This window comes from Branchiostoma belcheri, unplaced genomic scaffold (assembly GCF_001625305.1).
Source record: "Branchiostoma belcheri isolate BF01 breed outbred unplaced genomic scaffold, Haploidv18h27 scaffold3, whole genome shotgun sequence".
Classification (NCBI taxonomy): domain Eukaryota; kingdom Metazoa; phylum Chordata; class Leptocardii; order Amphioxiformes; family Branchiostomatidae; genus Branchiostoma; species Branchiostoma belcheri.
The window spans coordinates 8,692,527-8,746,997 of record NW_017803909.1 but is presented as its reverse complement, the minus strand read 5'-3'; the positions used below and the strand labels follow the sequence as shown (position 1 = coordinate 8,746,997).

General features: G+C 42.2%; 2 protein-coding genes across 4 annotated transcripts; both read left to right on the top strand.

Annotated features, from left to right (window-relative positions):
• Positions 1-4,985: 4,985 nt before the first annotated feature.
• LOC109473653 lies at positions 4,986-10,442 on the top strand. Its single transcript, XM_019773593.1, has 4 exons — positions 4,986-5,464; positions 6,107-6,625; positions 7,565-7,740; positions 8,374-10,442. The coding sequence occupies exons 1-4, from the start codon at positions 5,024-5,026 to the stop codon at positions 10,421-10,423; spliced, it is 3,186 nt and encodes a 1,061-aa protein (XP_019629152.1). The 5' UTR covers positions 4,986-5,023; the 3' UTR covers positions 10,424-10,442.
• A 5,832-nt stretch (positions 10,443-16,274) lies between these two features.
• LOC109473652 (ras-responsive element-binding protein 1-like) lies at positions 16,275-48,606 on the top strand. Of its 3 annotated transcripts, none has more exons than XM_019773591.1 (7): positions 16,275-16,400; positions 39,861-40,462; positions 41,062-41,121; positions 41,904-42,080; positions 42,673-42,995; positions 43,201-47,695; positions 48,153-48,606. In XM_019773591.1, the coding sequence occupies exons 1-6, from the start codon at positions 16,361-16,363 to the stop codon at positions 47,690-47,692; spliced, it is 5,694 nt and encodes a 1,897-aa protein (XP_019629150.1). In that variant the 5' UTR covers positions 16,275-16,360; the 3' UTR covers positions 47,693-47,695; positions 48,153-48,606. The 3 variants fall into 3 exon arrangements, with proteins under 3 accessions (XP_019629150.1, XP_019629148.1, XP_019629151.1); XM_019773589.1 differs by having other exon boundaries at positions 43,201-47,703; positions 48,157-48,606; XM_019773592.1 differs by lacking the exon at positions 16,275-16,400 and adding an exon at positions 31,899-32,070 and having other exon boundaries at positions 43,201-47,703; positions 48,157-48,606.
• Positions 48,607-54,471: the final 5,865 nt, after the last annotated feature.

Sequence of the window (54,471 nt, the reverse complement as noted above, 5' to 3'; positions counted from 1 at the left end):
TGCACTGCCTGGCAGTTACCACTATGAAATTACAGCAATTTGCCATTAATTATGCAAATTAGGTCTTCAATGACATATTCTATATACTAGTATTCTGATGTACCTCACATTCCCAATTACATATGTCAAAGTGTTCCATAGGCCTATTTTGGAATACAGCAGATTTATAGAAATTCCTCGTTGATTATGCAAATTAGCTCCTGATTAGCATAATTAGGCATAGTGGGGTTTCATTGGCTGGATACATGCATAATTACATGGCCGCTGCAAAAGCATGTATTGCATTTCTAGTGTTACTAATTGGTTTATTAAATTAAGAAAGTATATTCTCTTGCTTAGACATTATATTGTGCGAGTGGTTTATTTACAAGAAGGTATGTTGCACTTTTTTTGCTTTTTCATGAGTCTTAAAATTCACAAAGAATTGGTGCCAGTTTCCAGTAGTAAGTAAAAGGTGCTACATTGTATAATCTCTCTATGCAGGAAGCTATGGGGGAATCGTGACATTTGGCAGGGCTGGAATAGGAGAGGGAAAATTCTTGGCAAACTACGGAGTGGCCATTACTACCGACAGCAAGATAGTCGTGGCGGATTTCATAAACAAGCAGATCCAGGTCTTCGACATGAAGGGGAAATTCCTCCGACTCTTTTCAGCGGTAGTACCGGGTGGGAATGGACCCATGCAGCCTAGCGATGTTACCGTCGATGGGGATGGGGATTTGTGGGTATTGGGGGGGACGGGCGGATGTCGTTGGGGTGCTATGGGAACAAGATGTAATGTAACTGTGGTACGGTATGACATACGGGGAGAAAGAGCATGTGCACGAACCACTTTAGACCCTCGCACAACCGGGGGGTTACGCAATGGGATTGCTAGAGACGCCCGAAATGACAACATCATCGTGGCTTTGTATAATGAAATTTTGATCTTCTTACCCAATGGCACTTTATTTCATAGTTTCAAAAAGGTTCCGGAATGGGACAACTCACATGTCACAATCAACAACGATGGAAATATCTTTGTTACGGACGTATTTGACCACAGTGTCCGTGTGTATGATTACTCTGGAAAAATGTTATTCAAATTTGGTGAGGGCCAACTGAAATCCCCTCAAGGTATTTGCATGGACGATTTGGGTAACATCATCGTGGCGAACTTCGAACATCAGCGGGTAGACATGTTCACAAGCGCGGGGAAATTCGTCCGTACTGTGGTTAATGTTCCACGTCCAACTGGTGTTGCTTTAGGGCCAGGTGGACAGTTGGTTGTGACTGACGGTGGGTATAAGATAACTATATTTCCACGCCATATTGCTTTTCCTTAAGGGGATTTATTGTCAGGCCAAAACAAGATAATTTATGTGATATCCATGCGCTCAGTGAGTTTGGTCTATTTAAACTGAAACGTCGCAGTAACAGGAAAACAAATCTCTTGTCTTCTGTATTGTGTGACATTGAATTAAGGGTTAATGACCCGCCCCGAGGTGAATATGGTGTGATAAAGCCTTGTCAGTTGCTATAACCACAGAATAAAGCCACCAAGTGAGCGCAGCGAACGAGGTGGCTTTATGAGGTGGTTATAGCAACTGACAAGGCTTTATCACACCATATTCACCGAGAAAGGGCGGGCCATTAACGCTATTATCATATAGCTTACACGATAATCTATCCAAACTGATGCAGTAAGTGACACAATGCACATGCTGAATAGAACATAGAACATAGTTCCATCTGGAGTCACCTGAGGTCACTGGGTCTATCTGGGTCACAGGCAGGGAACAGGTGCTCTTATGGGAGTCACCCGAGGTCATTGGAACACAACTTAAGTTATTTTTGGATTTTTTAGAACTAGAGCCCTGTTCTATTGGGTCACCTGAGGTCATATGCGGGTGATTATTTGGATTGTTTAATGTATGGATTGTTTGGGATGAATAAATACCCGATTTTGACTCTATTTGTGACATTACGGCGTCATAAGGAATGTGGAATGGAGCCTTCTGATTGGTCAACGTCACGTACCTAGCTATATGATAATATCACTTAAAGAATTCTAATTGAGAAATATATGTCATCATACATATTAAGGTATTGCAATCACACATTTGTATTTTACAAGGCCTTCACATTCCAACACCACATTTACAAACTTTGCAAAGGTATCGCCGACATCTTTTATTATGTTTACCGAAGGAAAACAAGTTGTTTTTGTTCTGTTTCCTCTTCTTCCTGTTCTCCAAAACCGAAAAGGTCAATGACCGTCTGTCACCATGGTAACTGGTGTTGGGTTACATCATGTTGCAATTTTATAGCAGGAGGGATTTAGCTATAGACTCCTGTCTGAACATATATGAATGTGTTTGAGCAAGAATTAACAGAGCAGACCATATGCGAAGGTAAACATTATGTATTTGCTTTGCAAATGTATTCCTTTCTATTTACATTTTGTTTTGTCACATATTTTGAATATTGAATAGAAACACAATGTACATGTATCTGTATGACGGCCAATGGACGTAACTCACCAGCTTCTGTATCTGTATAGCTGATATAACATGTATGACTGCCTTTATAATTGGGCGTGACACACTTCTGTAACTTGTTATAGTGATAGCTTCTGTATCTATATAGCTGATATAACATTAACTGCCATTATAATTAGGCGTAACACATCTTCGGATTCTGCATCTTTATTGTAGCCAGTACAACCGCCCTTTTGTATAACAAGGTAGCCTCTGTATCTGCATGTACCCGGTATAACCGCCCCTAGGCGTAACACACCAGCTTCTAGCATCTTTGTATAGCAGGTATAACAGCCTTTCGGCTTAGCACACCGGCTTCTGTATCTGTGAGAAACGGTCTCACAGCCATTCGGCGAAACACAACTTATTTCTGTGTATCTGAATAATTAGCCGGTATAACTGTCCTTTGTCGTAACACACCAGCTTCTGTATTTGTCTGGTAGATTTTACCATCAGTAATCTGTAAGATGATATTTCATTCCGTTTTATACTTCTAAGTCAATTTTCTTTCCGTCCACGGCAAACAATTCAGAAATATCTTTGACAGATACCAAATACTTAAATAACTGCTAATTTTCCCTAGTCTCAAAACTACTTATTTCATAGCTCTTGATCATTTATATTTGTATACTCTATCTGCTTTTCTTACATTATAATGTACTTTGCTTTGGTGGCGTAACAAAACGATGACTATGCGTGTGTCATTACCGTATATAGGTTTGTAAGCCCACATCAATTTGATTTGTTGGTTCTCAGATTTTTCAGAAGAAATATGAAGCGACAGGGCGAAAAAAATAATAAAAACAGATTTAGGCATGCTATTATAGCCCCAAATACTACGACATGAGCCATGAAGTCAACACAAAAGGCTGGGTTAATATTTAAACAACAGATTTTGAACTTTTAATCATGCCACTGCATTGATAGATGGAAAAACTGTAACAAGTAGGAAGAAAAGGACTTTCCTCAACTATTGGGAGCAAAATATAAGCATATTTTTGAGATGATTCAGAACCAGAATCTTTTTTTTTTTTGGCAAATCAGAAAAAAAACATGAAGAGGCGAATCCGAGAACCAACAAATTAAATTGGTGTGGCCTAACTACTGTATGTCAAAAGCAGTGGAAGACGAAATACATTTCATCAGGATAGAATTTAATTAAAGAAGCCACCAAGTTAAACTCACCATAATTTCCAAACGGTTACTGACGAAAACTATAACACCCACTGTGCAGAAAAAGTTGGCCACTTCGTCTTCGACTGCTTCCATAAAAGAAGACAAACCCTAGAAAGCTTATATTGTATACTTTGATTTGTTCTGCTGCTTGCCACCATTAATATTGCTACTAGTAACTTACACGACTGTTTGTATTGTATCTCTATACATTGTTTTGTGTTGCAGTCAGTCCTCAAGAATATAACTTGCAAAGAAATCTTATCAATGAATGTTGTATTAAAGAAAGAATGGTATACCGCAAGCACATGCTGTTTTTGGATCAAACATATGCATACACAACATTTGACGTTAACCAAAAGTAGTTCAGTAAATAAAATTGTGTACATGTACATATAATACCTACAGCCACATCCACATATGTAACTTTCAGTACTATCATTACAACGTTATACGACGAATTCAAAAATTCCAGCCGCCTCTGAAGCCTGGTAGAGACTAGAAGATATTTCGGTTTAGAGTTAAAACTTTTGGTCCAACACAAAAAAGTATTGTTTGTTATACCATGTTCTGTGTGTTCAGTCATATTTTATTGCAACTTCCTGATAATGAGGGCAATTTTTTCACCGATTTTTTTTTCTTCGCACACTCGCATCAGTTTTTGGGGTGCCCACCAGACGCCATCCATATACATGTACTTGCAATGTACGGGACCAGACCAACATATATTAAGGCCACAGCAAGTAATTTTATGGATGGCATCAGAGCGCATTAATTTTCGCCAAAAAAAAAGAAAGAAATTGTTTTGCCCTCTCACGGTGGTCAACATGCGGAAAATGGGCAATTATGCTGTAAATTCCTATCGGTTCGGAGACCATCACGGATCCAGCAAACAATAGTTCGCGTTTGATTGCAAATGTTGACACTGACAAGTTCCATCGCATCCCATCCAACCCAGTACTAGCTGCCTATGATGGTACGGCTAGCCTTTTTGCTAGAATGTCTAGATAATTGTGGTCTTTACACATCTACAAGGACAGGTATACTGTTGAATACAAGATCCTAGAATAAAAGATCTGTTGTGATATTAAATTATGTTTTGTCACAAGCTTCAATTTTTTAGCCTTAACGTTACGACGTCAAAATTTGAAAATGAAAGACTCTTGCCCCCCCCCCCCGTTTTTTCGCCCTATCGCATTAGATTTTAAGTCTACGGGGGATGTCATCCATACAATTTACTTGCTTTGGCCTAAAGTAGTCAAACCAGTAAATCCTGGGAGTCATGTTGACCCGATGACGTCAGAGGTCACCCAGTCAGGCCGCCATTTGCCATGAAAGAGAGAAACACCCGGACAAAGATGGTGCGCTGTGTCGCTTGCAACACGGGGAGGGCGACCTTCCACAGCTTTCCCAAAGACCTAGGGATGCGCCAGAAGTGGCTGGCAAATATCAGGGACCACCTGGTCAGTGACATCACGCCCGAAAAACTGGAATTGTGGCTGCTACACTTCCCAGTCGTCACAAACCCCGGTATCTGGAGGGTCTGTTCCCGGCATTTTGAACAGAGGTGTTTCTCGGAGAGGACCATGACGAAAATGATGAACACGGCCTCGAAGAATATTCCCAATCTCCGACTCTGTTACGACGCGGTTCCGACACTGTTTACGGAAGAGGAGATATCAAGGAAGGGGCATATGAGTCACCTTGGTCCGGCGAAAGCTCCCGAACTTCGGAAGTTGAAACCGAAGGAGCCAGCACTAGAGCACAGTGGGGTATGATGCTTATCAAATCTCTCACTAGCTGTTACCATGGTAACAGATGTGTGGTCTAGGCCATTGACTTCATTTGTTTGAATAAGAAACTGAACAAAAACAGTACTAGTATCTATACAATGGTAAACAGTGAGCAGTGTAACAACTGTGACCTATGACCTGATAGCATTCTAGCTATTTATTGGTGGTACCAAAAAATAAAGGTACTCCTCAATTCCTCATGTAGCTTGTTTTGATATTTCAAATGCTTCAAGTTATGTAAATGTGGTATGAAATGGCAGTAAAAATTGATATCAGACAGATTTCCACATACAGAATATTTTTGGGGTTTGTTGCCAGAGTATAACGTTATAGTGCAATTTTACGGAATAATTTGCACAATATACTACAGCACTGTATTCTGTAAAATTGCACTGTATACTAATACGATTGCACTGTATTCCGTAAAATTGGAACTGTATACCCTGGCACCCCTGAAATTGCATGGACCATAGAGGTAGAATTGAAACCCCTCCAACCTCCTTCCATAGATACTAGTATGGTCCCCAGGATGGTCGCTTTGGGCATGTTCGACTGTGTATTTTAAGTCATGGCTGCAAAGTATTTCATAACATAGCATTTCTATGTTATGTCTCCTCCCAGGTTCGTACGGATATCATTCAAGGTGTGCCAGTGAACACACTAGTGAACACTGCAGTGAACATGCCAGTGAACACACTAGTGAACACTGCAGTGAACATGCCAGTGAACACGCTAGTGAACACTGCAGTCAACATGCCAGTGAACACACTAGTGAACAGTGCGGTAAACATGCCAGTGAACGCAGCAGTGAATGTGCCTGTGACTGCAGCAGTGAACACACCAGTGAACACTGCAGTGAACATGCCAGTGAACGCATCAGTGAACATGCCAGTGAACACGCTAGTGAACACTGCAGTGAATGCGCCAGTGAACACACTAGTGAACACGCCAGTGAACACAGTCGGACTAGTGAACACAAGTGTGAACACGCTAGTGAGCTCGCCAGTGAACAGTCTGAACAAACTGGGGAACATACCAGTGAACACGTTAGTGAACACACCAGTCAACACGCCAGTCAACACGCCAGTCAATACCTTTATATTGACTCATTCTCTCATAGGACAAGTCCAGCCTGTCCAGGTACGTGTTACAAATGTTAGGCCACACCAAGTAAATTTTATGGATGACGTCCTTTGGAGACCCTAAATCTAATGCGAGAGGGAAAAAAAAAACAAGGCGGGCCCTGAAAAACAAGATGCATAGATTAGAAATATACTAAGAGACGACAAATGTTAGGACACAAATTGAATGAGGTGACACAGTGTAACAATCAGGAAGTCTTTTATTCATCATCAAAACAACAATAAATCAGGTGGAACAGCAGTTATCGTCCTGTCCTGTTTCTTTCATCACATTTTTACAGGCCTGCAGAAACAAAGCATGTGTCATGACTCTTTGGTCATAGTTACAGGAAGCGGAATTTCTTGTTTTCTAGGAACAGGCCAAAATCAATGCGCGCGCGGACGTCATCCATAAAATTTACTTGGTGTGGCCTTACGCCGAAGGGCAGTTATACCGGCTATATAGTTGCAGATACGTGTATATGTTATATAATTTAAGTTCTAGTGATGGTACCATGTCTACCATATTGGGTCCCCGGAAATATTTCCAGTGTGCTTTTATGTTGATAGTTTTCAAAGTAACCTAACATGTGCTGTCCTGCACTACATGTACATTATGGTATATGTACTACCAATTCAATTGTTTAAGTCAAAGATGAAAACTCTCAATTTGGTGTGCTGTAAAATCTAAGCCAGGCAAATGTTGTGATCATTCAACTGGGATCCCATTGTCGCTATAAAAAGTATAAATTCATTATTGTTGTGAGGACTAATATTTTCAAGGTACATGTAGATGGTGAATGCAGCTAAATGTATTTGCAGTTGAAACGATTCTGTAGTACCATAGTAATATTAATACCTCTCGTCTTATGAATTTGCATTGGAGAGGACACAGCAAAGAATACGAAAGTAAAATTACTGCAAACATTTCAAGCTTCCTTGTATTTCCTCCCAGCAGGTTCCAGTAGTTAAGGTGAGTTCAGTGTCAAACTCAAAGGAGGTTGGCAGAAGCAGTCCAGACGTGCCAGCCGAGAACCTCAGGGACAACCTGCAGAGTCAGCTCAGCCGATGGAAGGGGGCCTGTAAGGCACTGAGGCTCACAGACGACCAGATGGCCAAGTTCCTACTGGACAGGTATGACAACATCAGTGAATAATTTCATCAGGTTGGTGAATGATTGAATAGTAACTGTAAAGCTACTCTATTCACACCCACTTGTTTATCAGGCCAGTCATCGAAATGTTGGCTGGTGTTAAGCAAGTGGTTATGAATAAAGAGCTTTACTATTCAAGATATGACAACATGTCATAACCCCTTACTTGATACGTGTGGCATCAATGGATTAGTGGTTAGGCCTTGGAAAAAAGTGTTGTTTTTTTGTTTTTTTTAGATTTCCGTGATATCTATATAGGGGTCTTATACAATACTTATATACGATATAGTTTAACAAAGTAAAACTTTCATGAGGACACTTTTATTTTCAATGCCAATGTTAGAAAACCAATTGTACAACATTTTATCACTCAGGTCATGGAACTAGAAAAGGTCAATCAGCTAAAAAAAATCATTTATGTCCCTTGCAGGGGTCCACCCCCCAAAAAAGTCTAGGGTCAGCAGGTTTTTCTAGGGTCAGTTAGGAAACAGGAAACACAACATTTTCTTTCCTAGGCCTTAACCAATAGAGAATTGGTAGCCAAACAGCTACCTCAGTGTGCTGAAGGATAATACGAGAAAGGGATGAAGTCAGTTGCATTTTCTTTGTTGCAGGTATTACAAAGGGGACAAGTCAGTTTCAGCCTGCACCGGCAGTCAGAGTACCCACAAAACACTGCTGCTAGACCGGGGGTTACTGACTCTGTGGAACGACTCCATGGCAGACAAGGGCTTCAGCAGTGATAAAGATTTCCTCTGGTTCCTGCTGCTTGGGCCTCAGAAGTCAGGCACAGACAGTGAAGGGTTAACTGTCAGAGAGCATGGGGCCTCAGACGAATGTGTGCATGACAAAGTAAGTTACGTAGGGCCTGGTGATACAGCTTCGGTAACCTACAAAGAATCGAATGGTGCTGTGAATTGTCCACTCACTTTACCACCAACTTCCTGTAAGACCAACCCCACACAGAAGACAAGTGTCGCTGAAACCGCAAAGACCGCACCGGTACCTGTGACTTCCCAAAACTTTTCGCATGCTGACAGGGAAGCTGGAAAAGACGATGGAGAGCAGAAACACAGACGCAAGAAGAGAAGGAAGACAGTGCAGGAAGAACCACCAAAAGATCATCCAGTATCCAATGATACTGCACATTCTCCCAAAAAATGTCGACCCAGCCCCACACAGAAGAAGAATATATCTGATGAAACTGCAATGACCACACAGGTACCCGTGACTTCACAAAATGATGAATTGCAGAGTAGAAAGCAAGTACAGGAACCAAAAAAATGTGATCCAGTATTTCCTGACGGGTTGGACAAGGACCGCAGCCATTGCGACAATGGCATACACAGTGATACAACTCCAACACAACAGGTAGAACTGACAGAGAGTGGAGCATCAGCACCTTGCACAGCTACTCAAAAGTCCTTGCATGTACAGAGAGAGAGAAAACCTAGCAGCAAACCATACGCACCAAACAGGGCAAAGAAAAGAAAGTATTTTATACCAGAAGCATGGAGGGAACCTTCCAAGGACATGCAGGGCATGGGTGATTGTGAAAACAGCACCACATGTTCTCAGCCAACAAGCGACAGAAACTCGACGAAAAGGGCAAAGAGAAGAAAGTATCGTATACCAGAAGCATGGAGGGAACATGCCAAGGACATGAATGGCTTAAGTACTTGTGTAAACAGCACCACATGTTCTCAGTCAACTTCTGGTGAAGTTGGCGTAGATTTGAAAGATGACGATGAACTAGAGATAGACCTTAATGACTGTAATAGCTGCATTACATCCTCTCAGCTATGTTCAGGTGCAGTTCCTATTCCTGTCAAACAAGAAGATGGCCACAACAGCAGCTTGACCTCTCAGCTAAGTTGGGGTGGCACAGTCAGGACTAAGGTGGAGAAGGAAGATGAACAGGGGATGAACCTTTGTAGATTTGACAACACAAACTTACCTAACAGGGCAAAGAGAAGAAAGTATCTTGTACCAGGACCAAGGGAGGGGCCTTCCAAAGACATGAGTAATTGTGAAAGCAGCACCACATGTTCTAAGTATCTTGTACCAGGACCAATGGCAAAACCCATCAAGGACTTGGGTGATCGTGAAATCACCACCACAGCTCCTCAGCCAAGTTGTGGCGAAGTTGGCAATGATTTTATGGACGAGGATGAACTGGAGATAGACCTTAATGACTGTGACCCTACCACTGCATCTTCTCAGATAAGTTCTGGTACAGTCTGTATGCATGTTAAACAGGAGGATGAAGTGGAGAAGACCCTTGTTAGAAGTGACAACCACAGCATGTCCTCACAACAGAGATGGTGCAGTGCAGTCAACATCAAGGTTGAGAAGGAAGATGGACTAGAGATGAGCCTATGTCGTTTTAACAACGCAAACGTATCTTGTCCTCAGTATAGCACAAACATTAACAAAGGCAATAACGTTGATTTTGACAATTGTGACTACACTGGAACACCTCATGATACAGTCAGCATCAAGGTTGAGAGGGAAGATGGACTGGAGATGGGCTTTGGTTGTTGTAGTACTAGTAATACACACTCTGAGGCTGAGCCAAGTTTTGATACAGATGACATTCAGGAAGAGGAGTTAGAGATGCACTTGGAAAGGGCGATTCTGGCAACAGCAGAACACCTGGGCTGAAGAAGGCCAAGAGAAGAACTTTATTGTAACATTGTTTCAATTGCGCATGGGCAGTGTGATACATTGTGGGTAATATGTCAGAGGTTTAGTGAGATCGTGTGGCGTAGCAGTAGCGTCTTCAACTCGGAACCAAGAGGTCCCAGGTTTGAACCCCACTTTGTCACTGATCTTGTGCCCTTGGGAAAGGCACTTTACACAACTTTCCTCACTTCACTCAGGTTGAGTTTCTAGCCTCAAAATGAGTTTCTAGCTTCGATTAGGGACGTCCCTCGGATAGGAAATTAAATGGAGGTCCCGTGTTTGGAAGAGCTACACCCCACGGACGTTTAAGATCCCACCACACTTATCAAAAAGAGTAGGGTACCTTCCTGGTGTTTCAAACCTTACTGTCTGGTCTCAGGTTTGGCATCTTTGAAGAGGTGATGGTCACCTGTTATGTCAATCCTTCCACAAATGTGGTAAATCTTCATAAAAAAGAGGTGAATGCCCTATAGACGTAGACAAAACAAATAAAACACACAGTCCATGATGCTGTTTACAAGTTGGGGACATTTACCTTTGACATAGTACTCACAGTGCATTCTGCAGCGCATGTGCAGTTAGAACCATGAACCCATTAGTACCAATACTCCTCAGTTGTGCTGTACGAACATTGACACATGAGGAAATTTCTCACTTATGCAAGTTCTCGGAGTCGCCTCTTCATTCTTTTCTGATTAAGAAAAAAAATAAAAGATTCTGGATCAACTCAAATATGCTCACATTTTGCCCCCAACAGTTGAGGAAAGTCCTTTTCTTCCTAGTTGTTACAGTTTTTCCATCTATCAATGCAGTAGTTTGATTAAAAGTTCATTGTTTAAATATTAATCTAGCCTTTTTTGTTGACTTCATGGCTCCAATCGTAGCATTTGGGGCTATAATAGGATGCCTAGACCTTTTAAAAATTTTGCTGGGAAAATCCGAGAACCAACAAATTAAATTGGTGTGGTCTGATATAGATTCAAAATTATTTGAGGGACATGCAGCCACACTCCCATTGGCCGAACCACTATTTGATCTGATTGAACTGATGGACTGCAATACTAAATACATTGGTGCAATGTTCTGCTGTTAAAACATTCCAATATGTGTTATTTATTTTGTATGTTGCTAGGGCTATGTGCATAATACCTGTAAATGAATTATCTAGGAGCAAATCAAATCTGAACATATGGTGCAACTGTACTATAACAAATAATACACCAGTGGACATCATTTGTACACTTAAGATAACTTTAACACTAGCAGATCAAGAAAAGTTATAAGTACTCTTGTTTTAGATAAGATATGTAAACTGTCATACATAGATAACTTACCACTAAAAACGGTTGGCATTTTTTGGCAACATGTATAACTTGCAAACCTTTCTAGGCCTATGCTTGTACCTAAAGCCCTGTTCCTGTACCTAAAAGTAGGTACACAGCTGTTTACACCGTATTATTAAAGATTAACTTTATTTTTGGTTAGTTGTCTTGTGATTCTAGTTTTACTTCGTCCAAGCGTTAACTGATTTTGACAAGTGTGCGTGCGTGTGCATAACAAGTTATACATTATATGTAGCGATTTTGGCGCGAAAGAAGAGATCCGGAAAGTCTTGAACACCTACGGCAGTAATCAGAAAACAGCTCGTACTTAGCATAAAAGGCAACAAAACACACAGATGCAACCGCAGGTCAGGTTCCCAAGACTACCACCAAGCGCACCGCGATGACCTTTTAGATGCGGCCTCATGCGGAATGTTTCTGAAGGACAACTTTTTCGTATGGTGTATAGTATAGTTTCGTATATATAAAAATACTTGCCCGAAAGTAAATCTTTTAATTCTGTCTGCAATTTACCTCAAAATTTGGCACGGCCGTACAATCGATGAAGTTTCACCTCATCTCACTTTATTATTATCATTATAATTTATTGTAGAGAGATAGAGCCTAGTGACATGATAGAGGACGGCTCTAAAATTAATCAGTTCCATTCCCTGAACCATGGAATATTTCACCAATCCTTCAGGATACTAGTCGTCTTTGTAAAAACCCTTTGCCGCACCCCTTTCGCTTTTCAATCAAAATCAAAACTTTTTTCTATTAAAACATATAGTGACAAGACGTGGTGGCGACACACTGCACTCAAGTAACACTTATATAGTGTATGTACTACGTATGTCGATATTATCAATATTCTCGACCTCCGTTTACGATAAAATGCGACCGACGCATTCATAAGGCCTTCACAAAGTGTATGATGCAAATGTCATTACATCTACAGGGTCAATTTGCTGACGTAAGCATTTTTCCTAAGACCGCGAGTACAATGTATTTCCTCAGTGCATGTACTATGTCGATATCATCAAGTTTCAGGTTCCAAGTTTATTTATTTTACCAGAGAATATCTCAGATCCGTGGATCTGTTTTTCAGATATCCCTGAGAACGCACTGAGCATTTAAAAATACATTCATAAAAGCTGCAACACAATGATCACAAAACTTTATTTCACAACGATTCGTGTAGCGGTGCCCTATCGGGTACATGGCATATACATGTACTTTACATTCTGAACTTTTAACTTTTACGTATTAAAATACGTACATAATATAGAGAGCAGGAACTACATTTCAGAGTACTGATGGATAGTCAATGTTTTGTACATCTTTGTAACATTATTGGTATATCATTGTGTTGTATGTACGTATTTTTATGAATGTGTTTTTTTAAATGCCCAGTGCGTGCCCAGGGATATCTGAAAACAGATCCACGGATCTGAGATATACCCTGGTAAAATAGATAAACTTGAAACTTGATGATATCGACATAGTGCATACATATACTGAGGAAATACTCGCGCGGGAAAATGTTTACGTCAGCAAATTGACCCTGTAGATGTAATGACATCTGCATCATACACTTTGTGAAGGCCTTATGAATGCGTTATGAATGCGTCAGACGCATTTTATCGTAAAAAGAGGTCGAGAATATTACGTTAGTCTAGCGTAATGCGTCATTATCTCTCCGAACTGACGCAAAGGCTCCTCACCGGGTTTCCTAACGGCCCCAGACAGACAACCTTGACAGACTGAGACAGCTACATGTAGCCTTGATGTGATTGTGGATTGGGCGATGAACACGCAGCCGTCGTGACTGCTTTGTCATACTAGTATCTGCATGGCGTTAAAATAGCATGAATACCATCCGGATTTTGCCTCCGTAACGGTCGAAAAAAATGTGTGAAAAAATCACATTTTTTGAGCGTTGCGGAGCAAATCCGGATGGTACCAAGCTTCGGGAGGCGGCTGGAAAGTCTTAGAAATCGGCCAAATAGAGAGATAACATGCCAGGGGAGTTGTTTTTCTGCTGGAGATCTAGAGAACAGTTAGCCGCTCCCTGAGAAAAACTCCCTTGGCATGTTATCTCTCGCGAGCTCGATTTGGCCGATTTATACTCTTTCCAGCCGCCTCCCGAAGCCTGGTAGAGGCTATATATAAATACTAGTATCTGTATGGTGTTAGAATAGCATGGGTACCACCATCGAGCCTAGCTGTACCATCCGGATTTTGCCTCCACAACGGTCGAAAAAATGGGTGAAAAAATCACATTTTTGGAGCGTTGCGGACTAAAATTCGTATGGTACCCAGGCTAGCCGTAAAAGAATATTTGAGATTGCTTCCGTGCAAGGCAAACCGTACCAGGTATGGAAATATAAAAGGGATCGATACATGGTCCAACTTTGGCATGTTATCAAACATACAACCGACATCGCCGGCTGACCTCTCTAAATATCGGATGTGACCCCCATGTTTAGAATAAAGTCCGCCTGAAATACAGTCATTTGGCACCTGTCGTAAGGCCACAGCAAGTCATTTTTATGGATGACATCAACGCGCGCATTGATTTTTGCCTGATTTTAGAAGAAGAAAAAACAAGATTTTTTTGCCGTTTGTCAGTGGACAACATGCCGAATATGGCTAAATATGTCTGTTATCATGACGGAACTTGGATGACAGATGAATGTGAAGAGAGGAGACAAGACAAGTCTCTGATTTAATATTTTGTCTTTTACTTTGTTGCAGTGTTGCGTTTCATTCCTTTACATGTGATGTTGCCCCTGAATAAAAGAGAGCTCTATAGCATAAAAAAACAGAATAATAATGTAGTCATCGTGTTTAAGTAATAAGTTAGGGTAATTTCGTTGAATGGTATAGACTCTAATTCCGTCTTCCAAAATTCGCAGAAATAAACTGATATACCCCAAATCTTCGAATGCTATGGATGATGATCAAATAACATTACAGTCATTGCGTACTCATTGTGTGATTGTCATGTAACGCTTACATGTACACATTGTAGCATAGTGCTAATGCCCCTTTAGATTGCGTTGATGGGTGCCCTGTAGTGTATGCAAATGTCTTGACTACGTGTCATCTCCAAGCAGATGTTGTGAGGAACATGACTTCTCTGAGTAACACACAACCCTCTGTATCTGTCAGAAGGGTAGTTAAATTTCCTCAGTGATGCCAAACTACGGGGGGAGTCAATGGGAAAAACCGTTCCCCCTACATCTGCTTGAAAATTGTTCTGTTTGCTCCTCAAATGAAATGGAATGAAAATCGTTCATATTTTATGACGATATCAGAAAACAATTATTTACCACCGTTTCCAAAATGCTCCCTTACTTTTTCCCACTATCCCCTACCACGAGAAAACAATTTTAATACTTAAGTCAAAGAACCCACATATTATAGAAAAAGTGGGTAAATTCGTCTTCCATTGCCTCAAAAAGAAAACTAGTACAATGTATGTTGTAGAATGTTGTATAATGTTTGACGTAGTCTCTCATACCATCCTTTTTTTTTTTCTTTTTTCATACAGGTTGTTTGTACCTGCAATTAGCCCTCGGGCATGTATTTGCAATAAACTTTCCATTATCCGATGTTGCGTGTATCAGTTTTGCGTCGTCAGTCAGTTCCACAGCACTCACGTTTGACTGTAATCCAACCGCAACCCTCCCCGTGGGGTCATGTGGGGACACCTGACGTGAAACAAGTAGTGCAATCCTCTTAAATTTGCATAAGCTCGAGCTCGTTCACATCTCCGGTGCAGGTTTTTATACACCACAAGGCGAGCGAGTGACGTACTTTGATACCGGCCTTTCGATATCACGACGTCATATGTTCGATCCCACTCTGTAGTTCCTAGTGACACTGGTTGTAAACTGGCCTGATCCGTAATTCAGTAGCCTCCACCAGGCCTTTTTACGGGAATACGTATCGTAGAATTCGGCAAAAAAAAAAAAGAGAGCAAAATTGGCCAAGGGAGTCCGGCAACGGGGAGGTAGTTTCTTTCCTCCCTGCGCGAGGCCAGTCAAACCCCAAGGCGGCCAAACTCCCCTGGCAAATATTCTCCTATATAAAACCAGCATAGTTTATAGTCTGGTAGAGAAAGAAGATAACGTTACATCTATAACAAATATATTCACTACTCAGCTTCTAACATCTGAAACAATAGTATAAGAACCTTTTCTCTAGTATATCTGACCCGGTTATGGCGTCCTTTGATGTTTGAGTAACTCGATACACGTACGTTTTATGCCGAGGCATCACAAGGTGTGAACCCCCACCCACTGAAATATGTCGCTCGTCAACTTTACCCCTCTTCCCTTCCAACTCTTGAAAACGCCTCGCCAAATTGAACTGTTTTCAGCCCTGTAACTTGCCGGTTTGAGACGGTGTGTAGGGTTGTGTGGTGTAGAGATGAGGGTATTGTTGTGATGGTGAGGTGTGAAGGGTCGTCAGACAACATGGATGGGCGGGAGGAGGAGGAGGGAGGTGTCTGCTGTGTGCGCAGCCGCAGTGCGCCCCGGCGCGCCATCTTGTTCTGTTTAGTTTGCTTGCTTGTTTGGTCCCCATCATGTCTCGGCGCAAACAGGCGCTGCCCTTCAAGCTCCAGCGTAAGTACACCTTCCCATTTTACACCTGTCTCCTCTCTAACACCTCGATCTCACTGTTTGAGTTACTTTGGTGGAGTTTGTGGCGAGTTTGTGGGGACTACATCACTTGTAAAACCCGGGCACCGGCTGCGATCGACATCTCCGGTGTTGTCGATCAAGTTATCCGGAGGAGCCGTCCCTCCTGACCCTTTTGTGCGGATGCAAGGCGTTTCCATGGCCCGCCCGCATCCTCGCCCCGCGCCCCGGCTTTTACAGCTCTGTGAACGTGTCGGTGACCGATGTACCAGCACGAATCGCGCTGTTAGGGCGTTTGGGGAAACTTTTCGGCGCGGAGATGGGGGCCCGGCTGGCTTCCTCCTTCTTCTTCCGGGATCCGGTGTTCGCATCCCCGGCTCTCCCAGCGCGGCGCGGTGTCTGGCGGTCCGACAGGGTCATTAAATATGCCGCACGTCTGCAGCTCGACACGCCAAACTCCCGCGCCATCAATCACTCCCCTGCCCTTGTCATGAATTTGGGAACATTTTCGGCAAGGTCGGATTTCTTGGGGATGGAAAGAAAGTCTCCATCTGTTTGAGTTTTTTAGGGGGGAGATCGGCACCGGCAGTAGTGGCGGTGGCCGCCCGGAGTTGGACATTGGCACTCCTGGCATTTGGTCAAGGAGAAAAGTGCAGGAGCAAACAACATGGCCACCAGATGCACCTAGATGTAATTTGTTTGGCCCCAGGAGGCCTGGAAATAAAGACTACTGTCTCCCTCCTCCTGAGATGGCACAGTTGAAGGGTTTGAAGTAGTGGGCCCCCTCCTTGAGAGTGGTTTGACTCTGGGAGGTGGAAGGCAGGGATGGGGTACACCTGGTGAAACAAGTGCCAGACTGGACAAACAAAAAAGAAAAGTTGGCCAGCATCCAAAACTCTGAATAGCACACCTTGTTGGGGCCTCCTCATTAAGCCCTTTGTTGGGAGGGGGGATCTCGGCTGCATCACCTAATCTCCTTTTGTCTCCTCATGCGAATTTCTCCCGTAGGTGCGTGATTTTTGCTGGTCTTTTCTCACCAGTGGCTTTATTTGTGCGGCTGCCAGTTTGGGAAGAAAAGGTGGGGGCGGTGCCAAGACCAGGCTCCGTCAACACCATCATTGTGTCATTTCAAACAGGAACCTTGCAAAAGGTAAACATGCACAGAGGCAGGCTACTCCGCCATTCAGCTCAGTGATGGGTAATTATTCAGGTTCAAGCTTTTCAAGCTGATTGATTTTTGCTTCGTCTATTTAGAATGGGGGACCCACTGGCAGTATCATGTTTCCAGTTCGTGGTGCTGCTTCCTCCTTTCCCCTACTGAGCTTCTGTCCCTGTACCCAGTAACCTGTTGTCAGGACTCCCCTTCTCTCCTGTGATTTCGCTGCCAGGTTTTTCGGTCAGATGTGCCAAGGGAAGATGCAAGTCGTGCATCTCTTTTATGACTTACTTCTTGGGCCATATGGATGATAGATCTTAGGTCTGCCCGCTGGCGGAATTCGACCTTCAGTTGTCAAGGGCAAGCCAATGACACGCTGTCTCTTGTTGTAGAGTAGGAAGAAAGAACCTAGGGCGAAAAGCAGGGCACATCACAAATATTCTTCCTGATTTTAACAAGAAGTGATGTCATCTTTCGTTTTGTATCTGCAGTTCAGTCATCTTGGTTGTGAGATGAGCCAACCCTCTCTCAGGTGTTTTGGGTTTTACCTGCATACCTGTGCAGAGGCCCCCAGACTCTAATCTCCAATCAGGGGTTGTGGCCAGGTAGTGTTTCCACAACAGCAGAAATATATCATGCCCCAACCTTAAAACTTATACTTAAAAGCATCTCCTGCACCAGACAATGTAAACACTGCACACACTCACTCTAACCAATGAGAGCAAGCCACGGGGAAGACGAGGTTACCACAAGATGGCATCAGATCACAACTGTTCAATTAAAAACGATTCTTTTCATCCTCTTTGCATTGTTCTGTGCTCTCTAGCAGTTCCAGGATGTTGCATGTCTGACGCATATTAATGTTATTGATTAATTTGGGGAGGTATCTTTGGTTGGATCTGGAATCCAGCCTGTTGCTAGGCAGCCCTGACCTCAGGTCTACTGTCTGTTATCTCAGGCTGTGGACAAAAGGCTGGTAGATTTCTGCACCCTGGGGCCCATTCAAATCAGTTAGATGGATCACATCACACCAAGGGCTCAGGAATACTAAAACAGTTTGGAGATATTGTGTCACAATAGATGGAAAATTTGCTTGTTAAGGCCACACCAATTTAATTTGTTTGTTCGCAGATTCACTCGCTTCATTTCTTTCTAATTAGTAATTAATTGGCAACAAAAAAACGTTTCAGCCTCTGAATCAACTCCAAAATGGTCATATTTTTCTACCAGCAGTTAAGGAGGTCCCTTCTCTTCAGAGTTGTTGCCGCTTTTCCATCTATCAATGCAGTGGTTTGATTAAAGGCTTGAAATTTAATGTTTTAATTAAAAACTAGCCTAGTATGGTCGTGGCTCCCATCATGCCATTTGGGGCTATCATAGGATGCCTTGGTCTGTTTTTTTTTTTCTTAAAAAATCCGAGAACCAAGAATCTAAAACAAAAAGTGGTTGAGGAGAAATGATGGTCATGCATTTGATGCTTTATGTTTTGGACATTTTAGTTCTGCTATGTTATCTTCATTTGTTGATATTAAAACCAAGGAGAAGGGACCAAACAGGAACTGATGTTGATGATTTTCGTCTGCTCCTAGAAAAGGTTCAAATGCTTTCAGTACAGTGTACAAAAATGTTTTTAAGTAGTCAAGTACTACATACATGTACCCCATCATAAAATATCTATCCCCTAATCGCCTTGTTCCATTCGTTATATTCCAGTTACAGTTTCCAACTTATAAGGAATAAAGTTTCATAAATTCCAATGGTATGGATTACCATGGCAATTCCAAATAAGTGGAAATGAATATGCATTCCATAAAGATAACAACATTAATTATAGATCGCATAAGGCCCATCAAAGTCCACATGTATTTTCTAGTTAATCGGATCAACTTTTTACAGTGAATGCAAAGTATTCTCTTGAAATAACTTCATCTCATTAGCCAAATGGGCCCTGTAACTGTTTATTATTTCTCCTGATCCATTTAGGTGTAGAATAGCTGCTAATAGGACAAGAGGGAGGCGTTAATGAGAAACAGAATATGTGCTTATTCTTGCCCCCTGGGGGGTTTTGTAGGGGGTTTAGGAGACACCCATGTCAGAGGTGAAGGTATCTGAAAGGTGGGGACTTGACCAACCAGTTTTCTCTCTATTGTCCCGACAAGGTTTGATCATAGAGGCTGCTCTAGGCATCTCGTGCATCTGTATGTGAATGCGTGCATGCAACAGGCTGTCTGGTTTCTGTTGTGCCCCCTGGGTTTTTGATAATTGATAAATTGCCCTGGTGACAAGAGGTTGGGCTGTGGAGCTCTGTAGTAAGCCACTGGAACAAATGTGGGAGGACATACAGTGGCAAGTGTTTGCTCAGTAAAGTCCATGAATTGAAACTTATTCTAGATTTTAAATTTTGGTATCATTTGACGTGAGCACAATGTATGACTGAGCATGCACATTGTGTTTGTAAATGAAGAATTTTGTTTTGGGGTTCGCTGGATTAAAAAAAAAAAATTTAGTAGATCTAATGACTTTTACCAAGAAGGTTTACTCCTTGCTTTTTCCAATCCTCTAAAATAGTCAATTTCATTTGGACTTTGGAGACCAGTCAGATTTTTAAATCTGATATCGGATCAAAGTAGAATAAGCTTTAATCATCGTAGATTATTAAAATATATCTGTACTTAGGCCACACCAATTTAATTTGTTGGTTCTCGGATTCGCCTCTTCATTTTTTTCTGGTTTGCAAAAAAAAAAAAAAAAAATTCTAGCTTCTGAATCAACTCAAAAATGCTCATATTTTGCCCCCAACAGTTCAGGAAATTCCTTTTCTTCCTAGTTGTTACAGTTTTTTCCATCTATCAATGCAGTGGTTTGATTAAAAGTTTCAAAATTTATACTTTAAATTTTGACCTAGCCTTTTTTGTTGACTTCATGGCTCATATTGTAGCATTTGGGGCTATAATAGGATGCCTAGACCTGTTTTTATTTATTTTTTTTTTCGCCCTGTCGCTTCATATTTTTTCTGAAAAAATCCGAGAACCAACAAATTAAATTGGTGTGGCCTTATATTGATTTTTTAAGAAATGCAAATCTTGTGTTCAAATATGGAAAAAAATGATTGAGATTTCTTACAGATGATTGATGACTGAGTCATCACTAGAAAGTGGAGGTGAAGTCCCTCTACTCCTTGAAAGAATAGCAGTAAACCATTATTAAGTTGCTAGCACTCCCTCACATTTCCAAATACATGTAGCAGGCTTGCAAAGTTGATGTGTGCTCTAGTCTACTCTCCAAGCAGAGGTTGATGGTGGAAGATCGTTTGCTTTTTATAAATGGCCCTTTTTTTGTCGCTACCACCACCAAAAATGGGGAAATGGTTACAGACTGGCCAATTACCCCCACCAAAAGATCTGCTTGGAGATTACCAGTACTCTAGTCTAGGTGTGTCGCTGTAAATTGTCTGTCAAAAGCCAAATCCTGTTGCATGACTCTGTCTGATTTACTTTGTAGTACAACTTGGAAAGTGTAGTCTATTTTTTTTTTTCAGTGGAAATATAGTACTACATGGAGATGACCTGTTGGTGCTAGGCTCAGAAAATGATACATTTAGAAACATTAAAACAATGTTGCTACCCTTGGTACCCAGTTTCATGGAGTAAATACAAAGGCAATTTTTCACCATCTCTCTGTTGTAATCTTCTTGTTTCGTTTTTACTCTTTAGTTTAACCCTCTTGTTGCTGCTTGACCCCATTAGCAGTACAATTTTGGAGCCAGATGGCTACCTTAGCAGACTGAAGGTTAAAACCTCAATGAAGCGTTAGGTTGTTGTACCAAAGTGTTCTCAGTTAGATACCTCTGATCCATGATCCAGCAAAAGTCAACAAAAGCCTTTTAAAACGAGGGGACAAGGATTGATGAACTGCAGTGAACCAAGTTGATTATTAAATCAGGCAGAATGAAAAGAGCAGGCTGTGCACATGTATGAACTTTGTCACTCTTTCAACCTGTCATTCTGAAGTATATGAAAAGTATTACATGTAGACATTGGCTTACGATTATACTAGATATGAGATTGGCCAGCAACAACATTGTTGTCATGTGAATCATGTATATGAGAAACCTGTGTTATCAGATAGAAGAAGGTAACGCGCGAGTTCCTTCACCAAATGGAAAGATGCCAGTTTGCTCCAGTCAACTCCATCAGACGGAGGTATGGGTTTCCAGAATCAAATATTAGCACAGTCACAGATACCTTGTTACCCTAGAAGCCTTGTCGGTTGGGAGATGGGATACACATTAAACAACAACAGCCATTCTGGTTGCAATTTTCCCACTTTTTTTCATGGGTTGTTACTTGGTAGGATTTTCAAAGAAAGAGAATACATGTTACAAGATAGTTGGAGGTTTCCAATTTGTTAGCATAAATGTACTTCTAGCTTGGTGTTTAACTGATCTTTGAACAGATGCGTTTGGGATGAGAGAAAGAGAAAATATTTTTTTTTGTAGTGGCTGGCACAGGGTTTTTACTAATAAGATCCCCAAACATAGAAGACCTAACTGTGTGTATGGCAATGTAATGCAATGTATCTGTCAAAGTACTAGTACAGTGTGATGGGTTTCAAATAGATGCTCAAAGGATGAAAACCTTGTTGTGATGACAATGGGTTGTTCATACTCAATGACTGTAATGAAGAAATTATGGTTTATTGCTCAGTGTTGGCGACCAAGTTGGTAGCATATTCATTGAGTTGTATCGTTCTGGCAAGGGTGACGAGGCCCTCCCTTGAAAAGAAACCACCGCCCTAGCCACTCATAGAAACAAGCGTTACCCTGCTAGAAGGGGGCCCACATGCCCTTTTCCGTAGAGCGTAATCGGCCATTTTAATTCTATGTACCACTCAAGACGGACCACTCTAATTTAACGTAGAATGTAATTGCCGCATTTTGCGTAGAGCGTAATTCACCGTTTTATTTTACGTAATGCGTGGAGCTACCTGGAATTTATCATTTTTATCAAGCGTAATGGGGGAGGCTTCTTGAATTCAGCGCAATACATAGCCAGCTCTCAAAAGTTAGCATAGAGCGTTGTCGGGACCCCCCATGCAGGCCCTCCTAGAAGTCTGCACAGGAGGCTACTCCATCCCATGGAAACACCTGATACCCAGACACAGGTCACAGTCCTGTCTGCCCCAGCCTGACTGTGATGATATGCAGCCCTTTAAACTCACCTCCTGGCAACAGAGTAAATACAGCACCATTCAGGGGTGCAGCCCATTGTGTTATATAAAGCTGGGCCAGGCCTTGCCTGAGTTCCACCCTGGAGGAAAGAAAACATAGTTTAATGGTGGGGCACACAAAAATGTGTGCACAGCGCACCACGATAGACACAGATATCACACCCCATGAATACATTTCTGAGAGTATACCTGTAGTTCTTACATCTATGCCAGCGTGTATATACTATAACATAGCACATTCTCATCCCATACAACATGGAGGAAAGAAAACATAGTTTAATGGTGGGGCACACAAAAATGTGTGCACAGCGCACCACGATAGACACAGATATCACAGGTCCCAAGAATACATCTATCATGGTATAACCTATCCATATGAGAGTATACACATAACTCTTAGTAAGTGTTACACCGTGTATATAACCACTCTTTAGAACATTCTCATCCCATATACTACGTGGAGGAAAGAAAACATAGTTTAATGGTGGGACACACAAAATTGTGTGCACAGCGCACCATGATGGACACGGATATCACACCCTATGAATACATCTACAGTATCATAACCTATCCACATGAGAGTATGCACATAGGTCTTAGTAAGCGTTACATCATGTATGCCAGTGATATAACCTCTCTTAAGAACATTCTCATCCCATAGTACATGGAGGAAAGAAAACATACATGTAGTTTAATGGTGGGGCACACAAAAATGTGTGCACAGCGCACCATGATAGACACAGATATCACACTCCACGGATACATCTATCATGTTATAACCTATCCATATGAGAGTATACACATACATGTACATGTAGCTTTTAGTAAGGGTTACATCATGTATGTTAGTGTATGTAACCACTCTTAGCACATTCTCATCCCATACTATACATGGAGGAAAGAAAACATAGTTTAATAGTGGGGTACACAAAAATGTGTGCACAGCGCACCATGATAGACACAGATATCACATCCCAGGAATACATCTCTTAGAGTATGCTATGTAGCTGTTACATGGCCAGTCAGTGTTCGAAATACCCGTCTGCAGTCTGCAATTTGCAGATAGACTTTCAAGATTGCAGAAGAAAAAATCTTACAATCTGCAATTTTGCAGAAGGCAAAAATAGGCTCCGGATTCAATAGATTTCAATATTAGCAAAGTAGCGGCGCTGTGAATAGATTGAAAACCTGCGCCGCACGAACCTGCCGCCGGCGTTTTCCAGCAGACTGTAATGGTCCCATATAAGGGAATTTGGGGTCAAAGTTGAGCGATTCCGACAAGGCGACGAAAGGCGACGATAACCAAATATGGGCCCTCGGCATTTTCCGATGTTAGATTTCGTCACCCGGGAGGACCCGACAACTGCCTCGGCAATTTTCGGCAGTTTCCGCCGAGCATTTCCCAGCAGGCAACACGGCAAAGGAAACATGGCTTCTCCGAAGAAGCACACTCGCCTCGGCGATAATTTGCCGAAGTTTCGATGTTTTTCCTTGGTATTTTGCATGATTCAAGGAAAGAAAACAAGTTGATCACATGAACAAAAGAGAAATACAGCACTGGGAACCTAATGGTCCGTTTTGTTGGGCGGTAATTTCTCATTTGGAGTGAAAATTTACGTGCGTCACAATTTGTGACCATGTGGTGTAAAATATCAGTGATTTTCGGCTCGATCCGAACCAAACACAGCCCGTAAACTTGTGCTTTGTGATTTTTAGATGACTATCGGTACCGAAAAAACGGGATAATATTGTTGCAAAATGAGAGAGACGGAGACTAAGGTAAACTTCGTTTATTTGAAGGCTGGATTTTGATTTTCCTGGCAGGCTTCCTTGCATGTAGTGACCATCAGTAACAACAAGTATGGATTTTTGTTCCGGCCCAAAAAAACGGTCCACCGACGTTTCGGTTTTTTTGGACCGGACCGATAAAATTTTTACGGTCCAAACATATTTAAAATAGTGATATTTTGAAGAATTTCAGTTATGCTACAGATTTACAAAGCTATATATATATATGATGCAAAAATAGGCATTATTGGTTTCAGAAGGTTGTAATATGGGGGCTTGTGTATTTGCAGAAAGTATTTCCAAATTGCAGGACGAAATTTTGACTCTTCTGCAATATTGCAGAGCACTGAAAAAAGTATTTCGACCACTGCCAGTGTATATATAGCACATTCTCATCCATACTACAATGATAGACAACAGATACCACACTCTATGAATATGTCTATCACAGTAAAGCCCATCTGTATGACAGATAGCTCTTATAGATGCATGTCTGGCAGTGTGTATACATTATGTACTAGTAATAATTTTTCATAGCACATCTCATACTATATATATAGTGATAGTGTTTTGTGAGGCAGATTAGTCTCATAGTAATATACAAAACATACATTTATCAACAGAGTGTAATTGTGATGGTCTGAATATTATACAGGTATGCATTCTTCTTTGTGTATTGCAACTGTTACACCTGTGATAGGACCATAAAATAATCTGAAGATGAAGACATAAGTTAACCAACCAAGGTAACCTATGACAATGCTAGACCTTCCTAAATCTGTAGGCCAGAGAGGGCAGGGCTCGAAATTCATTTTTTGGACTAGGTGCACTGATGCACCCAACCTAAAAATTGGGTGCACAAAAAAATTAAGATGAAATATTAAAGTAGAATGTCAGCAAAACCTTATTGGGTTTTTTATTTTATTATTTTCTGACACTTAGATGTTGACAATATGCTGTATACATTATACTACTATACATTTAAACATCTTTACATACGTAAACCTACGAAAGTATTTGAGTGCACTGGTGCACCCACAGAAAAGAACTGGGTGCACAGCTCCAAATTTGGGTGCACCATGGTGCACATGCACCCAGTATTTCGAGCCCTGGAGGGTAACCTGACCCTCCTTTCCTCAGTAGTGCTTGCTGTGCAGTAATTCACTTCTATTTGATCTTGACAACCCCCACTCTTTGCCCAAGCACGCAGGTAATCAGATTTGTCGCTGCTGTCTACCTGGTGTAGAGTGGCCGAGTGAAAAAGACATTCCAGAGATGTGTAGTGTTTAGGTTTATGCACAGTTTACGTGTAACATCTAGTATCTGATCTGCATTTCTCCTCTGGTCTCTCTGTCACTGACGAAAGTTAGTGGATACTAGCTGAAACTGTTTCCAAAATCATATCCAGTTGCTTGAGTAACTGCTTTTTGGCGTATCTATATTACCTGGATGTCTAACCTTCATCGACGTATCTAGTATCTGAACCTGATTTTTTCAATGTGTATCTCTACTCTTATAGGAATCCTCACGTGGCATTTACAGCTGTTGTAAGGGAAATGGTAGATAACAAATGGAACCAGGTGGCCTTGCAAGGGTCATAGATCAATCGACATAACACTCTTCAGTACTACAATAAAAGAAACCATATAATAGCCTGACATGCCCCAAGTATTATTGTCTTCTCGATCCAGTCAAATTCTTGTCTGTGAGGTCCTGAAGGAGGGCCTGCATGGGGGGTCCCAACAACGCTCTATGCTAAATTTTGAGAGCCAGCTACGTATTACGCTGAATTCAAGAAGCCTCCCCGCTACGTTTTACGATAAATTCCGGGTAGCTACAATGCATTATGTAGAAGGAAAACACCAAATTACGCTCTACGCAAAATTTGCCAACTATGCTCTACATCAAGTAAGTCATGCTCTACGTTGAATAAGAGCGGTCTGTCTGTACGCTCTACGTAGAATTACTAGTAAAACGGCCGATTATGTTTTACGGAAAAGGGCATGCAGCCCTTCTGAAGGCTAAAGAAAGCTGACCACATAAAATCTGGTGTAAAATCTGTTTTCCATCAGTTGAGAGAGAATGTAACATGTGACGTTTTCACGAATCATTGGTCACTCACTGTAAATATATCTATTTTCGCTGTAGTTATATTTCGCAAGAATAGGGTAAAGGTTATAAATTCAAAGTTGAAACAATTCTGTAGTGCAGCAGTAATAGTACAATTTGCGGTGCCACGAATTTAATTCCTAAGAGGTCATCACAAAAATTTCTGCATTTACAGTGCTGTAGTTACGCGTAACAGACAATCTTCAGGAGATCTTGATAATTACAACTTGATCGGGTCATGTACAAGACCAAGTGTCCTTGTCTGTTTCATCTCACCCAAAGGCTCATCTAACCAGGAGAAGACTTGGCCTTCTGTACAGCATCTTTAGCATCTGCTATTTATAGAAGGTGTTAGGATGGCCAGGGGTGTCTGGGGAGGAGTCTTGGCTAAGGGGGCCAGTCCATTGAGGGAGGGGGTGGTATGCTTTGAAAAGTAATTCTTTTACGTCGATGAAGGTTAGACATCCTGGTAATAAGATACACCAAAAAGCAGTTACTCAAGCAACTGGATATGATTTTGGATACAGTCAAAACTTCCAAAATCATTTCCAGTTGCTTGAATAACTGCTTTTTTGAATAATTTTATTACTTTGAATAAAAACAAACACCTCAATTTTTACTAAAATTTTGCTGTCTTGTGAAGCTAACATTATTTTTTTGCCCTTCTGACCAGTCCGAAGGACAGTTTGTAGTACACTTAGGTTTTAAATTGACCATGTTGTGAATGATTAACTAAGCAGTGGTCATTTTGGAACAGAATTTCTCATCTCAGGAACAAAATCTGTAGAGATCTTGACATGGGGAAAGGCTGTGAACCATAGGATCACAGCATTTTTATAACCTACACTGTTGATCAGCTTGAAAATTTATGTCCCTTGCAGGAATCCACCCCCCCACCCCAAAAAGTCTATGGTCGGCAGGTTTTTCTAGGGTCGATCGGGAAACAGGAAACAAAACATTTTTTTCCTAGGCCTCAGCAGAAAGAAATCTAGCATAGCAGAAGAAATTGATGTGCACAAATTTCCTTAAAAAAATGTATACATCATTACATGCTAACATTTTAACCCCCATTTTTCATGACAATTTACGACTGTTGTTTCACTCTTCACAGAAGTATTCTGATAACCTGTACTATTCTAGATAAGTACTACCCAAGTCAACTTTAAGGTAGTGGTTTTCCAGTGAATTACTGTATCTAACATGTAGGAATTGTAGTCGACATCTACGGCAATAATCTCCTGTTAAATATTATCCACGCAACCATAACAACACCTGTTGAAAGAGCCCCATGCATCACTCGTTCTCCCTTGTCTCCTCGATCAATCACCATGGCAACGCATCCTGGAGCACCCGGGACAAAAGATGGACCTGAATTATTGATGGAGCGGTGGTACGGTTGCCTGGCAACGCCGGGAGTTAAGAGATGCTCCTCTCATTGGTGATGAACAAATTCTCGCTCGAGGTCACAGAAAGAATGTAGAGATAGTTATTGATGAACTGTCACTTCTCACAATGCCTCCTCTTGTGGATAGATAGAGACTTATTACTAAAACGTCCTAGCATTGCTTGTGGAGGATATAAGATATACTATTTAGCACAATCAGGCTCGAAATACTGGGTGCATGTGCACCTTAGTGCACCCAAAATTGGAGCTGTGCACCCAATTTTTTTCTGTGGGTGCACTGGGGCACCCAAATATTTTTGTAGGTATTTTTGTACATATCAAATGTATAATACTTTTATTAATAGTATGCAGGATATTCTTGGCATCTAGGTGTCAGAAAAATAATAAAATCTTTGTTGTAATACTTGTTTAAGTTAGCTCCCATTTCAGATTCAAGCTCAGAAGAGGAGGAGTAAGATCTGTACGTCGATGAAGGTTAGACATCCAGGTAATACGATACGCCAAAAAGCAGTTACTCAAGCAACTGGATATGATTTTGAATCATATCCAAGATCTGTAATTAGATTTTGTTTTATATGGTGCACCCAAAAAATTTTTTGTGCACCCAATTTTTTAGGTTGGGCGCACCAGTGCACCTATTCCCATAAATGAATTTCGATATATAAGACTAAAGAGTAGTGATGTAGATCATTTCCGCATAAAATGAATACAAACATTGCTAATTGAGATGCTAGATCCCAATATTTTGAATGATTGACATTCTTGTAAATTGGACTAACTCTAATATATGTACCACAGGTAATTAGTTTAATGGCCAAAGCTGTTGTTTGAAATCAACATCTGAAGTGCTGCGAACAGTAGATGGCAGTAACTCAAGTGAAGGGCTTTTGTTGTATTTCCTCTCGGGGCCTCTTTTTGCTGACCAGCTGTTTTCTGTTGAATCCTCCTCGTTAATTATATGACCCATCCTTATTGTGTTGCCCCTGTTTGCTCTAATTTCTCCCTTTAGGCTCGTACTTAGGAGGTAATTACAGTAAAAGACTTGGGGATGGAAGGGGGATTGCTGCTGAATTTTTTTGTTTCCGTTTTTCCAGGTAAGGCCACACAAAGTAAATTTTATGGATGACGTCCGCGCGCGCATTGATTTTGGCCTCTTCCTAGAAAAAAAAACACAAGAAATTCCGCTTCCTGTAACTATGATCAAAGAGTCACGACAGTGCCACAAATCGTCAGATTTACGTGAAACCCGTAACGCGAAGAAAGTGTCTATTGACAGGGCCGTCCTGTCAATAACAAAAAATATGCACCATTGACAGGACCAACCTGTCAATAACAGAATTTTTTCACTGTCCACTGTTCCACCTGATTTATTGCTGTTTTTATGATTAATAAAAGACTTCTTGCTTGTTACACTGTGTCACCTCATTCAATTTGTGTCCTAACATTTGTCGTCTCTTAGTATATTTCTAATCTAGGCATCTTGTTTTTTAGGGCCCTTCTTGTTTTTTTTTCGCCCTCTCGCATTAGATTTAGTGTCTCCAAAGGACGTCATCCATAAAATTTACTTGGTGTGGCCTAAAGGAAGTAGAAGAATGTTAGAATGTTGTGTCAACAGATACCTGTGCCAGGTTGGAAGGAAATTCAATGTGCTTTGTTTTTGGTACCTGAACCAAACAATAGATTTTGAACTTTTGTACTTTTTTCAAAAAACTGTAGTCCAGTTGTTTTTAGAGCGTGTTTAGTCAAGCTAAGGCCACACCAATTCAATTGGTTGGTTCTCGGATTTTTTAAGAAAAAATATGAAGCAACAGGGAAAAAAAAAACCAACAGGCCAAGGCACCCCATGATAGCTGGAAATGTTACAATATGAGCCATGAAGTCAACATACCAAGCTGGTTTATTATTAAAACAATAGATTTTGAACTTCTATACTTTGTTCAAAAAACTGTAGTCCAGTTGTTTTTAGAGCGTGTTTAGTCAAGCTAAGGCCACACCAATTTAATTTGTTGGTTCTCGGATTTTTTAAGAAAAAATATGAAGCAACAGGGAAAAAAAAAACAACAGGCCAAGGCACCCCATGATAGCTGGAAATGTTACAATATGAGCCATGAAGTCAGCATACCAAGCTGGTTTATTATTAAAACAATAGATTTTAAACTTTTAATGAAACAAAGTTACATTGTAAAAACTTGAGTTAGAACCAAAATTTTTTATTTTTTTTGCAAATCAGAAAAAAACGGACAGGGCAAATCCAAGAAACAACAAATCAAATTGGTGTGGCCTAAGGTTGTTAATTTAAGAAAGGTCAGTCTCCATGCATCCACCTGCAGGCCTTGAGTAAATAGGTTCTGACAAACTAATCAAGTCTGGTACCATGGCTACTGGTGAAATGTAAGGAGCACAAAAATCATGGAGTGGTGAGATCATAATTAATGTAAGGGATGATATGTTCTGATATTCAGGTAGAAGTGCTGTCTGTCTTTTTGTCTGGTGGTTTTGGGTGTGGGGGGAAATGTGCTATACAACTGTATGTCAAGTTAAAGTATGACTGACAGGGAAATTTGAAGATGTAAAAAGTAGATTAAAAGTCTCTTGGGTAAGATTATGTTGGTTTTACAACTGATTGCTTTTAACAGATCAAGACTTGTTGAATATGATGGGGAGAATATGTGAAAACACTGGGTTTTCCGCTTAAGTTATCTCATGAAAGATGTAGAATGTTGTCTGTCTGGTTTATCACACATGTTCAGGTCCAGGTACGGAGTCAAGTCCAGAGGTTCAGGTAACGTTCAGGTCCGGACTTGTAAACTTTTGTAGCGAGCACTGCACTACCAGGGTTTAGAAGAAAGATTTGTTTGCAAAACTGGGGCCACATAATTTATGGCGGCCGACACTTGACGATGCCCAATGGCAATGTTTTCTTCATTTTGCAGCGCACATTTTTTACTATTGAAGATTTCAGGTGGTTTAGAACAAAAAGGAGAACGTGACATGATTTTTTTTTGTAAGTCCGGAACTAGTTCCAGACATTCAAGTTTTTTTTTACTTGAACCTAAACATTTTTACAAGTCCGGAACTAGTTCCAGCAAACCTGTACAAAGCACTAACTACACATACAGGTATAATCATTATCAACTGTTGTTGTTGAAGTTGATGAGTCAGGGCCGTGCTATTTCGGAGGATGCAGGAAATGTGCAGGTGTGGCATCCTGTAGTGATGAAAACTTTGCTAACCAAAAGAAATGAGGTGGCAGGGAGGTAGGTAGATAGAGAGATAACACACTGCCTGTTGTTGTTTTTGGACCATGAGTTCCAATCCTTTGTCAGACCTGTTGAGTGTTGGCATTGTGACCTGAAGAGTTGGTCTTTTGTTTTGTAACAAGATCAACCAGGCATGGCAAAACATTTTTTTTATGTACTCAAGTTCAGGTCTGTTGGTTTCTTGTATGTACTATGCGCTCCCTTGACGTTCAGCCTATCATGACTCAAGTGGACCACCTGATTATATCCAAAATTAATACAAAGCTGACTTTAGATGTATATGAAGCATTTGAAACTTGTGTAAGAGATAGGTAAGATTACAGCCTCCCTCTACCCCCTGCTGTTAAAACATTGATTTGTTGATGGAAATCGGTGATAAGATTAGTCTGAGCCCTTTTGGGGAGATGCATATTCATGAGCACTGCTGAGGAAGAGTGTAGTAGTCTGCAAAGAGTCAGCCCCTGGTCTTCAGCACACCCTGCCCCCACCCCCAGCATCCAGTGTGTTGGTACGTCCCGACATGTGAGTGGCAGGAGACTGATGCGGATGTAGACCAGGGAGCCAGACACACACACACATGCCAGCAGCCTCCTCATGCCTCCTGGGTTCTCCCCACGGCTATCCGTACCAGGCTCCCGGCTGCACTCCATCCCCGCCGCTGCCACACCCCGCCCGAGATGAGTGGCCTCCCCGCGCTCTGGAAACCAGGTCTTTCTTTTCCTCATCTTGATAACTCCTAGCAACAAACACCCTGGGAGAGCCCCTTGCTATCTAAACCACTCAGCCTGCCAGAAGTTAACCTGATAGCTCTGCTGAAGCATTCATCCTCACTGATGCCCAGATCTTCTGACCCGCCAACCTCGCATGCACACAAAGAATTCCGTCACCCCCTTTGTTTCAGTGTTGGGAAGGAGCCGGGCTCAGATGGGGTAGGAAAGGTGGGACAGATGTGTTTGGGAGGAAGGGAGCAGCTTGCACAGTGATTAGGCAGCAGAATCCAGACTAGTCCCACCCGTCACCCCGAGGTCAAACCGGGGATGTGGAGACTCATACTGATGGGGCCCACGTAGGGAGTAAGGAGAAGTGACACATCCCTTCCTGTCTTAACCTGTTTGCTCACAAATTTGTCTTCTTCCTACCACAGACACAAACAGAGTACCCTCTCTCATAGCAGTGTCTGTTTAAAAAGTTGGGTTTTTAAAAAAAAGATGTGTGTTTTGAAAACTTGAAAGTACAACCCTCCCCCTCCCATCCTTTCTTTGAGTCCATCTCTGAGGCATGTGTGGGGAAACCTGGCACCACCTGGCGACATGCAACACCTGGTAGGCAGGTACAGAGGTCACCCGGGGTCCCACGAGAATTTAGCTCTCCCTAGGCCTACACCTGAACAAAAGAAACCCCCGCCAGGCTGCCTCTTCTTGATGAAAACGTACGTGGGTCCTCTCTCACACGTCCGGGAAGGATGTGGTTCGTGCACTTTGATCATGTCTGGTATGTGGAGCATGCCTCCAGCCATCCTCACCCGAAAGAGTGTGTGTGTTTGGTCATCATTTTTAAAGTTTGCACAATAGGCACACACCTTGGCACGTTTTTACATGAATAGATAGTTGTGAGCTCTGGAGTCATAGGGTGAGAAATCTCAAGCTAGAGTTTGCAGAGAGGGATGGATGCCACACTTGGCACCACATGTCCAACTGAGGGGCTGCAGCTGTCAGTGGACCATGCAGACAGTCCTGTGGCCTTCTGTAACCCTTCCCTACCTAGGTACATCTCTGCCCGCTCCCCAGTGTTTGCTTGATAAGGCCAGGATAAATAGATAACTTGTTTCTCATAACAAAACCCATACAAAACAAACAATGAATCTACAATGGTAGTGGTAAGATGAGGTTGGTTTTCTGCCACAGAATTATAAAAAATTCAGGTATTGCTTTCTTTCTGTCTGTGTGTGTGTGTATCTGTCTGTGTGTGTGTCTGTGGATATGTTTCTGCGTATTGAACCAACAAATTAAATCGGTGTGGCCTCAGTCCAGACAAAGATTACAGCTACCATTTATCATCGAGAATAAACTTGAAGTTGATAGCGTAATGTCATTCTTTTAGTATTAATTGCTTTAGGCTGTGAAAACCCTTTCCATATTGTAACTGTTAGGTCAGGCAATCAGTAATGGTTGCAGGTGTTCCCTTGGAAGTTATTAATTACCTTCGCCAAGAAGGTTATGTTTTCAGGGGCGTTCGTGTATGTGTGTGTGTGTGTGTCTGTCTGTCAACACGATAACTTGAGAAGGCCTTGATGGATTGTCTTGATACTTGGTAGGTGGGTAGGTCTTGATGAGACCTCAAAATGATTAGATTTTGGACCCCCTAGTGGCTTGTTATGGTACTGCAGCTGAACTTCCGGTTTTGATATCTCATGATCTAGACATGCTATGGTGATGAAATTTGGATAGTAGGTAGCTCTTGTGCTGGGGAAGAAGTGACGTGAGTTTAGGCCCCCTAGCGTCTTGCTCTAGAACTGCAGGGATATATTCTTGAAAATATTCAAAAGGGGATAACTCAAGAACCAGTTGACGGATCGTCGTGATTTTTGTTATGTAGGTAGCTTACGTGATGCTTAATATAATTATGTGACAATTATGCAAATATGGATGTAATTTGCATAATTTATGGGGAAATTCTATAAATCATCTGCATTCCATGATAGGACAATTGAAGCTTGTGACATTGGTAATTGACAACGAGAGAAACACAGGAAGGTATTGATTATGTTAATAATGACTTAATTTGCATAATTAATTAGAAAATTTTATAATTATGTAATGATAACTGCCTGGAATTTCATACTTGTGGTATTTGAAAGTTAAATTGAGGTGAACATCATTAAACATAATTTATTCAAATCAGGACCTCATTTGCATAATTTATTAGGAAATGCTAGAATGCATTGTTTGTTAATATAAGACTGTCTTTTGGTTGAGATTATGATAAAATGATATAATTCATGAAAATTAGGTTCCTATTTCTTAAATCAGGGGGGAATAATCTAATCTATAATTTGTCAGTCATAAAGATTAACATCATTTGGCGAAGGTATGAGATCGGGGAACTCTAGTTAATGCTGAGAGGGGCATGCGAGGTCAAGCCATCACAATCCTACCCTGGACTGCAGAAATTCCTGCTACCTGCTCAATAGTAAATTAAGGCTTTATTTGTGGAGTGGAAATGTGCCTGCAGTGCCTTCGGTACCAAAAAGAGCCCACATGTCTAGACTTAAGTAGACAATGTTTAACATCATAATAAAGCTTATGTATAACACTATTATTAGCACATTGCTTTCCTTCAAAGCTGTATCTATAATTTAGTATAAAGGAGGTTGTCCTACAGAAATTACAGTGTTTATTTTTCATTACTACTATACTAGCATCAAAATTGGCCTGAAGTATATTTCTGTCTTTATTTGACTTTTTATTATTATTATAGAAATTTTAAGCAGCAAAATTTTTTCCCTTGTGGCCCTGAGCCCTGTTAGTTTTGTAGTGAGCTTATACCTGCAACCAACCCAAATACAAGTTTAACTCATATAGAATACAATAGTATGAAGCTTATAGGGTTTGAAGATGTGGGATAGACCTAGCCTCCTTCGCAGTCCAGTTGGGCGTGGGCGTAATTTTTTCTGAGCGACGCGAGTAATATGCCGCCGCAAGGGACGATTTGCTGCCGAGGGACTTTTGCCACGGAGAGAAGGTTTCCGCGCTCCAACAAGACTGCTTCCAATCGGCGAGTAGAAAGGACCTCGGATTAAGCCAGCCTTTCATAGAGGCTATTAACATGTTCGTGCAGGTCCAATTCACAAGTTCACACATCCATGCCAATCGCTCCTAAGTGTTTTTTGATAGCCCTTTCTACTCGCCGATTGGAAGCAGTCTTGTTGGAGCGCGGAAACCTTCTCTCCGTGGCAAAAAGTCCCTCGGCAGCAAATCGTCCCTCGCGGCGGCATATTACTCGCGTCGCTCAGAAAAAATTACGCCCACGCCCAACAAGACTGCGAAGGAGGCTAGGATAGACCAATGTATAGATACAGACTGGATAGAATGTAAAATAATGGGTGTGACCTTCAGTGTCTAAGTTTTGTTTCTTTTTGTTCGTTTGGGTTATGTTTTGGTTATAAAGATACAGTGTATGTGTCAATAAAGTCCGCAATCTTATGTGTAATTGGCATAATTAATATAGATAGACGAGGTAGTATACCTCAATAGCTCCCTTGTGGATTAAATTTCATGATTACACACACCTGTGTTCAGTTTCAGGAATTATGTTGGATTACAGGGCGAAACTATTATTAATATTAACCTTCTGCCTGCTAAGAATAGTAAGATATGGCCTCTCTTGAACCAAATTTGTGCTCGGCATAGGTTCAGACAGTAGCATAAAGGTTAACATTTGTCTGACACCTTTCTGCCTTGCTAATGTACATCTGAATATTCCATAAATGTTCATATACACAGTCTTTGAGGTCTGTGTATATATACACAGAGCATACTGAGTAAACAAAGCCAGACATCCTATCTGGTGGTTTGGATATTCGATTGTACAGTGTAAGTAGTTCATTTCTTCATACAATGTTTTTACCATTATCCAGTGTAGTAAGTTATTCATAGAGTCAAGTAGGCTGCAGGACATATATTTCAACTTACTGTTCCAGATGATTCAACACACAGGATGTGCTGAGAATACTGATGAGGATGCACGAGTGTAACGTTACATTCGTAAAACACTAGGCATGTGGAAGAGCTTTCCATTGTGTTGACTGGTATAGATTCTTTGGAAACTTTGGTACATGTATATGTTGCCAACTTCTTGTGACTGTTGCTTCATATCGCAAGGACTACATGGCAGAAAGTGCACCATACATGTCACAGGGCTCAAAATTCATTTTTGGGAATAGGTGCACTGGTGCACCCAACCTAAAAAATTAGGTGCACAAAAATTTTTGGGTGCACCATATCATATGAAACAAAACCTAATTGCAGGTCTTACTGCTCCACGTCTGAGCTTGAATCTAAAATGAAGTCAAGATCTTAAATAAGTACATGTACTACAACAAAGATTTTATTTTTTTCCAATACTTAGAGACCAAGAATATCCAGTTACATTTCTTATGTTAAAAATTCCTACAAAAATATATGGGTGCACCCACAGAAAAAATTAGGTGCACAACTCCGATTTTGGGTGCACCACCCAGTATTTCACCCAGTATTTCAAGCCCTGTGACATCAGGTCCTGATTCATCATGTATATATTCAAACTTGAAAAAGAATTTGTTATTGGACTCATTTTATAATTCATTAGATATACATGTAACAGGTATAACTATAAGACCATAGATAAGAAAGGACAGGTAGAAGGAAAAGGAGCCTTGTCCTTTTTGTTATCCTTCTTCTGAGGTATACAATGTAGATTAAATGCTTTCTCAATACTAAGACACACCCAGCTGTAATTATAATGACCTCTAAGTATCATTAGCTGGCCTTGGGAGCAGAAGGCCTTGTGTGTAGTATTGGGTCTTGTCCAGCTGGTGCCATGTCAGCAAAATATGTAGCTGTTTTCTGTACTTTGATACATACCGAATTTTAAAATCTTCTTTCCACACCCTGCCAGTGCTTAATTGTGTTTTGATGTGAAGTGAATTCTTCCAACACAGACGATGCTACATACGTGTATATTTCAGTATAGTCTGCTACATTTCTCAGCGCTACATATTCTGACTGGAGCTACTCTTTTTTTAGGGACTGTACGATATTTACCGGGGGGGGAGGGCTGGTGCAAAATGGTCCGGTAAAATTTTTTCCATGGCCTCCCCCCGGCTCAAAATTTTTTTCCATGGCCCTCCCCCGGCTCAAAATTTTTTTCAATGGCCCTCCCCCCACCCCAAAATATTTTTCGGTGGCCCTCCCCACCATTTTTCCAGTCCATGTCTCTTTCTCCCTCCGTAAATTCCCGAATGAAGTACGCATCCCGATTAAAGTACGCACCCCCGATTTGGGGCTATAGTGGAAGACAAATATTCCCGTCTGAAACGTAAAATGGAAAGTACGCACCCCTTCTACGCACGGCCGGTACCACAGTGAACATGTAGTATGTATGTCTTAAAGACAGTTCGTCGTTCCAAACAAATTTAAAATTGTTAAAAAATAGATTTATGCCGTGTACTACGTGATGGTATGGTAACGTAGCGGGAAACGTTTCAAGTTCGGCTTGTTTTTCACCGCCGGCCGCAGCCGACTTGCAAGACGTCACCACCGCATCGAAAGGTAAGGCAAGTGCGGCGAAACGCACAGATTTGGATCCAGCTTTGGAGTGTTGGTGATCAAGCAAGCAATGGTCAATAAAGATTCGTGATAAAAAGACAATATTTCAATGTTGATTTTATCGGTAACGGGGGGTAGTTGAATGTTGATGCACAAGTACGTAGCTTTAATGTTTTTAATACGAAATGCGCCGAACACTTCTTTATAGGATATAACGCCCGCCCGATCGACACATTCACCCATGGAGAGCAACAATCATACAGGCGGAGAACTGGGCGGAGTATTTGGGTGTAGAGGTGCTACCGAATTTAAAATTTGACACCGAAACCAATTAACACAACAACAAAAGACTACTGGGATCAATGGGACTTGCGATTCCGAACAGGAGAAAGTGACAAGTTTGACTGCGTTTCAAGTAATCTCTCGTTATGTGATAGATGTTTTTGTCACAAAATCTAAGGAATAAACACGTATTAATGTGTACTCCGTAAAACTTATAAGTTCCTTCTCGGGGTCCATGTTCTGGAAAGCTGTCCTCAGCGCTGCCACGGCCCTCTCTGTGTTCTTCAGCTGTTTGCCTGTCGGCGCGCCAAACACCCCCACCCACCGGCCGGGCGGTAAGATTTCATCAAAGACTACATTTTAAGTTAACTCCGCCCCTATCATTGTAGCTTGCCGAACAGTCGAGTAGGAGTACATCTAGCTGGAATTTTCACGTCGTACTGGCTGGTGTAGCCCGCTACAACTTGAGTAATTTCCTGTGGCATTTAATGATTTATCAAGATTTAAAAATATTTGTGATACGAAGTGAAACATGGTTAACAATTTCTGAACCTTTGAAACGACATGGGCATGATCTTTGTTGAAGATTCCTGAGTTGAACTCAAGCCGGAAGTGTATTGGAAATGATAACCATCAGTCGAGGCACAACTGTTATCACATGTTACGTTACGACGATCAAGAACGTTCACGGCTTGCGGACCATTTCAAATATTACCACTCATAAACCCTACAATTATATGTGTACTTACGGAAGGTTATATTTTTGCCGGGGTTCCACTGCGCCGGCTAGCTGGGGAACGATCCTGTCGGCATGACAAAGCGCCGGGCGTCATTGCCAGAGACCTACATTTTCTTACCGTGGGTGACTTGACTTCTTCTTTTACCGCAACTTGTTGTCAATATCGACGATAGTCACAGGAAATATGTTCATTTATTGAAGTTTAACTTTATTTCCACTCGTCAATATTTTTATCTAAACATGCTATAGACGATCGATGTTCCAAGCTCCCCGTGCCGGTGTTCCGCTATATTCCTGGGTCGTCCACGGATTTGTCGGCGGAAAACTCAAATAAAGTACGCACCGCGACTTTGGCGACGGCCCGAGACACTTTCGAAAAATGTAAAAAGTGCGTACTATATTCGGGAATTTACGGCGTATTTCTTGTAATTCGGTACTACGTGACGCCATATTTTACAAAAGTTTTTCGGTGGCCCTCCCCCTCAGGTCCGATTTTTTTTCGATGGCCTCCCCCGGCTCAAATTTTTTCCATGGCCCTCCCCCAGGCCAAAATTTTTTCAATGGCCCTCCCCTCCAGTGCACCAGCCCTCCCCCCCCGGTAAATATCGTACAGTCCCTTATGTTGTTTAAGTCGACCATCTAACTCAAAGCTATGACAGAAATAACAATACCTTGTATAGAGGGAAGCATACTTTTTAATTTTTATTAACATGGGTGCATCTACATAATGTACTGCACATTCATCAAGCTAATATGCAAGTGTGTAAGGCTTTAGTAGATTTTCCATATTGTCTTTGTCTTTCCAAATCTAAAATGACCTAATGTTTCTACCCGTGCCCGGTGCAGATTGGTAAACAGTCAAAAGAAAAGATAACCCTTCAATGTGAGGTCGTGTGGCGCAACGGCAGCGTGCGCAACTCGGAATCAAGAGGTCCCGGGTTCGAGTCCTGACATGCCATCGATCTTGAATGTGCCCTTGGGAAAGGCACTTTACACGACTTTCCCCACTAGACTCAAGTGAAAATGAGCATTGTCTGTCCTGTATTTGTTTCTATGTGCTAGGACACAACACCAGCAACAGTTGCCTCTGTTCCACGTGTATTGCACTGTTGCAATTTCAGTAAATCAAATCAAATCAATGCTAATGATGACCTGTACTGTGTGTTTTGTAGAGGGTACTGGTGGTGAAGGGGAACCCCTCTGCGAGACACAGTACCCAACATTTGACGACCTGTACGACAAAGACGATGACTTCCTCCCCCTGCAATCCCAAGAAGATGAAGAAGACCCTGAGGACTTATCCACCTCTGCAACAGACACACCCGTCACCATAGCAACAGATGCCAACCAATCAGCAAACGAAGCAATGCCCGAGACGGAGGGGCCTTCTGAAGAAGGCCTGTCTCAGAACCAACCAAATAAGTGCCTGACAGAAAATAATTCAGAAGTGCCTGACTCTTCCACGTCAACAAGTGGTGCAACCAATAGAAACCAAGCTGCTGCTAGTAGTAATAGTTCTATGGAAACAAAAGATTCAAACAACAATGCAGATGAGGCAAGGTCACCCTCAGCTTCAAGGTCGTCTGATGAACTTACGATTGACCTGAGCGTGAAGCAAGGTCAGTCCTTAGATGTGACCAGTGCTCCCAGTGAAGTTAGCTCCTCCTCCTCTGCTTCTAATCATCCTGTCAGAGGGAACGAGGGGACAACAACTAAGAAGAAAAAGCGGAAGAAAGAAGTTGGTGCAGACGGGGATGGTGCATACCCAGTAAAGGTAGGAAAAATAGCTTCAGAAGTTATTGTGTTACATATCAAGTCATCTTGTGAGATGTAAGCATTGGTCCTCTGTTTACTGTACAGAATTTCATATAGGACATATTAATGTAAGACGTTATTTACATGTAACAGTACTGTAGATGAAAAGGACTATGATGATGACTGCAGATGTACGGATTATGACTGAATATGAGAGACAAACAAGACTATACAGTACAAAATATCTCCTTTCTGTTTTGTTATGACTATGAGCAATGCAAAATACATGTACACACTAAGACACATTGAATTCATCCTGGTGGTTGCAAGTTTTGAAATGATAGACAATAAAGAATCATACAAGAGGGAAAAGATAGGATTACTTTTTTGGGAGGGAGGGCCTGGGGTCAATAGTAGATGCACTTTTCTCTTAACTATTTCTGCTCAACTTCTTTTCCCCACTTGCCTCCTGCAAAATTTCTTTCTTTCCATTCTGTCCTTCCATCAGTCCTCCATGTTCCACCCCTGAAAGGTGTTTCCATCTTGTATTTCTCCCCAGCCCAGTCCCTGGGCTAGTCCCAGGTATGTTTCCATTTATTTTTTGCCCTCCCCCCTCAGGTTCAAGGTCGGAACAGGTTCAACCCGGACAAGATGGAGGCTGGTCCGTTCCCCTGCCAGGTATTTTTGAAAAATTTCCCAAAGATTCTCAAATAAAGTGTTGTTTATTGTTTGTGTCTACAGTCAAACCTGTACTAGTGACCACTTCTTGAAAAGAACCACCTGGTCAATGTGAACACTTTTTGGTGGTCCCTTAAATATTCCTTTCCTATTGACACAAGCATATCCTGTCTCTAGTGTAGCTTTACATAATGCACAAAGAAGCAACTGGAATATTCTCTAAACAGTCAGATATTTCAGATCTCCCATCAGTAACTGAGAATGACAGTGTATGTTATCTGAAATCTGACTCTTTTGCATTATGTTGTACCTGAAGTTATAATAATGTACATTTATTTGCTGTCCCTGTGTCCCTTTCAAATCGTTTATGTTTTTGTTTATGCAAGTTTTTGACTTTGAGGAGAGGGCTTAAGCATCCTTGCATTTTGCACAATCCTTATAATTATTATACAAATGTGAACAAAAGACTAGAAAGGTAACACTTGCAAAGCAAATGCATAATGTATACCTTCAGGTCTGCTATGTTAATTCTTACTAAAAATATATATATATATATATATGGTCAGACAGGAGTATGAATCCCTCCTACTGATAAAATTGCAACATCAAGTAACCCATGTAACCCAACATCAGTTACCATGGTGACAGACGTCAACAAATCAGGTCATTGGCCAGGTCAGAGGTCAGTGTTTGGAACGGAAGGAGAAGAAGAGGAAATGTAGCAAAAACAATATGTCTTCTTTCAGTAAACATAAAAATGATAAAAACCTTCCTGTGTGTAGGTGTGTGGGGAAGTGTTCCAGGCCCCCCACGAGCTGACCATCCACATCCGCCAGCACAACATGGAGGACAACTCCGGCTCGCACACCTGCAAACTGTGCGGCAAGACGCTCAGCTCCCAGAGCAGTCTGGACAGGCACATGCTGGTCCACTCCGGGGAGAGGCCCTTCAAGTGCAAGGTTAGACTTTTTTCTTGCATAATTTGTAACATGTGATTTTTGCTTCTATTTTAAATGATATGTAATTCTATAACCTGACTTTATTTTTAATTCTGGGCTGGATATCACTACTAATTAATGTCATCGCCCTAATTCAACGAAAGGGCTGCCAGAGGTGTGATGGCATGCCAATGTGACCTGTGAATGAATAATTGGAGATTCACTGCCCACAAGAAATGTTGATTTTAGACTTCTGCATAGTACTTCAGGTTTTGTGAATTTATTGGAACAACGTAGGAGATTGTATGATACACTTGTAATCAGGACTAGGACAGAAACTGAACATGGTTGGAAGGTTGCTCTTGCAATCCTCAGCTTTTTGAATTCCCCCATATCAACCTCTAATTCCTGCTGGCTCCCAGAGGTTGAATATTCTGTAGTGGAAATTTACTATCAATGATCTGAACCATGAAACTGAAAGTACATTATGCATCATTGTAGTCATAGAGTCTGTAATTAAAAAAGATACATATATTATGAATTTTAGTGTGTATATCACATCTACTTTTGTAATAATGAAAGATGAGTAATTAACCGTTTTCTTATTCTACAGGTGTGCAAGATGGCGTTCACCACCAATGGCAACATGAACCGTCACATGCGTATCCACGAGAAGGACGGCGAGCTGCCGCCCCCCACCCCGGAACCCCGGCAGCGTACGCCCTCCAAACGCCCATACTACGATCAGGACGAGGACTGGTCGCCCCGGAAGAAGGTTTCGTCCGTTGGGAGGAAGTCGGTGACGGATGGAGGAGAGAAGGAGGGAGAGGAGGAGAAGGAGCCCGAGCAGCTGGCCTGTCCGATCTGTGCGAAGACTTTCATCTGTCGCTTTGGCCTGCAGTCCCACATGGAGACTCATCCAGACACCTCAGTCAGGTATGAATGAACTTTTAAAAGTCACAAGGTACAAAGTTCTGTAGCGTTGAATGGCTGAGTAGCTAGGCCAGCGGACACAGGATTAAGAGGTCACAGGTTAAATCCCTGGCATCCTTGGCAAGACATTGTGTCCTTGGGAAATTTACTTTACACGACCTAAAGGGTTGCCAAATTTTCAATTGCATCCTTTCTTTGTTTGCTCCAGGTGCAACCTGTGCCATTGTGCCTTCCGCAATCACAGAGGACTCTCCAAGCACAAAGCGATGGTCCACAAGCCCAAGCTCAAACCATCCTCGTCCTCATCTCGATCCTCCTCCCCATCCCTGAACGGCAACAAGCAAGCCGTCATGGGCTTCCAGGAGCTGGGCTTCACGGCCTTTTCCAGCCGCAAGTTCCCTCTCATCGTCAAGACGTGGTGCGAAAACAATGAACACAAGTGCAACAGTGCCTTACCAAAGTTTGTCTGCCAGGAGTGCGGGAAGTCCTTCCCCCTTCCTAAAGCCTTACTCCTACACAGGAAAGAACACAGTGAAAGTGGCGTAAAGAAAGAAGAGGTTACGGATGATGAGAATGACAAGTCGGCCTTTCTGAAGTCACTGAACCTCTGCCCCCAGGGTAGCATGGCTCCTGCCAAAGACGAGCACATCCCCTTAGATTTCTTCACGAAGGTGAGGGACTCGGAAGTCGTGTTCCCGGTCCCAACCAATGGGCTGCGACACAACACCTTGCCTCTGTCCAAGCTGGTGCCCATCCTTCCCAAGCCGGAGCCAGGGGCTGGCGTGGCCACCCCCGTGAACAGGATGACCCCCGGTGCTGCAGCAGACTTCGCTGACGTCCAACAGATGCTGAAGGTTGCTGCTGACGCCACCATGCTCACCGCCCAGCCAGACGCCTCCGCCAAGACCAACCTGAAACCCCTCCCGCCGCTGCATCGTATCCCGGTAACCCCTCCCCACGCATCCCCTGTGGTGCTCCGTAAGCAACCCCCGCCTCCTCCCCTCAAGTACATACCAAATGCGGGCAGCCAAATGAAGGGAACAGGGCCTGCAAAGATTCGGCCCATCCTGCCAAAGCCTATACAGACCTCACGCACTAGCAGCAATACTGTGAAAACAATGGACGGGAACGTTGTAGAAAGCCAGTCGCAGTCGGACTCCGACAAGGAAGAGGTGCCCGAGGAGGTAGCCCACGCGAAGAAGGGAGACATGTACGTGTGTGAATATTGCAGTGAGAAGTTTCCCCTTGCCCGAGCTTACAAGAGCCATGTCAGAACCCATCTGGGTCTGGCTCCCTACCAATGCAGGCAGTGCAACTATGCAAGTCCAGACAAAAGCACCTTGGTTCGACACCTGCGAACCCACAACGGCGAACGCCCATTCCAGTGCCTTCTCTGCCAGTATGCCTTCACGACCAAAGCTAACTGCGAACGCCATGTCAGGAAGAAGCACAATCGGTTCTCCAAGGAGGACATCGAGGAAGTGATCACCTACAATCAGTTTGTGAAGGACCCTCCAGTCGGAAGTGCCGAGACATTCGGCTCTCCCGACACCATCTGCAAGTACTGTGGCAAGGACTTCCGTTTCTTCCGCGCTCTCCAACACCACCTGCGCTCTCACAGCAGCTGCCGCAAGAAGCCTTACCAGTGTCGCTTGTGCGAGAATGGATTCTCCACCAAAAACAACTGCATCCGCCACATCCTCAAGCGCCACGAGAATGTCGATCAGAAGAAGATAGACACCTACGTCAAGTTCCAGATGCGGCTGAAGACAGAATCAGATGACGGTGAACAACAGACTTATGATCATGACAGTGTCACACCCCAGTCTTTAGAAGTGAATATCAAGCAAGAGCCATTGGATTATCAACTGGACCGTGCTGAAGGCCTTTCTGATCAGCCGTTAGATTTCAGCCTGAAGGGTGGAAGGAGTGCTGACAGCAGTTACTTGGCCTCCCCTGTCTCCATAGTCATTGATGCTGGAGACTTTGAACAACCGTTGGACCTGAGCTTTAAATCTACCGACGACTCCCGAAGTGAGTCAAGCCTCTCGCAGTCTGCCAGCGAAAGCGCACCAACAAACACTAGGAAGTACCGTTTCAAGGCAGAATACCACAAGTACTACAACAACGACTGTGACCAGCTGGTCTGCCCCATGTGCCCCATGAAGTTCAGCCGAGGGGGAAGGTTGGAAGAGCACATAAGGTCCCACACCAAGGAACGGCCATTCCAGTGTCCCCATTGTCCGTCTGCCTTCACCATCAAGTCCAACCTGGATCGCCACATGAAGAACCATGGTGTAACTCACCCTGCCCGGGGACGAGGGGGGAATACAAGAGGGGGGAGTACACGAGGTGCAAAAGGACCAGGAAAGGGTCGAGGTGGAGCTGAAGCTGTTGCTCCTCGAGGCAGAGGACGGGGAAGGGGAGGAAGGGGTAGAGGCAAGAAGAGCTCTTTTGTGTCCACCATCCTGACCAGGGCCCGTCGTTTCGTCCCTATTGCTCCCAAACCTATAAGCGTGACGTTGACTGTTGCCGATCCTATGGATGAGCCAGCTGAGGAGAAACCTTCCCTGAACCACAGTATGGCCTCCGACTCGAGCGGGGAATTTGCCAGCGTGCAGAATATGCTGGCTGCTACCAACCCCGACAACTTCCAGACATTCCTTCACTCCCCCTCCCCAGCGTTTGACTGTGACATGGAGGTTCAGAATGATCCGGGAAACGAGGAGGTAGAGGAGGTGGACACCAGCACTGGCGAGATGGATATTTCTAGTGATGACACCCAGGGGCAGAAGAAGAGTTCGTATTCCTCCTCCCCGAACCGCGTATGCTGCCCCCACTGCCCGCGGACATTCCCCTGGGAGAGCTCCCTCCGCAGGCATCTCCTGACACACACGGGACAGAAGCCGTACAAATGCCCCAAGTGTCCCATGAAGTTCTCCACCAAGTCCAACCGTGAGCGCCACCTCCTGCGCAAGCACAACGGCAAGGAGAAGGAGGTGCAAAAATCGGAAGGGTCCTACCAGTGTCGCATTTGCGAGTACAGCGTCTTCGCGAACAAGTCCAACCTGCATCGCCACTACAACATTAAGCACCCTGACACGGACCTGTCGACATTCCCCTGGGATAAGGTGGAATCAGAGCTGGATGAGTCAGAAGAGTCAGCTGCAGAACAGCCACCAGAAGTGCTGCCTAAGGACTCCATGGAATCATCCCTCGACAGTAGCCTTTGTCTGAAGGAGGGAGACGGGCTCCTGGCTTTCCACCAAAAGTTGTCCGCCAGCACATCGGAGGCTCTAGCCAAGGCTGCTGAGATCTGCGACCAAATCAGCTGTGAGCTCCCAGAAGAAGGGAAGCTCATCATCGACGAAAAGGAAGATGAGCCAGCAAAGCTGGGGAAGAAGAGAAAGAGAGCTGAAACAGATTTGCCGGCATCTACAACAAGTAGTGAAAAGGCGTCGCCCAAACAGGGAAAGAAACAAGGCAAAGAAAGCAAGGTCGAAGAGGATGCCCAGTCAGCAAAGAAGGTGAAGAGGATGGAGGTGAAGTGTAATGTGTGTGGGAAGGAGTTCCAGTTCATGATGACGCTGACGCGCCACCTGCGGGTGCACAACATGGACCACCCCTTCCACTGCTCCGTCTGTGACGCCGCCTTCACAACCAAGTTCAACTGCCAGAGGCACATTGGCCGGGTGCACAATGTCGAGCATGAGAACACCGAGGCGATGGTGGTGGAGAGACAAGAGGAGGCGGTACCAGATGTAGAATCAGAAGCTGACCTTGACCCTGACTCTCAACATGCTACAACAAACTTGATAGAAGACAGTGATGAGTCCTTTCTACCTGACGCTGCACAGAAGACACAAAGCAGCTCAAAAAGGTGGAAACAAAGTTCCTCACCCGTTGAAATTGATTCTCTCAGTGCAAAGTTTGAAAGTGACGAAGTCACATCAAACGATGGCAGCGTGGACTTGTCAAGCAATCCCACAACCAAGAGGAAACAGCAGTGCAAGATTTGCGAGAAGCGTTTCTGGTCAGCGCAAGATCTGAGGCGCCACATGAGGTCTCACACCGGAGAGCGTCCCTTTCGATGTTCCGGCTGCGAACGCACCTTTTCCCTGAAGCACAGCCTGGTGCGCCACCAGAGAGCCTGCTCCGGGCTAACAGAAAACACCCGCAGCCCTGGCAGAGAGCGCACTGCCTTGGATGCCATGGAGTCCACCATAACAGAGTTTTTCTCGCCGACTGATGACGGGCTGGGTGATTTCGACAGCTACAGCAACCACAGCGCCAGCAACGCCTTTTCCGTACAGGACTTTTCCCTGAAGTCCACCAGCGAACCAATCACCATCGACGGCTTGGAGCTGGACCCATCCATCATGATCGTGCAGCCAGAAGACCCGCCCAACGACACCTTTGACCTTGGGGAGATGGACGAAGGTCGTCTGGAGGACAGGAGACACCCGTGGGACACAGACTCCGATAACGGCTTGGACACAACGCCCCACAATGTGTACCTGGTCACGCCGAGGGACAGTAAGGACATCCTTGGGTCAGCAGCACCCGACAGCGACACGCTGCCCAGCTCTACGCTAGGCTCTGACATCATTCAGAACCTCCTGGGCATCCAGGACTCGTCTGTGATCGACCAGATGCTGGACTCTGCCGACTCTGCTGCTAGACTCCTGGGGGTGGAGTGACAAACAAACAGGTAAGGAAAGGTTCCACTTGTAAGTGCATATTATTTTATAAATGCTACTTAATATTTGTATTATGCAGATTGCATTTTGTACATGGAGCATCTCTATGACAACATTAAGCTCCAAATGATTGGACTTCTAGTGTTCGTGCTTCTTGCAGTGTTCAACTTTTCATTATGAAATGCATCTTTCCTACACTCCTGATCTAAATGGTCAGTGTTCCACTTTGCTTATCAGCATCCATGTCATTGATGTTTTATTTGTAAATCCAAAATCATATTTAAGTGCAAAAATGCCCAGAATTACACAATACTTATTTACTAATCCCTATCATTGAAAATAAAACTATGCATTATACTGCCACTCAATCATCAGCTTATACCGTATATAAAATTTTTTAATCTTGATTTTGTGTGTTTCTGTGTCCATTATAATTGAGTTGTTCTTGATGTCTTTCTGTACAGGACAGCCTTGGTGGGACATCAACACTGAGTGCTTTAGACAGAGGGGTGCTGGTGTACAACTGGTTTGGGAGACAACATCAAATAGCAATTCCTGATTATATACTGCCAATGGAACAAGTTATCAACATTTACCATCCTTGTTCTATATATTATTATGACCTATTAGTCATATTTTGGATATTATGTACATAAAAATGATTTGGTGTGGGCTGTGGGTAATTGTTTAAAGGCCAGGATTATTGATAAGGTACTATTAGCTATATATTGTTGAGACTAAAATATTATAATAGTTATTGATTTGTGATGGATTGGTGTAGAGTTAAATACCATAAATGATTTTGTTGGCTGTTTACTGGTAATACTTTCCACTTGGAAGTTTGTGGTCGATTTTTATTATTCTAGATGGATGAAGAGTAACATTTTCTTTTCTGGGGTTAACTTGTATCTTAATGTTGGATACATTCAGGAGGTGTAACAGAAAAAATTTAGCATGATATTTTAAACAGCTCAAGTTTCTGCAGATTGTATTCAGAATGTTAAATATTATATGGAAGTTGGTGCTGCTTATGGTGTTGGGGATATCATCAATTTAGGTTCAAATTATACCAAAACCTGTAGTTTGTTTCAGCTAGTTACTATAATTTTTGTTTCTTTGAAAAGTCCCCTAAGTATTCAGTGTTTTTGATGTCAGTGAGTGGTCCTGCTATGCAAGGTGTTTACGAATGTTCCTAAATATATAAAATCAGAATTGTAAACAGACGGGAACAGGCTTGGTGCTATCCTTTTTGGAGGACAGAGAACCTTTATAGCGTAAGAAACAGCACTTGCCAATGATTACAGAATTATAATTGAGACATATTTCTAAGCAATTATTATAAAAGTAAACCACTGTGCCTCTCTTTCTAGCAAGCTATGTTCACGACAATGCAAAGATAATGTACAGACTGAATTTTAAATGGTGAGTGACAAATATATTCAGTGTGTAGACCATTCCATTGTGTGGCCCTTGGATGTGTCCTGAAAAATTCCAGTTTTTCTGTAAATAATGCCACCCTAAAGCTGACGCCTTTTGAATACCTAGTTTTAGTCAGACGTGGTCAGATATGTTTATGTATGTTATATTGGGATGAATACTATAGCTGGTTGTGGAATAGGAGTTAGTCCAGTTTGTGTATTTTTCGAATTCTCTTGCATTTTTAAACGCATCAAAACTGAATCTAAAGAAAGTGTTTAAGGGTCTTTCTATGGAAGCACTGCCAATGATGAGGTCTGTATGATTTTTACTATGTATATCTTGCTCCACAATTAATATTAAGAAGATTCCTGCAATTCATGGACAAGAACGTTGGATGTTAAAGTCCTCACAAGTTTCCAAAGTCTAATTCAACCGTTGTGGCACCACAGACAATCTGACAACCAGTTTTCTCCACTCTTCTTAGTTTTCAAGGAAATTTAAGAAATCCTAAATATACAATGAAGATGTGTTTTAGAGTAAAATACTTGAAATATTGCTAAAAGGAAGATAAGAGGGGACCATGCATGAAAGGAAACTGAAAGAAACATGTCAAGCCTCTCCCAACTAAGGGCTCATACACAAATTTAAAAGTTGTGCCTACAGAAATCAGACCAACATGTGACTGTTTTGTTTGTGGGACTCATGCTTAGAACGGATGTTGTAGAGAAGAAAAGTGTGATTTTGAGCTTTCCTCATTATGTATATATATAAAGATTATAGAATGCAATTATTGTAAGTTGGTTGATCATAAGGTGAGGTAGGTAATGTGCACTTACTACTGGCACCCTTCCATGGCAGATGTGAAGTAGGATAATATAATAATTTTAACCTTCTGCATACCAGCCATGTGGCTACCAAATCTCTATTGGTTATGGGGTCAGGCTGCAGGGAGAAGGTTTACAATGTCTAGCTGTCAACGAAATTTGATGTCTGTTTGCCATGTTCAGATGGAAAAGAAGTGACATGTTTCACAAAAGATAGAACACAGAGAGGACTTTGTACATGTACTTCCATTCAAAGTTAGTAGTAACGTTACAGTTTAGCCATACGTTGTTACAGTTTAGCCAGATTTAATACACCTGATTTATATAATAGAGGCAACTTGACAGCACAATCCACACACTTGAGACAGCCCAGTGTCCTACTTAATGCCTGCCATGGAATGTGCCATTTATATTATTGTCATATATGCAAGAGAAGAAAAGCAATTTGGTGTGAGTTGAATTTTTTTAGACTGGTGGATGGAATGTATCATAGACATTGTACTTTAGATGTAAGAATTTTATTCTGATATTCTCCATAATACCTGGATGTTTTTTTGTTTGTTTAGATTTGAGACAAAGATATCACACAGCCAAGCTTTTGGTACTGTCACATGAACCTGTTACTGTTTTGTTTGGAAGATTTTGTATACTGCAGAAAAGCACCCACTGGTCATTTTGAGAGACGTAAACAATTTTTAACTCCTACAATATTACAGATACAGATTGTAGATACTTGTGGAAATATCAGTAAGAAGTTAGTCCACGGTTTGAGCTGCACTTGCAAGTGGTCAAAGGTAAGGGCCCCTAAGGCCACACAAATTTAATTTGTTGGTTCTCGGATTCGCCTCTTCATTTCTTCCGATTTGAAAAAAAAAAAGATTCTGGTTCTGAATCAACTCAAATACGCTTATATTTTGCCCGGACAGTTGAGGAAAGTCCTTCCTAGTTGTTACACTGTATTTCCATCTATCAATGTATTGGTTTGATTAAAAGTTCAGCATTTGGGGCTATAATAGGATGCCTAGATCTGTTTTTTTTTTTTTTACGCCCTGCCACTTCATATTTTTTTCTGAAAAAAAATCAAAGAAACAACAAATTAAATTGGTGTAGCCTCAGGGGCCTTCAACTTTTACCACTTTGCATCATACTGTGTGCAGTTCAAGCGGTAAACTGGCTTACTGCTTATACAAATGTACCTCAGATCTAGGGAAACACGGAGTTAGCATGTAGAATACTACCAGTAGTACGACATTGCATGATGTCTACCTTTCATTGGCAGACGTACATGTAAACAATAATACTTACATGCAATAAGTTATCTTTACTCCACCAGCTGAATACATGAGTGGATGAAGTGATGATATGCAAAGACCTCTGTGACCTTGGTGCCTTATGGAATATACTATTAGCTTGTTGTGTTAAACTTTTGTCTCTGGACTGTTCCATAATCTTCTGGGCAGGACTTTTGAAAGGTGCAAGAAAAAAAGGCAGTCTTTTGTAACTGGGATTTTTGTGATTAGACAATGCCAGCTTTTTTTTTTTTGCTTAAAATTACTTGCATGGAAATATTTAGTTGCTGTTAAATTGGTGAAACAAATACTCGAACTAGACTGCAACACCCACCCACCCCCCGGAAAGTTTGTGGAACAGTCTGTAGCACTTCATCTCTTATACACTTTTAGCCACCTTGTCTGCAAAAAGGCCTGGATATATTGTGTGAGATGAGAGTGCTCAAGTCATAGCAAAACTACTCTAGTGTTACAAGAATTCCAATGTCAGTGAGAATTATCATATTTGCAATATCAAATGCATTCAGGTTGATGAGTTTCAACAGTACCATTATTTCATTTTCTCTTTTTCTTCATAAAGATGTACATTTTACTTCATGGGATTAATAAACTATTTCTTTTCTGATTGGAATATTGGCCTGATCTGTTCTGTTCTGTTCTGTTCTGTTCATTCATAAAATTTTCTGATGATACCCCATGACATTTGCACCTGTTTTCCTGCAATACTATCTTTGGCCACTGTGGGGCGCTTCTGCATGACCGTCGAATGCAATACATGCGTCTACATCAGTCTGACAATGCAAGCATATCAGCGATGATATTTTAGGTCATGAGGTAGGGCCTTTGAACAGTTACACTTGACTCTTGCTGTGTCTGGCATTCTGAAATGTTTTCCTACAATATCATTTTTGGTAGCTACATTGTATGCATGTATATAAGGGGACTGCTTTTAGGTTACCTTTGAGTACAATACACATGTAACAGATGAATACACATTCATACACACACACACACACTTAATTTTTTTTCATCACTTTGTTACCTCCATGAAAATGGAGGTATTGTTTTTGGCGTGTCTGTCTGTGTGTGTGTTTGTGTTTCCGGACATTTGCGGCCAGCATAACTTTTGAACCTTTGGATGGATTGCAATGACATTTGGTATGTGGATAGGTGTTGGGTAGCCAAAGGTCAAGGTCGATTTTGGGCCTCCTGGTGGCTGACCTTGGTTCTGCAGCAGAACCGGTTTTTGTATGTTTTGTCCTGGACATGCTATGGTTTTGATTTTTGAGTGGTGGATAGCTCTTCCTGCCAGTAATAAGTGGTGTGGGTTTGGTTCCCCTAGTAGCTTGTTCTGGAACTGCAGGGGGGTTTCTGGCAAAACCTTTCAAAGCAGATAAATTCACAAAGAAACAATGTATTTTTATGATTTTTGGTATGTGGGTAGCTTAGACAGAGATATACATTATTGGATGCAAATTATGCATATGATGACTTCATTTGCATAGTTAATGAGGAAATTCTATAATCACAGTGTTTTACATCATGGGACTTTGGTACACGTAATGTTCAAGGACGTTCTATCTTACCAACTCCCTTGGCATGCTATCTCTCTATTTGGCCGATTTCTACTCTTTCCAGTCGCCTCCCGAAGCCTGGTAGAGGCTAGATGTTCGGGACCACGTCTATCTTCCGTGCCGCGACCTTGTCAAAAACCATTTCAGAACCATTCCCCGAACCATCCCCGAATGCTGGCCAATCTAATCTCCAAGCAGATCCCTCTCGGTGGCAAATTGGCCAGGCAGTATCCATTAGCCAGAGAAGGTCCGCGGCCACCGACGGGTGGGGATCAGGACAACAACAAAAAACGGCTATATATAAAAAGGTAACGATCATTCCCCCACAACCTCTGCTTGGAGAGTATGGCCAACCTACTTCCAACCATCCCGACCACTAGCCAAAGACTGTCGAATCCGTCCTAACAATTTTCCAACTCTGTCCCGAATGAAAATTTGGGTCCAATGGATATCAAAATTAGAAACACTTGACACAATATTTCGTTCAAAGCATTCAGGACTGTGTAAAGTAAAGGTGTCTTAAAACCAACTGTAATGCCGTCATCTCTGATGTCAACTCTAATGCTGAAATAAAAGCTTAAAGGAATACATTTTTGAGGTTGAATGATATTAAATAACAATATTTGTACGGCAAATAATGGTATAATGATACTAGTCTAATCGTTTTAAAGCTTTAATAACGAAGAAATGCAAATTATATTAGTATTAAGCTGGTAAGATCACACCGGTGTTCAATCTAACTTAATTACTTAATTGAGAAAATGCAAATTATGGTGATTCCGTATCAGGTGGTACGACCACGCTGCTGCTCAGATCAAGATGGCAAGTCACGGTGCTTGGACAGGCAAGAACTCGGTGGTTAAAATCCGTCTTTTAAGACGAGCTACGTCCGTTTAAGGCGGTGAGTCACATTTAACATTGTCCTTTGTGTTCTCGTGACTATTTGGGCCGAACTTGTTGCAATGAAATGAAGCTAAAACACAGAATGGAGGGAATATATTGCGCCGGTGACGATTCCGTGTTTAAACCTGCACTCAGTAAAGCTGCCGTTCGGGGGCGCCTTTTTTCCGCTTTAACTAACATGACAATACATTAGATACGCTCGTTTTATTACCTTCGCCAAGAAGGTTACGTTTTCAGAGGCGTTCGTGTGTGTCTGTAAACACGATAACTCGAGAAGGCTTAAATGGATTGTCTTGATATTTGGTAGGTGGGTACATGTAGGTCTTGATGAGACCTCGAAATAATTAGATATTAGGCCCCCTGGCGGATTGTTATGGTACTGCAGCAGAACGTCCGGTTTTGATATCTCGTGATCTGAGATTTGCGACTTTTCTAGGATTTTTCTCGGTATTTTTCACCTAAAACAGGAGAGAGAAAACTTCCCCACCTAGTTCGTGAGCACGAAACTTGTCGAATGTGTAGAATTCGAACTCGTGTCCATTGCAACACGAGTAAACATGGCATTCGAACGAATGGGAGGAATGAACCTCTGATTTGCGTTCTGAAAATGGAAACATCCGTCAAAAATCGTGTCGTACTGTAGACTTTTAGGAAACTATTCTTCCTTCTGGGGTAGAATATTCAATATCAATAGGATATAATCATTAGAATGGTTCTTTAGAGTACGGTTGAGCGTTTGCTTGTGACGTGTCTCTCATCATCATTCCTGT

Coding starts and splice junctions, on each gene's coding strand:
- LOC109473653 (XM_019773593.1), top strand. CDS start 5,024: ATGAAAGAGAGAAACACCCGGACAAAGATGGTGCGCTGTGTCGCTTGC. Junction 5,465..6,106: donor CAGCACTAGAGCACAGTGGG/GTATGATGCTTA, acceptor GTCTCCTCCCAG/GTTCGTACGGATATCATTCA. Junction 6,626..7,564: donor GACAAGTCCAGCCTGTCCAG/GTACGTGTTACA, acceptor TCCTCCCAGCAG/GTTCCAGTAGTTAAGGTGAG.
- LOC109473652 (XM_019773591.1), top strand. CDS start 16,361: ATGTCTCGGCGCAAACAGGCGCTGCCCTTCAAGCTCCAGC. Junction 41,122..41,903: donor CTGGTCCGTTCCCCTGCCAG/GTATTTTTGAAA, acceptor TCCTGTGTGTAG/GTGTGTGGGGAAGTGTTCCA. Junction 42,996..43,200: donor CATCCAGACACCTCAGTCAG/GTATGAATGAAC, acceptor TGTTTGCTCCAG/GTGCAACCTGTGCCATTGTG.